The sequence below is a fragment of the Cololabis saira genome, chromosome 21 (assembly GCF_033807715.1).
Source record: "Cololabis saira isolate AMF1-May2022 chromosome 21, fColSai1.1, whole genome shotgun sequence".
NCBI classification, from domain to species: Eukaryota; Metazoa; Chordata; class Actinopteri; order Beloniformes; family Belonidae; genus Cololabis; species Cololabis saira.
The window spans coordinates 30,095,504-30,167,592 of NC_084607.1; the positions used below are offsets into that span (position 1 = coordinate 30,095,504).

The 72,089-nt window shown below is 42.7% G+C and overlaps 2 protein-coding genes across 2 annotated transcripts; one reads left to right on the top strand and one right to left on the bottom strand.

Moving 5' to 3' along the window:
- Positions 1-3,594: 3,594 nt before the first annotated feature.
- rtbdn (retbindin) lies at positions 3,595-17,570 on the top strand. Its single transcript, XM_061712227.1, has 6 exons — positions 3,595-3,873; positions 4,913-5,065; positions 5,166-5,265; positions 5,839-5,967; positions 6,875-6,971; positions 15,247-17,570. The coding sequence occupies exons 2-6, from the start codon at positions 4,915-4,917 to the stop codon at positions 15,592-15,594; spliced, it is 825 nt and encodes a 274-aa protein (XP_061568211.1). The 5' UTR covers positions 3,595-3,873; positions 4,913-4,914; the 3' UTR covers positions 15,595-17,570.
- Positions 17,571-27,975: 10,405 nt separating this feature from the next.
- On the bottom strand, positions 27,976-29,805 carry junbb (JunB proto-oncogene, AP-1 transcription factor subunit b). Its single transcript, XM_061711835.1, has one exon. It carries the CDS (start codon positions 29,473-29,475, stop codon positions 28,480-28,482), a length of 996 nt encoding a protein of 331 aa, XP_061567819.1. The 5' UTR covers positions 29,476-29,805; the 3' UTR covers positions 27,976-28,479.
- Positions 29,806-72,089: the final 42,284 nt, after the last annotated feature.

The window sequence follows — 72,089 nt, forward strand, 5'->3', positions numbered from 1 at the left end:
TGCCTCAAGCCCCACAATACGGTTTGACATACGTACATGCACGAAAATCACTACACACCTGTATGATGTCGCAGCTTAAAGAAAAGTCTCTTGGCGCCATGGCCGAAACCAAACAGGAAGTCGACCATTTTGAATTAATTGTGTAATTTTGGCGCAATTTATGCCATTTCTTCAGCCGTTTCTTCGCCCGAACCGTAACGTGCACCCAGGTGTGTTATACATACAAATGTGCATCTCCATCCTGCGACGACGTGCATTACTTTTTTCAGTCAAAAGCGTTACCGTGGCCACGCTATACGCCAAAAAGCGCACCCACCTTCATCTGATTGGTCCATACAGAAAAAACTTCGTGCCTCTGCCTCAAGCCCCACAATACGGTTTGACGTACATGCACGAAAATCGGTACACACCTGTATCATGTCGCAACTTAAAGGAGCATGAGGCTCCTTTTAAGAAATGAGACTCTATAGCCCACCCTTCACCACGACGGCCGTCGGGGGTACTGCACCCAACAGCGAAGCCGGCACGGGAGAACGGGGAGAACGTGCATGCAGCGTCATGTGACGTCACATCCGCAGGACAGCGCGGGAAATTCCGGCCCGGAATTGCAGCACATTTTGCAGCACACAGCCTGTTCAAGGCAACAGAGAGATACGCTAGAGGGCTCATTAGTTTTGGTTTGGAACGCTTCATCTGACATTATTACTAGAAAACTTAAAACGTTTACGAATTTTTATCATAAATCCTGCCTCAATCCTGTCTCAAGCTCCTTTAAAGAAAAGTCTCTTGGCGCCATGGCCGAAATCGAACAGGACGTCGGCCATTTTGAACATTTTGAATTAATCGAGTAATTTTGGCGCAATTTACGCCATTCCTTCGGCAGTTAATGAACCGTAACGTGCACCCAGGTGTATTATATATCAAAATGTGCATCTCCATTCTGCGACGACACGCATTACTTTTCTCAGTCAAAAGCGTTACCGTGGCGACGCTAGACGCAAAAAAGCGCGCCCCTCCTTCATCTGATTGCTCCATATTTGATAGTTCCTACTTTCTGCCATAACCTTTGAATGGTTTGACATAAAGACTTGTGGGTGGTGTCATCGGACTCGGTTTTGAGTGAAAATTGGTGCAAATTAGCCCCGCCCCTTCTTCTGATTGGTCGATATCTGATAATCCCTATTTTCGGCCATAACTTTTGAATGGCTTTTATAGAGTCGTGGTGGCTGATGTCATCCACTAAATGTCCAGGCCTGAAGAATCTACATGCAAGTCATACAAGCTTCCACTGCAGCCTGAACGTGTACAAGGGTGCGAGGGCCCGTTCATCGCTGCTTGCAGCTTTAATTCATTTAGCAGCTTTAATCATATCAAATTTAATTGAAAGACCTGTTTCAAATCCTAGCTGGAGTCTTTCTGCGAGGACTTTCCTCTGGGATCTTCAGTTTCTTCCCACAGTCCAAAAACGTAAACATCAGGCTGATATGGGGACCCTAAACTGACCATAGGAGTGACAGTGAGCATGCATGGTTATTTCTCTCCGGTTGATGCTGTGATGGACAACCTCTCCTGAGTGTACCCTGTTTGGGACAGTTTCCAGCAACCTCTGTGACCCTGAGTATCGGTAAATAATCAATGTATTGGATTGAATACAGTTTTTAAATGAAAATAAAAACACCTCAAAATAGCCACAATAGGCAGCTAAACTTTGTGAAGCCCCATGGCATTGCAGATGGCATGTATCAAACCAGACGGGACACTGACAAGCTGACAAAAAGAGACAAATGAGAGTAAATAAGAGCAAAGAGGCAGTGTGCACCTGCCAGGTATAACAACAGATTATGTTGCTTTTTAATCAGCTTTTTTCACATGTAAAGGAACGTTCTGATATTGTGTTGTGGTGTAAGTAAATCACATTTTCTGATGCAGTTGGCTGTTTTTCTTGTCTTAAATCCACCTGCAATGGCACACGTACACGTGGGATAAGTAATCACTGGGAATCACTGCAGTGTAAAACTACATGCCTGCACCTACAACATCAATAACAGCGCTCAGGCGGCTTAACTGCTAGTAGACCTTTTTTCATTATTATTATTATCATTTTATTATTTAGATCTCATGCCCTTGCAGGGCTGGACAGAGCGCCTGCCATCCTGGAGAAATAGGTCAATGGAACAAATCAAAAAAGCTCTAAATTGGAGACATGAATGTCTTTCAGTTAGTGACTCAATAAGAATGGTTGACACTGCATGCCAGCCGGTGGCCTGGCTCCGGGGCTCAAACATAGGCAGTGACCGAATTGTTAAATGAGAACGAGAGTGCACAGAGAGTTCTGATGGCCCGCTTTGTCCTCCATCTCTCCCTTCCCTGAATAGCTCCCACACAAAGGATATCGTTATTCCTCCTCTAATTACCAGATGAAGAGCTGTTTGTCCTCCTGCTTCCCGCTCTTGGGCTCTTGCCCCTAGAAATAAAGTGCTCAGCGGGGATGATCCTCGGCAGTTATGAAACAGTCTGCTGAACAACAGTGCCCAAGCGAGCTCTAATTTCCTCCTTTAGGTCGTATAGAGTGTGTCTGAGTTGTTTCTCCAGCCGGGGCTGTTTCCTCTGTACTCGGCCTGTGTGTTTATTTGATAGCCAGCCTGTCTGCTCGCTTCCTGTTTTGTTGCCAAAACCAATCATGTTAAAGACATGTCACCAATTTCACAGTCTTGGTTTGAGGCGGTTGTATCTAGGCCACAAGACACTCTCCATCTGTCCTCATGGCCAAAAGCCTTGGGAGGGCACAGAGAGCCAGACAGAGAGACGCACCTAGCCAGGGATTAGGTTGGCACAACAGGTCCAAGGGGAGGCTAGATTAAAAGCTAGAAGCTACAATAATAAACACAGTTCATGGCGTTCAAACAAATATGAACATACAAACGGAGCTGGAGTCGAGCTTTGCAGACGAATTCGGCTTGACCCACCGCCATCTGACGCCGTTGGCGTAAGATGTGCCGAAAAAATGAGCCAAAATGAGTAGAGTATTTACGGGAGAGGGTTTTGCTGCACGCAGCAGCTTCTCATTAAGTTCACAGTGTTTCGTTCCACAGAGATTTGTGTCCTCTTCCCTCAGCATATCATACGGTATTAAATCTCAGCTGTACCCAGCTTTGACCCTGTCATCTGTAAAAAGCCCTGACCTCGGTGCCTGCAGGAGCGTGCAGCCATGAGAGAAGCAAGAACAAGGGGATGGCAGGTGTGACTCAGCACCACCTGCTTTGGAGGCGCTGAAAATAAAAGACGGAGCACCGGTTTGGGGATGGGTTTTTTTTTTTTTTTAGTTTGTTTTTTGTTGGGGGGGCTTAAAAAACATTTAAATGAATTTGACAAATCTCATTTCTCTGTCTCCATCCACAGCATTACTTGGACGAGTGGAGAGCTGTTAGGAAGGAGGATTTGGTAAACATCCTATCGGGAGATTAACGAGGAGGGAGACCAGTCTTCAGGGGGAGAGGGGGAGAGAGGGAGAGAGAGAGAGAGAGAGAGAGAGAGAGAGAGAGAGAGAGAGAGAGAGAGAGAGAGAGAGAGAGAGAGAGAGAGAGGACTCCCAGCGTGTGGCAGATGGAGGGGGTGACGTGCCCTGTGGAGAGGACTGAAATGTCCTTCATATAAACCGGTGACAAAGTGGCGAGCAGTGGCCCCGGGGACAGCAGAGATCAGGCAGCAGCAGAGACACCGAGACCGCGGAGGAGAAGGTGATAGGACCGGAGACCGGAGACAGGAGACCCGAAAACAGAGACCGGAGCGCCGCGCACAGACACATCCACGCAGGGACGCCGGGGACGCGCACTAACGCAGACGAAAGTATCACAGTCGGAGCAACACTGACAGGTAAAACAAATATGATTAATCATACAAAATTAGACCTTTCAAGAAATATCAAACACCGATATTACAGGTTTATGAAACCCTCAGCGAAACTGCTTTATTAGTAGTATTATCATTATTATTATTATTATTATTATTATTATTATTATTATTATTATTATTATTATTATTATTATTATTATTATTATTATTATTATTATTATTATTATTATTATTATTATTATTATTATTATTATCAGACTGTAAAAACTCCATGTTCACTGGATTAAAAATGCTGATCTCGGGTAGAAGATGAAAACAACCTCTAAGCTCTTCATGGGGTCACTGAACTGACAAAAAAAAACAGACTTCTGGGTTTAAATGTTTACCTTTTTTTTACTTGAAACTACAGAATTTAAACTAATACAATGATCTTGCTTTATTTGATGTAAAATTCACATATTAACATTAAAGAGCATCATTTATGAGTGAAGTATTGCATTAAAACAATCAAGAGAGCAACAGGAGATGCCATCAAATGACTTTTTGTTTTGTTCTTTTTAGCTCAATTAGTACATTTACGTGGATAATCTTTTTTGCATTATCTCCTTTGAGATAATGAAGCTCTGGTGAATCCAATCAGGGCTAAACCGTCTCCGTCTGGGGCCAAACGGTCACCAACGTCTTAGTCCTGCTATGTAGGTTACCTTAGGTATCCGTCAGCCGCTCTTCAGATTAAAGGACTACAAATGTCATCCACCTCAGCACGGTGCCTCGGTGCCAGCTAATTGGACTCACTGTGTAGGTCACGGCGCGCACAGCTCAGATCCCCCGCAGCCTGTGCTGGGTCTCTCCGTTACTCCGTACTACCAGTGTGACTGACCCTACAGGAGGCTTGACAAACCACCCTTCTCTTTTATGAGGATTTTTTACAGCAGCTTTAATGTCAGCAGTAGGTGACCTTCTTAGATGATTGTCCTGCATTGTGTTGTGTTCCTGCAGGACAATCTGTGAGGTCAGAGTTTGACCTGAACTCGTCTCCAAATCTGTTTGTGTTTTGCAGAGATGGGTGTCTCATCTCTACCCATTTGCATATGCCTGCTGGCCGCGCTGATTGGCGGCACCAGCTCGGAGGGGGTGTGTCTTCAGGATGGCAAACATAAGGCCACGCCCAGTCCGGAACCACACCTGACGGAGTGTGGGCTGTATGCTGACAGTGAGTGTTGGTTTATAATGGGGCTTATGATGACAGAACAGAAGCACAACTGATGAAAGGCAGAAATAGCTGAAATATTTTTGTGTCCTTGCTGCTGCAGATAGCTGCTGCGCTGTCGACGACATCCAGGACATCGCTCACATTCCCTCTGTCAGTAACAAGAATGAACCCTGGGATAAGTGTGGGCCTCTGAGCCCTGAGTAAGTCTCACTCATCCTCCTGGTCCCTTCCTATCCCCTTAAAGCTGCTATAATCAATACTGTGCTCCATATCGGATAATAAATCCTATCTGTTGGATAATACTCTGAGCTCTGTACCAACTGCAGTTATAGCCTTGTCTTTTGGCTGATTGTTTTTCTTCCTTTGCTTTTCTTATTCCACCTCTCTCAGTTTCTTCAGGTATTAGACTGTTGCTGAGGAAAAAAATTCTCAAAACCAACTTTAACAACCCGCTTGATACCAATGTTTGAACAAAGTTAACAATTAGTGGAGCTGGAAAACAAAGATGACCTTAAAGAGAGAGTCTCTTAGAGGTTAATTCACCAAAATGGGTTACTGGATCATAAAGCAATCAGCAGACATGGCTGTAAAATGAAATCAGCAGCATACATATTGTATGAAACCAGTCAATTACTTGCCTGTGTGTCCTCATCTTTGTTTATCTTTAGTCTTCCTGCCCTGTGACCAGCCATGCCGAGTCCAGATCAGTAGAGTGTTTGAATGCACCCTCTGTTTGTCGAGTTAGTATAAACTGACTCTCCCTGTCTCCTCAGGTGTGAAGGCTTTCTGAAGCGTGTGTCATGTTTTTACCGCTGCTCGCCTGACGCTTCTCGCTGGCCTCATCCTCATCGCCGCTCGTACATCCAGGCGGTGCCGCTCTGCCACAGCTTCTGCCGTGATTGGTGAGGCTGCCAAACGCACTGCCAAGCACACCTAAATCAAAACCGTTATCTGTCCCTCCTCACATATGAGACCGTCAAAGCAGCGATTGCTATCTTGTATAACAACAGCATTTTGCTCCAACACTAAGTGACCAATAAAGAGCACGGGTAGGAGCATGGCTGCATCCACAATCATCTATGTTTATTTTTATTTTTATTTAAGTAAAGCCATTGCTGCGCTCCCAAGATGGAGCCAAACACAATACAGGGATAGCCAGTAAAATGCAGAGCAGTGTTTTTTTTTTTTTCCTGGTTGCAGTGTTGAAAAGGAATGGAATTGAAAAGTACAGACTTATGTTCCTGCACACAAAGGTTTACGTGTTCCTGAGGCAAGTAATTTGTCAGAGTTGTCATGAAAGAAGAAAAGAATGGCGGAACTTTGATAAAGGGTAAATGTATTGTTCATCGAGGTTATTATTATTAAAAGAAAAGAATATCTTTGAATTTTTTCCTATATACCCAAGAGTTAGAGGAGCAATACAGTACAGGACACTACAGGAGATTCTTCAGACGTATACAGGAGATCCTTCAGACGTATACAGGAGATCCTTGCTGCCCACAGCTATAATAAACCTCTGCAATGAACCTCTGAAGAGACTGAAATTATGAAAAATACTGCAAGAATGAATTTCCCTTCAGGGAATAATAAAGTACTTTTGAATTGAACTGAAAATGTGCGGAGGTGTTAGACACGATTAAGATCACATCCCATGTGGGATGCTGCTGCTTGGTGCGTTCAGGTTTATATTAACATGACGTGAAAGTGTTATATGTGATGCAGTTTACACTCATTGAAACAAAAATGATGATTATGTTGCAAAGTATTCAAGTGTTTTTTAAGATAATTAAAATTACCCTATTTTTGAAGGTTTGATGCCTGCCGGGTGGACATGACCTGTGCTCGTAACTGGGCCAAAGACCCCAGAGGACAGAACTGCACTGGAACCTGCGTTCAGTACCAGCAGGTACTCTCACCTCTAACATCTCTGATTTCTGCTTCTCAGTTTTTCTACGGCTCTTTTTCCTAGTTTGATTTATGACCAGGTACCGTCAAAACTAAGATAAGAGCATTACTACATTGAGGTATTAGCACATCAATATCATCAAGTGGGTGGCCCTGGGGCGCAATTAGCTCATTGTACATTAATATGTTGTGAGTAGAGTGCATACACACCTCAGCTGCAGTTTTTTGGTCAACGGAGGATGAGTCAGAGTTTTGAATCCCACTGACTGACCTTATCATGGTCTGCCATCATGTATGTGGAGGGTCTGAGGCTGTCGCAGTGTGTTGGTGGAGGCAGTGTGTGGTTGGGTGTGTTGGTGGAGGCAGCGTGTGGTTGGGTGTGTTGGTGGAGGCAGCGTGTGGTTGGGTGTGTTGGTGGAGACAGTGTGGTTGGGGGTGTTGGTGGAGACAGTGTGGTTGGGTGTGTTGGTGGAGGCAGTGTGGTTGGGTGTGTTGGTGGAGGCAGTGTGGTTGGGTGTGTTGGTGGAGACAGTGTGGTTGGGTGTGTTGGTGGAGACAGTGTGGTTGGGTGTGTTGGTGGAGACAGTGTGGTTGGGTGTGTTGGTGGAGACAGTGTGGTTGGGTGTGTTGGTGGAGACAGTGTGGTTGGGTGTGTTGGTGGAGACAGTGTGGTTGGGTGTGTTGGTGGAGACAGTGTGGTTGGGTGTGTTGGTGGAGACAGTGTGGTTGGGTGTGTTGGTGGAGACAGTGTGGTTGGGTGTGTTGGTGGAGACAGTGTGGTTGGGTGTGTTGGTGGAGACAGTGTGGTTGGGTGTGTTGGTGGAGGCAGTGTGTGGTTGCTGTAGCACATTTTTAAACCATCATATATTGAAGTTTGCGGATGATACCGTCATTGTGAGTCTGTTGAACAGCACTGATAACTCCCATGGCCCTGTGGTTGATTACTTTCTTAAGTGGTGCCAGGATTCTTTTTTATCTCTTAATGTATCAAAGACAAAGGACGTGTATTGATTTTAGACGTTCTCAGCCCTCTCCGGATATGACAGTGATTAACGGACAAGATGTAGAAATTGTCCTATAAGTATCTGGGAACTATAATCGACAATAAGCTGACATTTGCGAGTAACATCAATTTAATTTACAAGAAAAGTCAGCAGCGTCTGTACTGTCTTAGAAAACTGTCAAAATTCCATGTTGATTCATCCTTGATGTCCATGTTTTTTTCGCTCTTTCATTGAGTCTGTATTAACTTTTTCCTTCATTTGTTGGTTTTCATCACTTAGGGTAAAGCAGAAAACTGTTCTTACCAAGGTGCTTAATGTCTGTAGCAAAATAACTGGCTCTGCTCAGGTGACTCTACAGGACCTGTATAACAAACAGCTGTATAGGAAAGCAATAACTATCCTATCGGACTGTTCCATCGCACCAAGAGTTTCAGTTTCCCCCATCGGCTACATTGCTCAGACTTCCACTTCTGAAAACTAATAGATATAAACATTCTTTTGTACCTTCTGCCATCTCCCTTCTCAATTCCATGAGGAAAAGGTAGCTGTTGTGGGGCTTGGATTGGATTTTTAGATTTAAACTCGTTGTCCTTTTTTTAATTAATTGCCCCATTGGGGACAAATAAAGTTATTGATTGATTGGTGGAGGCAGTGTGGTTGGGTGTGTTGGTGGAGGCAGTGTGTGGTTGGGTGTGTTGGTGGAGGCAGTGTGGTTTGGTCTGTTTGTGGAGGCAGTGTGTTGTTGGGTGTGTTGGTGGAGGCAGTGTGGTTGGTGTGTTGGTGGAGGCAGTGTGTGGTTGGGTGTGTTGGTGGAGGCAGTGTGTGGTTGGGTGTGTTGGTGGAGGCAGTGTGGTTGGGTGTGTTGGTGGAGGCAGTGTGGTTGGGTGTGTTGGTGGAGGCAGTGTGTGGTTGGGTGTGTTGGTGAAGGCAGTGTGTGGTTGGGTGTGTTGGTGGAGGCAGTGTGGTTGGGTGTGTTGGTGGAGGCAGAATGGTTGGGTGTGTTGGTGGAGGCAGTGTGGTTGGGTGTGTTGGTGGAGGCAGTGTGTGGTTGGGTGTGTTGGTGGAGGCAGTGTGTGGTTGGGTGAAGGGTTAACAGTGCAGGGCGGTGCTGTGGGCTGGAGCGTGAAAGAGTCTGGCCGTGCTTCATTGGGCAGAGGCCAGCTGGGTGATTTAAAAAGAAGCGGAGTGACAGTGGAGGCTGGCGCGCAGCTGAGGCCAGGAGCAAACTACCTCTCACACATCACACCCCATGACAGTCTGGCTGATTGAGTGTGTCTTTTTCTCTTTCTCCCTGTTTTCATCATCTCTCTTTATCCCCTTTATCATTTTCTCTTTCTTATCCTCTACCGCTCTCTCTTTCTTTCCCACATACATGAGCACACGCTAAGAAATAAGCACACACCCATGTTCATCAGCCCTATTGAATTTTTCAGTTGAATATTAGATTTTAGGGACGACAGAGGATGTTTGTGGATCTGAATGTGTGTACACAAGTTTGTGTCAGTGCCTGTGTGTTTATGTGACTTGTTTGGTCGTGTTGGCCCATTTTCATGCAGAGCATCACTAATACCGCAAATAGGCTCCAAGAAATTTAAGCAGCTCTCAAAGGCGTGCATTAAATAGCTCCTGAATACAATTAGGAGAAAGTGGAAGCAGTCAGCACATTCAACAAATCACCCCCATTTAGGGAGATCACAAACTACCGCCTGTGGGCCGTGCACTTTTGGGAGTCGCAGCAGAGATACTGCTTGTTTTGCCTCGCGACAGCAGAGACGGCTGCTTGAATTCACCTCAGTCTTGCTGAAGCAGACCTGCAGACATGCAGAGCGTCATCTTTACGTCTCACAACTCCGTTTCAGCTGATGTGGGTACATGTGTCGCTCTCACGAGCAAATAAGCCCGGGTACAGATGGAGTTTGTGAAACGCTGACTGCAGTAGATGACAGTTTCCATAGACTCAAAGCGACACACTAGAAGGCACGCACAGCCGCACATCCCCTGCATGCAAACAACCCTTCTGGCAGGCGCTCTCACTCTCTCTTTTTTCTTTTGTTGGTTACATCATTTGCCAGCAAAGGTCTGAATTATCTCAGCATTAGACACTCTTCCTGCCTCTGAACTGGTGGGAAAGAGGCCCGATCTGCAAAGAGCAGCCATACGCTGGCACAAAACGCTTCTGGACCGACCTCTGTGGATCCCAGGTCACGATGCTCTATGGCTTCAATTCACGGAATCCCTACATGGATCCCTGACAGTGAAACTATAAATGCTTGTATTATAAAATGAATATACAGCAAATATAAATCCCAGCTTTGCTCCTCTGTTTGTTTTGTTCATGTGCGATACGGCCCACATCACTGGTTCTGAGATCGCAGGTTTGGCTCCTGAAAAATTGGCAACCAAAAGAGCATTTTATTATCCGGCAGCATGCCACCATCTACTGAAGAAAGGAGGGCTTGTTCTCCTCAGATACAGTACGTTTGAAGGCTTTCGTCTTATCAGTAAACGGAAGAGCCACTCTTTTGGGTGGCATTTACTTTGTTTTTTCTAACTGACAGTTATAGCTTTCAAAAATTGATGACCACAGATTCTCATAGCAAGAAAATAAAAACTCTAGCCTCAAGGAAAAGACAAAAAAAGGATGAGGTTATTCTCTTATATCGGTTTTTACAGACTTACTGGCAGACTCACTGATTGGCTGGTTGATCGACTGAGCCGTTGATTGATTTTTTTTATGGATTCAGCTGTCTTCACACAATTCTTTCTCTCTTTTAGTATTTCATTGAATTTCACTTCAGTCTGTACGCTTAAAAAAAAGGATCATCTTAGAAACCGCTAACATCAGATTTTATTTGAGAATATTATTAACGCTTAACAAAAGGTTTTTAATGTTCAGTATCTACATTTTAAAACTGCACTTAGACCAAGATTTAGGAAAAAGCACCTTTTCCAGGTACTTAATTCCCCGTTAAATCACTTCTTGTTGTCGTATGATAAACGTGAATCCGTGTTTAACTCTCTCTCTCGCTCACGTTGGCTGAAGTGTCACTGATTTCAGACGGAGAAGGACAGAATTAAGATAAGGAGAGGAAGGACGGTCCAGGGCCCCGGGAAATGTCTGCGTCTCACTTATCCAATCACAGCATGTCGTCCAAAGCCACTTGTGCTTGCAGTGAATTAACTTTGGCAGCAAAGCATTTAGAGCCCGAGGACGGACAGGAATATTTGTGTGTGTTTGTGTGTGTGTGTGTGTTATTGGGTCCATGCGATAAGACCAAAGTGTCAGACAGGGAGCATATGTGGTTGGGAAAATAACTGTCATCCTCTTTGTCCTTCAAACACGGTAAACATATTACAGCTTCTTGTGCTCAGAGCAGCCTGTATGACTCCATCTTAATCCCCAACAGACAGGAGGATGAAAGGAGACAACGGGGGGGTTGGCTGTATAGAAACAGGGAGCATGGGAGAGATGCAGTGAGCACAGGAATAAGAACGAGATGAAAAATGTAAAGGGCACATATATAGTGGAGGTTAGGGAGCGAGCGAAATGAGCTGCAGGAGATGGTGACTTGGCAGTACTTTTTAATGGCTGGCTATGTCACCAGTCAGCAGAGCGAGAATAGGAGCTTAAAGCCAGAAACACACTCTGTGCGTGTGTGTTAGTGCACATTTACTGATCTTCTTCCCTAATTATTTTCGGGCATGTGCGCTGTACCATCTACAGTTAAACAGCTTAGAATTGTTTTGTTGTTTTTTTGCTTTGTTGTTGTGTAGCATGCCCTTTAATCTGTATCTCTTATTCGAGGAGCGAGCACATTTCTGTGCTCCAGAGACCGTAAATCTAACCTCAGCAGTGACTACAGGCTGTTCTCAGAGAAGACCTTTGTAAAGACTGAGTGCGGTAATGAATATGCTTGTCAGAAAGCAACTGCAGCCGTGCAACAAGTCACCTCTCTGATTGGTCGGATGTGTCTGTCCTCTCTGTGAGGCTTGTTAGAGATGTCAAGAGGACGTCTTACAGCAGGAGATTTTCAGGGCCATGTCTTTTCATGTGCACTCAAGGTTGTTGTAAATGAGGCAAGAAAAGCAGGAGAGGCAGATCAAAACCAATTGCAGGACCAGCAGCCAGCTGCACGCAGACCCCTCCGCTGGCTGGCAAACAAAAAATGGTTTTCAAGGCTCGGGCCACCCTGGAGGGGCAGAATTAATGATTTCATTGGATGTAGTTGTTGTGCAGTGAGGTGCAGGCTGGCAAAGAGGTGTGAGGAGAACACGACATAAGGCTGGCAGTGGCTGAAAACCACCAAATATGTATTTGCACAAAACAAAACAATCACTCTCTAAGAACTCTGCAGTTCAACGTGTACGTCAGGTCACGCGTCTTGACTGGTCCGGCGCTCTGGCTCTTCTCCAACCCTCAGTATTTATTTCAATTATGACATTTATATGAATTTTTAAATGATTATATTACCAATTTCAGTCCATGCCACTTCCTAACTACAATAACAGATGAGCGTTCATGTTTAGATGCATTTGCATCATCTGAAGCTTTACAAATCCTCAAAGGTGTTTTTAGTCACGTAGCTGAAGTGACCCATGAAATCAAAGTGGCATGACACTGTCCTGAAATATGTCTTGTGAATATTGATTCTTTATTTAATCTCTTTTTCAACAAGTCACAAGATTTAAAATCTCTTCTCTAACAGCTTTCTGGCCAAGGCAGAGCTCATAACAGTGGCAAGGCAAGCTGATCACTGCATTAGGAGCCGATATAAAGAAATACACGTCCATATACAGTACGTCAGAATCAAAAACATAAAAACTTAGCAACCAATAACTATTATGCTATTTAATTGTCATAATTTGCACATCAAAAGAGAGGCAGCAATAGGCATCATACGTTTTATTGTGAGTTGTCCCCAAATCATTTAATTGAATTTGGTTGAAGAACCCAGATTCCTAACATCAAGCGGCATATGCAGATTGTTATTTTCATGACAACGCACTAAAGAGTGACAGAGACAACAACGCCCTGGACTGTTCTTTGCTGAAAGATGTGGGTCCGTTGCAAAAGGTGTGAGAGTTTTCTGATTAACAGCCAATCCCACGAAAGATGGCATCCAATGTGTGTAAGCGATGCAAAGGACTTGTTTCCAATGAAAAAAAAAAACATGCATTTTTACTTTCAATAACTTTTTTTTTATCTTGCAAATGCTATAAACCCAAGATATTTCATGTTTTTTGCTTGTCATCTTCACATCTGTTAATGTCAGTTTTGCATTTCAGGCCTGCAAAACTTTCCACAACATAAAAGCGAAGCGTTTACCGCTTTGTTGTGTTGCCTTCCTTTTCTCACAACACTTAAAAAGGTGTTCTAGCACTGAAGGTATCAAGCAACGAATTGTCTCAGTTGTTATTTTGTCTCATTCTACTCACAAACATAGGCCTACTTTAAAATGTGCAAAAATATGCAGTCGCCCCAGTTGGTTTTTCCATATTCAAAATGTGCCACTTGTTCTCTGCGGGGGACAGGTTGGGGCTGCAGGCGGGCCATGCCAGTGTTTTCACCCCCTTTTTTCTCAGCAAAGCCTTTAAAAACTGTGCTGAATGTGTTTTTTTAATGCCTCGTGGTAAAGTCCCATCTCTATGTACTTTTCTGCATTAATACTGCTGTCGTAGAAGTTTAAATGAACTTTGCCGAGGGTTCTGATACGACTATCACTCACGCTGGCTTTGAGAGTGGATGCTCCGTTTCATCTTTGATCTAGAAAACCCATTATTTTCAACAAAGATCTGAAATATCGATTCATCTATGCACAATATGTGTTTGCACCAAGATGTGATGGTCCGTTTAAGATGTTCGTAAGCCCGGAGATAGCAATACCATCTATGGATAAGGCTAATGTAAAGCTTTCTCTTTCCACTGTAAAGTTTTGAATGACATTTTAAAAATTTAACTCCACCTTATAGTGTTTGACAAAGGTTTCCCAAAGTAATCCTTTAGAATTAGAAGTCTTTATTTTCAATGAACAAGTCCAGTGAAATTTGCAATGTGTGCTAAGTGTGCAAAGAATAGGAAGAAAAAGAACAACAGCAACAACAATACAATAAAATATAATAAACTTTCAAATACAATATAGAATACAATGAAAATGTGCTTGTGAGTGCCCTTGTTTTCATAAAAGCTATTAATGACAGTTCTTGATGCCGTGAGGGATCGGAGATCACGGTGCGCCGTCTCAGCTTCCACTTTCGCCCTTTATGCATTAAAAATCTTCTAAACTTTTGAATTTATAATTATATTTTCTGCTGCAGAAGCATGCAAATGTCTTCCAACATGTCTTTTGGGGAAGATTATTTTTAAACTTTCAGTGATTTATTTTTTTTTATTCACATCTTTGACTCAGTATTTCAGGAATGCTGCTTTTGTAATAAACCTGTTGATTTCACATCCTTTGAAGCACCAAAGGGCCTTTTCCAATGTGTTTAAACCCAAAACAAAATTAAATTAAAGCTGCAAGCAGCGATGAACGGGCCCTCGCACCCTTGTGCACGTTCAGGCTACAGTGGAAGCTTGTATGACTTGCATGTAGATTCTTCAGGCCTGGACATTTAGCGGATGACACCAGCCACGACTCTATATAAAAACCATTCAAAAGTTATGGCAGAAAGTAAGTAAGAAAAGTAATGCACGTCGTCGCAGGATCTAGACGCACATTTTGATGTATAACACACCTGGGTACATGTTACGGTTCGAGCGAAGAAACGGCCGAAGGAATGGCATAAATTGCACCAAAATTACACGATTAATTAAAAATGGCTGACCTCCTTTTCGGTTTCGGCCATGGCGCCAAGAGACTTTTCTTTAAGTTGCGACATGATACAGGTGTGTAGCGATTTTTGTGCATGTACGTCAAACCGTATGGTGGGGTTTGAGGCACAAAGTTTTCTAGGGGGCGCTGTTGAGCTATTATGCCACGACCATTAAGTGCTCGGGCCCTAATTAAATGAAAACAGATATGTATCACCAAATTCAATAGTTCATGAGAAAAACAACATGATGTACCTTGTGTTCACACAATCTGTAAAGGTGTGAGTCGGAGAAAAGTCCAAGAATGACTGTTTTTCTTTCAGTTTGGTTTCATATTATCCCTATCACCGTTTAATTTCAGACTGGACATAAAAGTGGAGAGATGAAGCTGTGACCCGCTCTAGTTTTCCCTCCATCCCTTGGTTTACAGATGTGTGTGTGTGTTGTCTGTGTGTCCACAGATGTACCAGCACGGCAGGGATCTGTGTGAGAGCCTGTGGGGCGATGCCTTCATGACCGTGGAGGACGACCCTCAGGAGGTGGGGGAGGCCGGGGAGATCGGGGGGGAGGGCCGGCCCTGCGGGTGCCTGACCCTCAGTCCCTCGGACAAGGACGTGATCGCCGCCCTGAGGGCCCAGCAGGACGACCCGGAGGAGCTGGACACCACCAAGACCGGCTTGCCTCAGTACAGGGCCCCCTGCAAGACCAAGCTGCCCGTGCAGCCCAAGGGCGGCAGGAAGGGAAACTCAGTGCTGCGCAAGCGCTCCGTGGAGGTGGAGGATGTGGAGGGTAGTGGCAGTGGTTTGTAGAAGACGATACACAACTATGTATTTAGAGAAACTTGTCTAGTTCCTATTACACAAGATCCATCCCTCACGAAGGAGTCAGAACATCTCTCCTCCTACCAAACGTACCATACATAGGATCTCATTATCGCCAGCATATCGCAAATACCATCTCAGTTTTGAATGATACTAACTGTTAAACAGACTGACAGGATTGTAAGATTTTCATTTAAAAAAAAAAGAAAAAAAAGAGCAGTTATGTGATTTAACAGTCAGGAAACAAAGGTATTGTGACATCATTTTTAACATGCAGTTAGCAGTTAATAGTGTTGTTGTTTAACACTATTAAAAGTCTTGGCAAACATCCCTCAAATGTGTCTAAAAGGGTGTAACAAGAAAAACTTCACTCCAGTACTCCATTCCTGGCTTTTTATGACGGTGTTTTTTTGCGCCGTGAAAAACGCGTCCTTTTCCCCCTTTCCTGTCAATCATTGCCCCGCTCCTCCTCCCAACCTCCTCCAACCCAACTGCTACACACTTCTGCCGGCGTCTCCACACACACGCGCACACACCGAACGACAAACACCCACACACACAGCCCAGACAGGGCGACTACAGCCCGGGGATGAAGTCCAACCGGGACCAGAGGACCGTAGCTCCCCGCAAGCCATACGCTCACAGCGGCGTCGGAGAGTTAAGCCGGGAGCGACAGGCGAAGCATGCACAGAAAAGCAGCACGGCGAAGCAGTCCACCGCAAACAATCATAAAAATAAAGGCATGCAAGCAGCAGTGTCCCCTTATCTTAAGTCCAGTCAGTGGCCGCGGGTCTTTTTAGCAGTTGTCCTCCGGTGATTAGAACAAAAGAGGCTCTAAACAGCTCCGTGTTAAGCCTGATTTATGGTTCCGCGTTAAATCGACGCAGGGCCTACGCCGTAGGGTTCAGCGTACGGTGCGCGTCGCCGCGTAACCCTACGCCGTAGGCTCTGCGTCGGTGTAACGCGGAACCATAAATCAGCCTTTATGGTGCGCTGGAGAGGAGAGGAGACAGGGAGCTGGGTGGAGGGGGCGGTGGCGGCCCGCCACCAAACCAGATGCGCCGTTTTTGCATAGTTATGCGGAAAATCCCAGAAAGCACACAATACACTGAATGTTAAAAGTTTGTTGTTTTTTGGGTGTAATTGATGTCAAGACACCCAACAAAACACAAAAAATCAAGAAAAATTTGTTTTTCATGTCACAATACCTTTAAGTTCCCACAGCTAAATGATAAATGAGTATTTATGGTAAAATTATCAAACCTGCAACATCTTGGTCAATAGATATCCGACAAATATCTTTTTTGTAAACTAAAAAGATGCTTCTTATTTTTTTTCCAAGTTCTCATATGTCCTGCACGTTTTAAGAGCCCTACAGTAGCAGACCATCTGCATGAATCATCCTTAATAGCGAGAGCTCTTTTATGACTTACGTTTCGCAAACATAAAGTGAAAACATCCGAACTCCAACCCCCCCCCGCTACCGTTTCCACCCATGTAGCTGAAGTTGATCTGTGCGTTAGTCACTTGTTAAACCCATGTCTTACTGTCGTGATACTCTGCTGTCCAGTCCTGAAGTAGTGCAGCCGGTTGCACAGTGTTAACATAATAATGAATGTACTTTAGATTTCTAACTGAGACTCTACTGACCTGAATGTGCGGGGGTCTGGTGTGATGATGACACCTAAAGGGAAGGTTTACAACCCAGGAACTAAGTCTTCCTGCAGAAGCAGCATTAACGCCAGAAAGGTTGGTCCTGCTCATTTGATCACTAACGTTCTGTGTTTATTTTATAAACGTGTATTTGTAGAGTGAGGCGCCCGTTAGATGTAAATGTTTTGTAAATAAAAAAAAGTGAGAAAAAAAGGAGGAACTGATTTGTCTGATGTGCGGTAAGCTTGATCAAACTGGTGTTTCTGTGCTTTTCTTTACATCCTCATTAAAGGAGATATTTCTAAATGTCACCTTGTGTCCTTTTCATTTCAAACTCCCCAAAATAATGAAAAATGTTTTAAAAACAGATGTATGTCTCAATTAATAATAGATTTTTTTTTCTGTGGTTTGTAGTTCAGTTTATCATTCAAAGCAATTATCAAATAGCAACTTTTGAGCCGCTGGGGTGTGGAAAATCTCCCTCCTGTAGCACATTTTCCTCATGATTTTCACTACAGGGGATGGTAAAAGTGTTAGGTACAGTATGGCACCTTCTTCACCACTTCCTCTTTGAAAAAGGTTTGTTTTCACATTTGTAGACTTGATTTATACTGGAAACCATGAATTGTTGATGTGACCTCAGCGTGTGCGTGAATCTGGATGAGAACTTGGATGCAGAGCACAGCAGGAAAACGGATTAAGAGCATGAACAAATCCAGAGGACTGCTCAGCAGGAAATCCAACAGTCCTTACTTTCTTTTTCAGTTGTAAAAAAAAAAAAAAAAAGAAACATGCATAACATAGAAAATATATACAGGAACATGTCTTTAAATCCCTTCCCTGTCAAAAAAATGTAAAAAAAAGGAAACATGTCAGTGAAGAAGGTCAACTTAAAACACTTGGGATAAGAGATATACCTGTACGCCATATAGATGTGGTTGACACATTTTCTAAAGAGATGTTAGATCGTTTTCAGAGACAACTTTTCATCTGCAAACAGCACCTGCCGATGGGGAGACGGGACCCTGCAATAGTCTTGTTGGCCACACATAGAGCAGTTTCCAATAATTTAAGCTGTGCACTACTTAAAGAAAAGACACTTGCAAAGTTCCCAAATAAACAAAGTTTAGGGTCCAGTGGAACATTAGCCCATGGGTTCCCAGATCAAGTGATATTGTTCATGCACATACAGGGCAAAAAAAAGTTCAATATCACATATGAAAAGATTTTGGACAACTTGGATTTAAATTAATGCATTTTTTTCTGGGGTAATGTATAAGCTATGTAAAATATTGTTGTTAATCAGTCTTTATTGGTGCTAATACTAATAATCAAGCTGTTTTAACATGATAGTTTTCCTTTTTTAAAGAGGACTTACATTTTCCTGTTGATAGATAATAAGAAAAAAAGAAGACAGTAAGAAAAATGAAAACAAGAACTGAGTCTTTATTGAAGCAACAAGGGGTAAACTTGAAAATGAAACATTATATTTTTGCTGTCCTTATATGCTGGTCTTGCATAACCAGTAAAATAAAACACTGGATAGCATTCAGAGGAAGGGTTAGTCATAGTTCAGGCATTCGTTTAAATGTATTAATAAAAGGCAAAAAAGCAAACTGTTCTGCTTTCCATGAGATTTTCATTTCACTTCATTCATTTTTATTTTGAGCTCTTTTAGCAGAACCATCTACATACAACAGCTTCTGTTAAGGCAAATACATTCAACAGAATAAATGCAGGCACAGTGTCCTAAATATCTCATTATTGCTCAAAAGGGAGTGGGAAGGAGAAAACGTATTTAATCCCAACCCAAAGCTCGTCAATAATTTAACATGAAGACGTCAAGGTACACACTCCTGTTAAGCACCTCAAAAATAGGACCATAAACAAAAGGCAAAATGCCTGCATTATATCAAACTAAATCATTCATATTTATGAAATATATGAGGAAAAAAAAGAAACACAGTTGTTTCGTGATGGTGTTACTACAGGATACAATCGATGATACATAAATACCACCAAAAGGTCATAACCTACAATACTAATGGTGATGAACAACTTAATCATACACCATATGCTGTTCACACCATAGGTTTATATAACAATGTAAATGTCTGAATATTTGGGCCTCGCTTGTGTTGGATGTCCAGACTGTTCCAAAGCTTCGCTTCACGTACAGACACACAAAAACGTTTAAGAGGAGTCCGAATTCAGGGGATATGAAAATTCCACATCCACTGAAATTAGGAGGTTTCCCCTGTAATTATCTAATGTTTTTCAAGAGTTCCTTAAGCTTTTCGTACATTTATCAAACAGTTTCATATATTGGCTTATAAACCATCAGTAGATTCTTGAGTTATCTTACGCCATATAAACACTTTGATGCCTAATCAAAAGTTGATTCACAGCTTTATTTGAGGAAGTTTGAAAAGATAAGAAAGACTTCTATGACGGAAGATTTCTGCATCTTTACCAGAAAACCGTGTTTTTATCCATACTTGTCGCTTTGCTTTCCATTCATCCGTAATCAAACCCCCCTACAGAGCAGAGCGATGCACTTTTATGAAGCTGCCTCAGCCTGAATCAGAAACCTCAAAGCTCTGGAAATAGACCCAGCCATGACAGATCTTCCTCCGTGATCTTCCTAGTTACTATAGCATTATATCAGTGTTCTCTGCGCTGAAGTGTAACCCTCTTGTACATCAAAAAACACTGTTTTCACACACAGTCAAAAAAACAAGTCAAATATACTGTATTTGTTGTGTTTCAAACCATGATCTTTATCTGTCATTAGATGACATTGTTTCGTTTTCCTAACACCGTGATTACTGATACATTGTGACAGTTCAATTTACTTTTATTTAGCATCAATTGACAAAAAAGTCAGCTCAAGGCCCTTTACTCAGAAGATAAATGCAATAGAGTCCAATTAAAGACAATCCAGGTCAGTTTAGTTATAATCCAATTCAATCCAGTTCATTGTAATTTACTTAATCCAGCTCACTCCAACAGTCTAGATTCAAAGTTTATATCTACGGTAAATATTTATTTTTTTTTCTTAAAGAAAGAAAAAATAGCCTATAATAAACCAACAGGTTGCACTGAATGTTCACTTGGGCGCAATCCCCAGTTCTGAGCAAACGAGGCACCGGCGGGGAGGGAAAACCTAATTAGGGCTTAAAGACCTTCTGTAAAACCGTGCTCAGAGCGGGCAGCCATCTGCTGCACCGGGGTGGGGGTCGAACATGACAGGCTAGCTAATAGTAGTATCTAATGGAAGTATGCATGTAGAGGGAAAGGGATTGGCCCAAGTTCAGAACCCTGTGGAACACCACGGCCAACTCTGATGTATTAAGCTGATTTCTCAGTTGCATGACTAACTGAAATCTGTCAGATACATTTTTTTTTTTGTGATCAACTTTTTATTTATTTTTCATTTATATATTTAGAAGAGAAGCGTCCCCACAGTCCAGGAAAAAAACACAACAAAACACCACCTACTCAGATGCTGCTCCCCCCTTCTTCCCCACACCCACCAGCTCCCACCAACCCACTCCTCCCCCACCCCATACCCCCCCAAATAATAAATCCAATGCAGAGAGCCATGAAAAAATAAATAAGTACTTATACATATCTTACAAAAAAAAAAACAGAACACACAAAACAAAAACAGCAACAGCAGCAACAAAACACAAAGCACGTACACCACTCCCAACCCCCTCCCCTTACCATCCAGGAATCCCATGGCATTCCCATTCACTAAATAAGCCATTCTAAACATAAAACCAAACAAACAAAGAACATGTAAACCATGGACAAGTTGGACCACAAACATGCATAACCTATCAGAAATTTTCTCTAATAGATTTGACCAGCAATTGATATTTGATGATTCGGCATAATGTAGGCGAGCTGTAGAAAGCTCAAGCTGTGCAATATCCCGGTAAGCAAAAAGCCATTCCCTCACCGGTAGTGCATGTGGTGGTTTCCAGCGACAGGCTATCATTCTTTTAGCGGCTGTAAAACCAGCCAACAATAGACGCTTGTTGTTTATAGTTAGTTTTAGAGATGAGGTGTCATTAAGTAAAAGCAAGGCTTGTGAGTGAGGAATGGCCTTTCCAGTTATATTAGACATGATACACGAGACATTATTCCAAAAACGATTTACCTCCGGACACTGCCAAACCATATAGAAAGTAGCAATGGTATTGTCTGGACAAAAATCACAATATGGATTATCTCTGACTCTGAGTTTCATTTGTTGTAGTCTTCGAGGAGTTAAGTAAGACCTATGAATACATTTATAGTGTATCATTATCTATCAGATAAATAAATGATGTAAATCAAGCTGTGCTGCTCGAGCACCAATCACATCAGCCCAATGGTTTGGTAGTTTCTGGTTCCAGTCCCAGTTGTGTCCTTTCTGTGTGAACTTTACATATTCTCCCTGTGGCTATATATCTATATGTATTCATTCATATGGAGGTGTTAAGCTAATAACATAATAACTAATAGATGATCCCAGCTCTCTTAGCTTGGATCAGCTACAGGAGACTCCAAATGATCATGGATAAGATGAAGTGGGTCTGAATGAACCAATCATACTGCAACAAACTTATATCCACCGTCCAAACATGCATCAACAGATTATCATTACAATTTTAGATATGTGTACAAAAGTATTTATTTTAAAGTGATGTATTTGAGGATTTGACCTGTGAATTATGCTCAGCATGGAATAGTCGGTGTCATCTACAGGTGGAAATGCAGAGAACACAAACTGTACATTATAGGCCTAACCTCATTTCCTTTTTGAAATTGTGCTCCTTGATGATATTAACTAATAACAAGTGTTCATCTTCTTCACTGTAAATGACTGAGCAGAGCAGAGAGAGTTATAATTGAGAGTCCCTCTCACAATCACACACACGCGTTTAAGCTGTTGACTACAAGCACCCAAGTACTTCAGTGATAAGGCAAACTACCCCATCCAGTGGATGAGACGAGGTTATCTTTCTAATTTTCAGCATCACTCCAGACTTCTTAAAAACCCAGTTTCTGCACTAAATTTTAACACAGAAGGGTTTATCTTTGTAATTTCTGTCTGAGAAGACAAAATCTCACCTTCAAAGGCCAGAAGAGATTTTCTGCGCGTGTATATTCTCGCCTTCACAGCAGAGCTGATTGAATCCGGATGTCTCTGTGTCTTTCTGTCGGGTTTCATTCGTGACATTCGCCTGTAAATCGGCCGCACATCAAGGATGAAACATGTAATTAACATAACACGTTATATAACACAAGATGGAGGTTTAACTAAATCAGTCAGGAACTCTAAGTTAATTGAAAGTTAAGCAGGGAAGGGACTGGACATGATGTCCATCACAGAGTTGGGTTTTGGTTGTTTTTTCTACATTCATGTTGCTTCTTGAGTTTAGTTTTGTTTGCACTACCTGGTCTTCGGTGTTAACGGCTGCTTGACCCCCTGTCTTATTTTGAAAGTGTTATTCCTTGTTGGTTTAGCTTTGACTTACCCTCCTCTCCTGTCCCCAGATAGCTCACACCTGTGTCCATATTGTGTCCTGCTTTTCCTTCATTCTCTACCTGTTCATCATCATTTTGTAAGTCTTGTATCCTGTGGTGCTTTCCTTGTTGCCTCATGTGTTTTCCCTATCTTCAGTTTCTTGGGTTTTTGGTTTCTCCTTACCTGAAGCATACCTTTTGTGAAAATAAAGGACTTTATTTATTCCTGCCTCTGAGTCGTCTGCATTTTTTTCCCCTACAAATTCTTCATTCTTCTCATTCTTGATGACTTTGAATAGTATTATTGTGCGTTTCAGGAGAAAAACACAGTGGGGTGTAATCCTCGAAATAGTGAAGGAAAAAGGGTTTTAAAAGAAAATAATAGATGTGCTCTCTCTCTTTGCTTCAGGAGTGGATATAAAGAGCTGGATATATCGCTACTCTGCATTTGTACAAGGCTCCAATCACTATAAAGCTTAATATTTAAACACCATGGGAAATATATTTCCAGTTATGACTGTTAAGTACTTTTGCAGCAGACGGAAAGCTCAATAAAATGCCCAATGAAAATACAGATTACAACTAAAGACAGATACATACCAACTGTCCTGGAAGTCCTGGGATGGGCCTGGGTGATAATTAATGGCCATTAAGGGCCACTCCTCTGGGCGAGCTCCTATGAGCAGTCACGCAACATGCCATGTGAGAACAAAATGCTCTTTGTCATGCTCTTAGGAGTGGTTAGGCTCCTGGTTGGCTGGATCTTTTATTGAAAGTCATTACACAAAACAATAATTAAAAATAAAAATGTCTCGTAAATATGGATCCAAAAGTCCTGGTGGAAGTCCAGCTATGACATGTTATGTAAATAATTACTTAGAAGTGAGCAGCCTCAGACGACACTTTGTCTTTTCTTTTCTTTTCTGAGAATAATTTTGCACGCAAGTATCTTTTTTCTAGCATTATGTCAAAACTGAAAGAAAAATAGTAAAGAATAAATAACAAACAGAAAAGCCATTATAAATCACGAGCCAAAACACCAGTTTTATTGGTTATTTAATTTAAGGCGTACAGCCTGTAAAGCTATTCACATTAAAGTTTGTTGCGCCTTTGAATGACAACCATATTTTAAGGACAGTGATCACACTTTTCACTCTTCGTCACACTGACTGAGCACAATAAATTGAAATATAATATATTATATAAATGTCATACTAAATAAAATAAATACATCTTCACATATATATTGTTTGCCACATCTTCATATCTAATTTCAGCGCAAACCCGTAGACAATAAATACAGCTTGGTAACGTGTCCCATGCTCGGTAAACTGTTACATTAGATTATCACTACTTGCCTTTCAGTTTGAATTCAAAGCAAAATGTCAAACAATATATCATAAAACACCATCATTATCTCCCTGAACAAACTTGTTTGGTTATTATAGTTCTAGCACACAGCCATGGCAGGTCTGACGTCTGAGAACACAAATGAGACAGAAGCTGTTCTCTCAAACAGACAAACTGTTTTGAGACATGTAGGTGTCTATACTTTGATCACAGTGACCTCTGACCCCAAACTGACATCTGCACTAATGTGAGCTAAATAGGAAACTAGAGGTAATCATATAACTAGTTTCAATAAGGCATTAGAACGTTTCCTCTAAGTCAATACAAAAACATATGTCTAAAGGTAACATTACATAATATATTATCTCTTTTTTTCCACAGACTGTTAGTCTATAAATAAGAGAGTGATATTGATGAAATGTGAAGAATTAACTAACCAAACGGTGCCTTGAATGTTTGCAATATAGGACTTTTTTTTTGGTTGAGAAATTGCGGCAACTTACTCCTTCAATTTCCCCTTGAAAAACCTGCCTAAAGATACAGAAACTTCCTTTTTTTTTTTTTTAAATCTATCTAAATTACATTAAAATACGCAGGTAGTTGAAGCCGGTACTACACTACTGTGTGATGACCTAACTCGTTTTATTTAGGGTTATTTAAAGAGACACAATTTCCTTTTGGAGACAAAAAAAGACAAAAATGATCATTTGCTTTTGAGAATAAATACCATTAAAGTTGAACCCGGTGTCGTGCCAAAAAGTGATTGCCTGCCAGAATATGATTTCTGGCACGGGAGCGCGCACAGCAGCCCGTTGAGCGATAGCACTAAAACGTCAGATTTTCAGATTATAAAGCTCAAGAATGAGATCAAGTCATATTTAGGCAGAAAAAACTTTTCATTAACTGTATTTGGCCTTCAATCATTTTTTGTCAGGTGAAAATGCCTATTTTGTGTTGTAATGGTCCTTTAAAAGAGTTAAAAGCACTCCTGTGAGCTCTAGTGTCTATATTATGGCGCTCAACAATGAGATTAAATCATGTTTATGTAGAAACAACCTTTCATTAACTCTATTTGGCCTTCAATCAATTTTTGGCAGGTAAAAAGACCAATTTTCAGGGGAGAAATCAGATTCTGGCAGGCAATCACTTTTTGGCACGACAAAGGGATTAATCTTTGAAGGAGGGACGATGACAACACTGTATGTCCAGTAGATGGCGACGTGCGTCCACACAAGAAAAACAAACCCTCAGACTTCACAGCGACTGAGTTCTTCATCTCTCTGGACTTTCTCACTGCTTTTTGGTATCAGTGCAGAAATATAACATATATTAGGGTAATTAATTATCAAAATGTAACTTAAATGCCAACATTATCTGTTGTAATAGTCACGTAAGTGTTCACAGTTTCACCTCCCAGTTCACAGCGAGGCCCTGATCATGGCACCAGTGGAGATGCCAGTATCAGGCTCATCAGAGCATCAGACCAGTGTTTAAACATTTGAATCATACGTTTCACTGAGAACCACACAAATAAACTCAAAACAAATAACTGATTTAAATTGTTTTTGAAATTGCTAAACACTTTCCTCAAACTAGGCCACAGAAAAAAAAACACAGCCTTCCCAAATCGTGTCCTTTCAACCGCTTAAATAATGATTCAGATGGCTGCAACAAGGTGGGAGGAATATTCATGGCTCTCCGGCAGAAAACAGGCCAGGCAGAGAGAGAGGTGTCCGTGGGAGGGGAAGGGGCTCTTGTAGAGGAAAGTCAAACCCACCCAGAGCTCTTCATACGTCACCGTTCACATCACAGATGTTCCCACAGACACTCAGTGTGGGTTGTGGGCCGAGGCGTGTTTGAGAGCCGGTGTGATACGTGGGTCCACCGTGCGCGTAAATGGAGACTTAAGCACTGCGGTGATATTTAAAAGTCATGAGAAGGTTTTTCTAAAGCTTGCAGAGAAACCCGGTCTGTGCTACTTTTATTACAGCATGAGAGTTATTTGAAACTGCTGAATAAAGAAGAACAGAACCTGAGCACATGTACATCCCCTTGAAAACAGGTTTCGTGATACAAAAAAATGATAAAAAGAGAACTTGTGTGGGTGTGCCCGGTTCTGTTTCCACGTCCATGATGGCAAACTAAGCGAGTTGTTATTGATGGAAATTAGACTTTTTAGGTGCGTGTCATGAAGAGAGCTGAGAAGATTCTATTCCAAAACATCTTGAGATGAGGGCGCGTAAAACCGCAGTCTTCACTTCTAAACTCCTTTGAAGTGGTTTTTAGTGAGTGCTGAATGGGAGAAAAATGTATTTTCAACCCAAATCGATTGTCTGGTTTACCTTTACGCAATCAACTGCTTTAACGGGTCACTCCCTGCAGCTGTGAGACTACACAACCAGCACTGCTCACAGTAGACCACATACAACCTGACAATAAATGTACATAAGGGAAATAATGTGCAATATCTTTCACTCACTGCAACCTAAATATCCATCTGTAAATATCCGTCTGTTATCTTTTTATATACTAGTATTTCTTATTATTTATCTTTCTTCTTATTATTATTATTATTATTATTATTGTATACCAGTTTACTGTAGTGTGTTATTATTATTACTGTGTTACTATTTTTCTATTGATGCCTCTTGTTTTTGCACTATCCCCTTTGCTGCTGTAAACTGCAAATTTCCCCTCTGTGGGACTATTAAAGGTTTATCTTATCTTATCTTATCCTATCTTTACAGAAAAAAGCCCCTTCTGTTTTTCTCGAGACCACTTTCCACCCAGACCGGTGACCTCTGGATTACAACGCCAAATAAAAGTTCAGTGACTCATTCACAACTTTCAAACTTTGCCTCTCTGGGGTCTTTAGAGGCGCACATATCTTAAGGCTGATTTATGGTTCTGCGTTAAATCGACGCAGCACCATAAACGCCTATGGTGCGCGTCGCCGCGTACCCTACGCCATAGCTCTGCGTCGATTTAACGCAGAACCATAAATCAGCCTTAATCGGGGACGCATCTCAGCAGAATGTTGTCCTTGGCTTCTTGTGTCCACACAGATGCTCCCGACGCCCACTCGCGCCTACGCCTGCCAAGCAGCGTGGCATCTAAAGACGCCCCCGACATTCTTGAAGCCACTGTCACTTCCCGTCGTATGCAATCTTTCAATTACACTGACACCTCAGTTATGTCTTAACTTTGGAAGCTCCAATGCCACAAACATTTAGTACGGAAACGAATCCGACTGGGATTTTTTTTTTATTTATTTAATAATGACGCTTATCGTTTCCTTCTGTTATATTTCACAGGATCACGAGTTGTTTATTTTTATCTATTCCCCGCTATCCTATAACCAAGATAACTTCCGTCCATCTAGCTGATAACATGTTTGTACTTTGCTCCATTTACGTGCGCGCGCACACACACACTTCAATGTAATGTTGCGCAGTCATTAAAGGAAATTCCACCACCCCTCATGAAGAACGAAGCCCTTATCTATTCAATACAAAGAGGGATTGAAATGAAACCCGGGTTTTACCTGGGCGGGAGTTCCCAGAAATCCTGCCCTGTGACGAAGGCTCCACCAACATGCCCATATTTGGACAACCCCGTGCGTAATTAGGAAAGGTCTGTGTACGCAGTTACGTTCTGTGCGTAAACACTGAAACCAAGACCTGCCTATGGAAGTGTTTCTGTTATGGAGAAACTGGATAAGAGTGTTTGTTCTATGTCGGTTTTCCCACTCTTTCATGTTGTTTATGTATATAAAATAGCCATACTTTGTTATCATATGTTGTTTCATACATATATTTAAAAAAGAATACAAAACTCAGGTCCACCTTTTCATTTGAAGACACTTTACTTAAATACACGTCACAAATAATAATAAAAAAAGACACTGTAAACATTGGACATCATTTTGTCTGGATCAACCAGACAAAGAAAATAATTTACACAACAAATAAAATGCAGCATTGCAAGACAATATCGGTTGCGGAAAATAAAAATAAAAAGTACAAAGTAGTACGATAATCATTCCCATTTTCTATCATTAGTAAACCAATCTTGGGGGGGGCAGCGCCCACCGTGTTGCTCAGTGTCTACTCAGTTTGGATGCGTCCCTGGTTTCAGGGGGTCAATGGTCCATGTGAGCGGTGTCCAGCATCCGGAAGTACCATTTCAATCAGTCATTTCACCCCTCAACAGCCTTACAGAGTTGTCTACACTCCCGGCCCTGTGATGCCGACAAGACATTCGCCGGTATTCCAGTGCTGCGCATGCAGAACACGACTCCAGTGTTATTACTTTCAGTCATTTCAGAAGTCTCTTTTTAATGTCCCCTCTTCAAAATGTCTCCATTTTGCTGGTAAGCATCAGCTGACAGCCGCTGCTCACGTGTGTGAGGACCTTCTGTTTGAGCTGGGCGACCTGGTCCCGCAGCACGGACGCCGTGCTGGAGAGCCCCGCGTTGTCGTTCTTCAGCACCTTCACCTTCTCCTCCAGCCGCGCGATGCGCTCCAGCTTGCGCCGCCGGCACTTGGTGGCCGCCAGCCGGTTGCGCAGCCGCTTGCGCTCCGCCTTGATGCGCTCCTGGGTCTCCAGGTCGATCGGGGACATGGGAGGCGAGCCGCCGTCGCTGCTGAGGAGGTCGGGCACGGTCTGGGGCTCCTCCTTCAGGGCGACCAGCCTCTGCGGATGGATCCCGGAGCCCGGCAGGCCGTGCGGGAAGTGGTGCGGGACGTGCGTATTGGTCTGCGAGTGGCTCTGCTGGTGCGGCGGCAGGTAGCTGATGGTGGCGGTGGGGTAGCTGGACGCGGATGTGAGGTTTGTGTTAGGGCAATAGGCGCTCAGAGTCGTGTAGATGGGAGATTCGGCTTGCAGGTTGGAGCCGAAGACGCTAGAGGCCGCCACCGAGCACGTCGTCACCCCGCCGGCACCGATGGACACGTTGGGGGGCGGCATCTGGTTCATCTTGTGGAGTTCATCCAGCGCCTTCACGAAGCCCTCCGCAAAGCCCTCCTGCTCGTCGGTGATGCCCCGGTTGTAGAAGTACTGGCCCCCCGGGGTGGGGGTGGTGATCACCCCGTTACTGTTCTGGATGATGAGCCTCTCCAGCTCCGGGGACGCGAGTTTCAGGGAGCCCTGCACGTCCTGCTGGCCCCCCTGGTACGGGTCCGCGTCCACTCTCAGCTGGTGTTTCAGGTGGCGATAGGGCTCTGTCAAGTTCAAATTCATATTCTGCTTTAGCAGTTTGTAGTCGTGCATGGCTGCATCTGAGTGGCCGTAAGCCGACAGAAAGGAGTCGTCATGATAAAAAGGCTGCTCCATCTTTGTAGACATAAAGTCGTATAGGAAAAAAGTAGAAGCTTACCAGCTGCTTATAGAAACACAGTCTGTGGATTATCAACTATACTCAGTGTCAGCAGAGAGCATGCATGAATTCAGGCACTGACTCGTCCTTCTGTCAAGTAACCCCCGAAATCAAATGCGATCACTTCAAGAAAAAAGAGAGAAAAGGCAGTGAAAGTCCAACAAATGTGCCTTCAGTTCAATATCAGCTTGTAAAAAGTCTTTTTCCAGAGCCTGACAGCTGATCTCTCAATCCTGTGAAGGTAAAGTTTTTATCTCTGTACGCCTACTTGTGGGTAGACTGCTCTCGGTGGCTGCTGAGGTGTGTTTTACCAGGCCAATTGCTGCCTTTTTATACAAGAATAGACACACGCTTGTTGGCAGCAGGCAGAGCTCTGTGATTGGCCAGTGCGCGCCGTGAGTCCGCCCAGGGAATGTGACGTCGAGTGACGCTGATGCCGGGAAGAGGCGACTGTAAACAAGCCTGTAGGCAAGACAGAGCAACACACGGAGGCATCGCAGGGCAGCATCACAAACACGTATATACGTATATATATTTAAAAAAAAACATTGTAACTGATTTTTATTGTTTCCGTATTAATAGTTTTAGATTATTATTGTCATATCAAGCAGTTGCTTTTAATTCATCTGCCCATTCATTCCACATGTAGTTTAGTATATAAACTGGCTTCATGTTATGTAAATCAGGGGTTGTTTAAAAACTATTCGAGTTTTAAAAAATCTCGTTTTGGATCCCTAGAAAAAAAAAGTGGAAGAATACACGAAATATGGGACTTTTGTGCTGCTTATTGTGATCCGTATCCAATAGAGGAAGTCGGCCTGCCTTATATGGGCATAATGACGTTCCGCTTCCTCGGCAGGAGAAGGATTGGCCACGCCCCCCAGGCCTCTCCAGCAGCATTCCTGCTCCTGCATTAACTCAGGACATGTGCTAGGTAGTTAGGGACTTTCTGCTTTGGCAGACAGGACTGTAAACTGATACCGAACATGTCCCACATACAGTTTTAGATGATCTGTCTTCACGTCTGAATTAAACGTTGTAATTTATTTCTCATTAATACCCACACGACTGATTGTTTCAGTCATATATGACTCTCTTAAACTCACACAGGGGCAAAATATTGTCTGTGACAATATTTTACCGCCACCCAGTACCCCGGCCGCCCCCCCCTGGCAGGTTTCTGATATACTGCTGATGTTGGCCATGCTGCCAGCAGAATAAATGGCTTTGATCCGGGATAGGAAACAGATTAAATTTAATCTAGCACAAACTAAGCATTGTCAATTATCTCAAGGAAGATTCATGTTCAGTAATTCCCCTCGTTTGATCTCTGAAGCCTGTTTCTAAGTAAAAACCGCCTGCATGGTTGTGCTATAAAGGTAAAAAGGAGTTTGTGCTCTTGAAGAAAGTGCACGGGGAGAGGAAATGTGACTTGTCAGTAGTGCACCTGACTCGGTTTTTTGAGGAGACTACCTTAGTCTTTTGTTTGCGCTGTTTCTGAACGCCCACTCAAACATGCACTTCTCGCTGTATCCCATATCTCTCCCCAGACAGAACAAGTCGGGGAGGATGCTTTGCTGAATCCAGCTAAGGGCCCGATCCCCCGGTCATGTTAGGCGGTAATAGTCTCAAGATGTGCACTGCACAGCACATACATCTGGCCAGTAAAATACAGAAACGCGTGTTCTCATGTTGATTAAGATGATGATCTGGCATCTTTCCTAATGAAACATTATCACCGCCCCCATCCCTGTTTGCAGATTATCTCCCGGGCATATCATACTTACCTTATCTGGGCTAATTTTCTGGTATTGAGTGTGACTATTTGAATTGAACATTTTTCCATGGCAGTGCGCACAACCACGAGAAAACAACAGTTCCTGGCAGTGCTGTGCCTCTGCTTTGCCACCTCCCTTAGAAATCGTCTCCTCCGTGCAGCTGCCTGTTTCTGGTGCTGCTCGACTCTGCTCTGCTAGGGTTTATTCAGCACTACGGTTTGAGGTTGACCACAGTCCCAGTGACATTTTGGCTCAGAACGGCGGCGCAGGGTCCAGAGTGGTGAGTGTTTACAGGAACACTCGTGAGTTGGCACTCCGCCATCTAGCCAAATGTTAGTCAAAAGCAGACACGTTAGCCACCCGGTGGGGGAGAAACAAGCGTGTGAACACTGGCACAGATGTACGGCTTGTTTAACGTGTGAATATTGTTATTCACCTGGAACAGCATCATTTAATCAGTAAAATCAGTTTTTAACTGTAGTGCTGTGCATTCTGTGCTTATTTGTCTCGGAGCAATGATGTGGTGATTAGTCCAACACTTCAATAATTACATTTCAGACTTTGTAAACCAATAAAAAGTGTCTGATGTCTTAGTCACGACTTGATTAGTCACGGCTAGGTTTAGTCTGTTTAGATTTAGCGTTGCTCTCTGCACTCCACTTCAGAAATTCCTTCCTCTGACTTCTGCTTTTTTTTTCTTTTTTTCTTTCTTTTCTTTTTTTTTAAACACAAGTTAACAGATAGCTAACTGCTCTAGGATATAGTGCCTTTTCATGCATGTTTTTGGGCAGCTTTTCAAGAATTTCAGGGCAGGACAAGCTACTTGGCAGAAGACTGGGTTTTAACAGCCAGGATCGTACGCGTTAGAGCCAACTGACTGTTACCTGCTACGGTCCACGGGTGAGTTTGGGAAAGGCAAGGCCCCGGGGTGAAAGGAGGCAATTTACCGTAAGATTAGGTAAAGTGTGGGTGTGCGTGTTAGTGCATGTGTGCTTGTGTGTGCTTGTGTGTGTTAGTGTGCGTGTGTGGGTGTGTATTTGAGAACCAGCACGTATATAATGAAGGGTGGAGTGAGTGGTGTCATTCTTTTTTTTTTCTTTTTTTTTTTATGAGACCTCAACATGAACATCTGCAAGAAGAGAGGAATGACATGTCTTAAAAAAAATGCCAAGGTGGAAAGTTTGATCTATTGTCTCAAACGTCACTTTAGAATGACATCAATATAGACATATGTATATAAGACGTACAGAAAACACCACCCACACTTTTACACACGCACACACACACACACACCTATATGTGTGTGTGTGTGTGTGTGTAAAAGGAGCAGTTCTGCTGGGGATCGGTGGGTCAGGTGGAACTGCATTCTCTCCCGGAAACCCTTTCATGGGCTCAGGAACCCGTCCAGAGATCACTGTCTGTGGACGTAGTTCGCCGTGTGATCCACAAACGCAGTTTCCATCTCAAGAACCCGCATCTGATCACGAGCCAGAAATGCTCCCGTCTCCTTTGGGCCAAGACTCGTTTAAAGTGGCCCTGGGGCAAAAATGGAAAAACTGCTCTGTGGTCAAATTGTTCAAAATGTTAACTTCTGTCTGGAAATCACGGACCCAGTGTCCTGAGGGATACAGAGGAGCGGGACCATCCAGCTTGTTATCAGTGCGGAGTTCAAAGGTCTGCATCTCTGATGGATGCCAAACTGGCCGGCTGGCAATCAAGACGTTTCACTCATAGAAAATATTTTGGCGGATCATGAAATGGAAAATCTGGCAATGAATCCGGCATCAGACAAGAATGAGACTACATTCCTGTTCAAAAGCTCCAGCGATTGGTCTCCTCTCTTCCCAGACGTCTGCAGACCGTTGTTGAAAAAGGAAAGGCTGTTGCGCGATAGGAAACATCACCCATTACGACTTATGTTGAGACATCCTGCTGCCATCAAATTCAAAATGAGCTATAATTTTCCATCTCTCTCTCTCTATATATATATATATTATATATATATATATATATATGTATATATATATATATATATATATATATATATATATATATATATATATATATATATATATATATATATATATATATATATATATATATATATATATATATATATATGTATATATATATATATATATATATATACACACATATATAATATATACACACATATATAAACTGTTTAAGCAGCCCTTCTCTATATATATATAACGTATTTCTTTTCTTTGGCTTTTGGTGTACGGTAAATAGTGGCCTACATCTGTGAGAAGTGATTGTGCACTTTGTGTGTCTGTTCTTTGCCGTCTATTTTCTATTTTCTATTTTTTATTACTATTTTATTGATCATCCTAATACGTTAGTGATTTTATTGTTTCTACACTTTGTACTGTATTTTCTTTTGGTATTGTTTCATTTTAAATGTACACTGTACAGCACTTTGGTCGACTACATTCCTGTTCAAAAGCTCCAGCGATTGGTCTCCTCTCTTCCCAGACGTCTGCAGACCGTTGTTGAAAAAGGAAAGGCTGTTGCGCGATAGGAAACATCACCCATTACGACTTATGTTGAGACATCCTGCTGCCATCAAATTCAAAATGAGCTATAATTTTCCATCTCTCTCTCTCTATATATATATATATTATATATATATATATATATATATATATATATATATATATATATATATATATATATATATATATATATATATATATATATATATATATGTATATATATATATATATATATATATACACACATATATAATATATACACACATATATAAACTGTTTAAGCAGCCCTTCTCTATATATATATAACGTATTTCTTTTCTTTGGCTTTTGGTGTACGGTAAATAGTGGCCTACATCTGTGAGAAGTGATTGTGCACTTTGTGTGTCTGTTCTTTGCCGTCTATTTTCTATTTTCTATTTTTTATTACTATTTTATTGATCATCCTAATACGTTAGTGATTTTATTGTTTCTACACTTTGTACTGTATTTTCTTTTGGTATTGTTTCATTTTAAATGTACACTGTACAGCACTTTGGTCGACCTCAGTCGTTTTTAAATATGCTATATAAGACCCCGTCCACACGTAGCCGGATATCTGCGGATATCTGCTAAACCAGAGATATTTTCCTACGTTTGGACCTGTCATCCACATGAAAACGCAAATAAACGAAGGTTTAAAAAAACTCCGGGCAAAGTGAAGATTTTTGAAAACTCCGTTTATGTAGATGCGTGTAGACACACACAACCGGAGTTTTGCGTTTTCGAACGTCACATTATGCGCCAAAACAACAACAAATCTGCTCTGACGTGCGCCTTTTGTTTACTACAGAACTGCAGATGATCCAGCATCTGTTCTCCAAGCTATTTATTAAATAAATGGTCTCTGGTCTTGACCACCGCTTACTGCATTACACCGACACAGAGCCTACGCCGTAGGGTACGCGGCGACGCGCACCCTACGCCGTACCCTACGGCGTATGCTACGGCGTAGGGCTGCGTCGATAACGCGGCAGCTGCGTGGCGGGACACGGGGGGGAGAAGGAGACGCGCCTGCCGGGGAAGCGGAGCCGCGGAGGTGCAGCTTCCCCGGGAGCCGCAGATTATCTACAGGTTTGAAATGCTTATGAATGTGGTCGAAAACGCAGATCTTCGGTTACGTGTGGAAGGGTTTTTTTTTTTAAACGATGTAATGTGGATGCAAATTTTTTTATAAACGGAGGGGGGAAATATTCGGTTTTAAAAATACCCGGCTACGTGTGGACGGGGTCTAAATAAAATTGACATATATATATATATATATATATATATATATATATATATATATATATATTATACACTGTGGCAGGGTGAGCTGGAGCCACTCAGGCTGACGGGACACAGGTGTGTCCCATCAGCCTCTCCACCCTGCCAGCCTTGATAAGGAGGACTGGGAGACTGCAGCTGGGGGAGACTGAGGCTGGAGCTGCTGTGCTGGAGCTGAAGCACGTGTGTTGGTGATCTTGCTAAATAAAAAGGGTTCTGCACAAAACTCCGTGTCCTCCTCTATCCTGTCGGTCGGGCCCCCGTAGCACTCGCACTGCTACATACACACACTATATAACCTCTGTTTAAGCAACCCTTCTCTCTATAATATATATATATATATATATATATATATATACACATATATAACCTCTGTTTAAGCAGCCTTGTTTAATCAAATCAGGCTTTCACAATAAGATACTTATGCCGAGGACTGAACTCTCCTCACCTCCTCCTCTCAAATCATCCCATTGTGCGTCGCCACCTCTCCAGCACAACTCTCCTTTTGTCAGAGCTGGTGCAGCAGCCTACTTGTCGTCTGCTCCTCCACAACGCAGTGCCCTTTTGCATGGTGAGATGGCTCCATCTCTGTGAGTCAGATCATCTCGGGCAGCAGGGGGCCCAATCAGAGGTCAATGCCCCGAGCTCAGTCCCTGCTCCAGCATCTTTCCCCTGACCTTCACAACTCCTCAAAACACCCACTCAGCAGAAATGAAGCGGGGTTAGCGCAGCAGGAGTGAGTGGGCAAGGGGAGAGAAAGGCTGGCTTGGTCAGATGAGATTTGTTTGTGAAGTGGCCTCTTGACAAAGCAGCTGACTCCTTCATTTGGACATAATGGGGCCTCTTATCTATAGCGTTGCTGTCCGCCTTTGTGACTGTGGTTACTTCATTGCCTGGTCTATTAATAGAGAGATCCATCATAGTTTACCTCATCTTCTCCCTTGTCAACATCACATGATGGGCTGATGGTGTTTTCCTCCTCTCTTCCCTGTCAATCCCAAACGGCCGGTGCTAATCCACCGTCCATCTCCAGCCTCACCCAGCCCTCAAATGTCAGTTATCAAGAATTTTGAGAGCTTTTAAATAGGAGATGGTTGAATGGCTTTATTTCTGTCACGCATCACCACATCTGGTAATGCATGACAGCCACAGGAAAAGCAGAGATTGTGATTTTGCAATCTGCCCTCATTTTTCAGGGGAAGTAAAATACCCATGACAGCAGTTCACTGGAGGCAGATCTGTCTTAAGATTTAGATATTGTTAAGAGCGCCTTATAGGACTGCAAGGCCCTGCGAAGACCAGTTACAATCAAGGGTTAAATGTCAACAATAACTTGCCTTCCAAATGACATGAAATTAAACATGAAAATATTTTAGTTTTGCCATTTTAGATTTGATGGAAGATGGTCTTTTAAATTGCAATAAAACAACAACAACGGAACAGATGCAACAGATGCAAAGTTTGGAGCGCCTCGTGGACAGTTCCTTGTAATATCGCTTTCGGCAAATGCGGTTTCTAAATGTTTTGCAACAGGTGAGGGACTTTGACTTCCTGTTTTGGAGATTTTCACTCGTCCTTCCTGCAGAAGTTTCTTGATCTGAGATGCTGTTTATTGATGGGAGAAAAACTTCAGCTTGTTCCTGTTATGGTAGTCCGGAATCAATTTTGGAGAGTGATTACAATCTTCCTGGTGCCGACGATGTTTGTTTTGAGATTGCTGTCATGTAATCGGATTCGTTCTTTCCTCTGTGAGCGAAAAGTATTCAAGCCACTGACTGAAACACAAATTTGAAATTATTCACAACCTAGCTCGTCATTTAAAATAAAAATAAAAAAATCCTCAAACATTGCTTTTCTTATTTCTACCAAAATCTGCTTTAAACTGTATGACTTCATGAGTTTACAATATGCATGGTTGTACAGTTATTTTTTCATAAAGTGGACAAACACAAAATCCGGTCGTGAGAACGAAAAAAAAGTGTTTACTTCTGTTGATTCTCCAGTGAGGATTTTGATCATATTTTAATCATATTTTGATCATATTTTGATCATATTTTCTGAGTGCTGCCTCCAATAAACTATTTGCACGCAAACATGTTTCGGCTCTCTTGGCTTTGTAACCAGATTACCAACTGGGAAAACAACCAGAACGGCCCTCAGAAATATTTGCTGTATTTTACGGGAACATGTGGCTGCTTCATTTCCCGGTTCTGGGAGGTTTGCTTGTTCTCCCCGTGCATCAGCCCAAACACAGATCCAGCGTTAAACACATGCTGAATCCGTGCTGTGATGACCCCTCCATCAAGGGAGGGACATAGCTGAAATGGCATTACTTTACTGTCTTCCAAACAATGGCTGTGAACATGTCAGAGCCTCAGAAACGGGTGGTGGTCCGAGTCACTGGATATGAAGGAGCTGGAACCTCCTGGAGTAATCCAGCATTTGCCAGGGCGCTGCTTACCTTGTTTTTATGTTTGTTTTTTTGTTTGATCGTTTTGTGTTAGTCTAATCTATTACTAGACAAAAATCATACATTAATCTTGCATTTAAATAAAAGTTTTAAAAGGGAGGATGAAAGAACACCAACGTTTCTTAAAATGAAACACAGATTCTCAACACACCGGCCCATTTATCAATCAATCAATCAATCAATCAATCAATCAATCAATCAATCAATCAATCAATCAATCAATCAATCAATCAATCAATCAATCAATCAATCAATCAATCAATCAACCAATCAATCAATCAATCAATCAATCAATAACTTTATTTGTCCCCATCCCCAATGGGGCAATTAATCTATGGATTTAAGACCCAATGCAGCGAAAGAAAGAGAAAACGGAAGCTGCAGGTAAATTCTGGTACCCTCTTTTGGTTTGAGGGATTGGCATCTTTATTTAAACACGATGATCACTACCTCGTCATGACCCTGAACAGGATGAAGATGGTGTAGAAAACGGACAAACGGATGGACTTCACAACAGAAACCGCTGCAGCCTGTCTGAGATGTACTTCACCATCCATGGATGGATGGATGGATGGACGAACGGACGGACAGATGTATGTATGGATGGACGTATGGACGTATGGATGGATGGATGGATGGATGGATGGATGGATGGATGGATGGATGGATGGATGGATGGATGGATGATGCATGGATGGATGGATGGATGGATGGATGGATGGATGGATGCACAGTTGGACGAACGGACGGACAGATGTATGTATGGATGGACGTATGGATGGATGGATGGATGGATGGATGGATGGATGGATGGATGGATGGATGGATGGATGGATGGATGCACAGTTGGACGAACGGACGCACAGATGTATGTATGGATGGACGTATGGATGGATGGATGGATGGATGGATGGATGGATGGATGGATGGATGGATGGATGGATGGATGGATGGATGGATGGATGGATGATGCATGGATGGATGGATGGATGGAATGATGGATGGATGGATGGATGGATGGATGGATGGATGGAATGATGGATGGATGGATGGATGGATGGATGGATGGATGGATGGATGGATGGATGGATGGATGGATGGATGGAATGATGGATGGATGGATGGATGGATGGATGGATGGATGGATGGATGGATGGATGGATGGACGTATGGATGGATGGATGGACGTATGGATGGATGGATGGATGATGGATGGATGGATGGATGGATGGATGGATGGATGGATGGATGATGCATGGATGGATGGATGGATGGATGGATGGATGGATGGATGGATCAACGGACGGACAGACGGATGGATGGATGGATGGATGGATGGATGGATGGATGGATGGATGGATGGAATGATGGATGGATGGATGGATGGATGGATGGATGGATGGATGGATGGATGGATGGATGGATGGATGGATGGATGGATGGATGGATCAACGGACGGACAGACGGATGGATGGATGGATGGATGGATGGATGGATGGATGGATGGATCAACGGACGGACAGACGGATGGATGGATGGATGGATGGATGGATGGATGGATGGATGGATGGATGGATGGATGGATGGATGGACGTATGGATGGATGGATGGATGGATGGATGGATGGAATGATGGATGGATGGATGGATGGATGGATGGATGGATGGATGGATGGATGGAATGATGGGTGGATGGATGGATGGATGGATGGATGGATGGATGGATGGATGGATGGATGGATGGATGATGCATGGATGGATGGATGGATGGATGGATGGATGGATGGATGGATGGATGGATGGATGGATGGATGGATGGAATGATGGATGGATGGATGGATGGATGGATGGATGGATGGATGGATGGATGATGCATGGATGGATGGATGGATGGATGGATGGATGGATGGATGGATGGATGGATGGATGGATGGATCAACGGACGGACAGACGGATGGATGGATGGATGGATGGATGAACAGATGAACAGATGTATGTATGACTGGATAGATGATGGACGGACGGACGGACGGACGGACGGACGGACGGACGAACAGATGAACAGATGTATGTATGACTGGATGGATGGACGGACGGACGGACGGACGGACGGACGGACGGACGGACGGACGGACGGACGGACGGACGGACGGACGGACGGACGGATGGACGGACGGATGGATGGATGGATGGATGGATGGATGGATGGATGGATGAACAGATGTATGTATGACTGGATGGATGGACGGATGGATGGATGGATGGATGGATGGATGGATGGATGGATGGATGGACGTATGGATGGAAGGATGGATGAACAGATGAACAGATGTATGTATGACTGGATGGATGGATGGACGGACGGACGGACGGACGGACGGACGGACGGACGGACGGACGGACGGACGGACGGACGGACGGACGGACGGACGGACGGACGGATGGATGGATGGATGGATGGATGGATGGATGGATGGGTTTCACCACATTTAAAATGTCATTAGGAGAGATGTAGTTGTCAAAGAACGCAGTACCATGTCATTCCTCGCCTGCTGAACTTTCTCTTTTTCAAAGTTAAAAGTAAACACATGAAGAATACTTAACATAAGTTTGACTAATTGCTCAAGAGATAATCTGAAATTGTAAGCCAAACAGCTGATATCGGAGTGACTCAGTGCTTCGCCCAGGCCCGAGGCAACGTGCAGTGGAAGAGCACAGCCCGTCCAAATGAGTGGAGTGTAAAATCTTAACAATTCGGAAACACAATTTGCGTCACATGTGGTTGAGGTTTCTGATCTACTTTGCATTTTAAATTTTTTTTTATCAGGAAATCTCCTTTGTTTCAGCAGCATAACAATTCAGCCAAGTTGAATGATTTAATCACTGTTGAGACAAAAAGGAAAACTCTTGTTTTTAAAGCCTAAACGTGAACCTAACAGCTCAAACTGGACATGACACAACCCTCTGGTCCAAAGGGAGTTCCTGAGGGGAGCCACATCGCGGCTCAGCCATGTCCGTGACCATATTAACTGCAAAGAATCTGAGACATACTTGGCAAGCTCCCATATTTGTCCTAGTCAGTGAACTTGAAACGGCCTGTGGAGGCTGTGAGTCAGGTAGCTGACCGGAGGGGTCAGCCTGGCTGGCCAACAGCAGGGAGCAGACCTGAGAGATGGAGGAAAAAAAGCTGTTACTCAGTCAAGAGCAGTGGCCATTAATGTCAGAGGTCGACGTATTAGGGTCGTGTCCTGTGGCTTAATTCCATGCTGTTTTTGCTCTGTTTGCTCTGTGCTGCCTCCTCCCTCTCTGCTCATCAGAGCAGCGCGGGGACATGTAATCACAGGGATGAGTGCAGACCGTGCTCCTAATGAGCTTGCCCACTTCCACGCTACAAGTTTAAAGCCACAATGCCTGTAGCACAAGAAGACATTTAAGTTAAAGCGACGAGGGTGTTGTGGCACGAGAAAGAGCTGCCATCTCCAGATCCTGCATGTACACTTTTTGCTGGGGACCAGACATTAATAAGACCAAACAGACAGGATCAGGGCTACATTTTTCACGAATATGAACCTAATTAATTGATAGGCTAAATGATCAATGCAAAATAAATCTGTATTGACTTATACTAACTTTCATATGCATTGGTTCACCTGATACACGGTTCGATTCAAACCTTTGTTTTCAAAAACTACTAAAGAAACATTTTGAAAACTTCCAGAATATTCCAGGATTTTATTAGCAATTTAAATTGCAATATTTGAACATAACTTAAATTATATTAACATGAGTGGGGGGGCATGGTCAAGTCATCAGCCAATCAAACAGTCTTTGAGGGAAAAAAAATGGACCGGCAAATTCAGCAAGTGAAAAGGGGTAAATGTAAGTCTGAACATAATGAAAATAATTCACTTAATAATGGTAGGGTTAATTCTATCCTTACAACATTTGGGAAGACAATCTAAATTACCCATATATCTGAACTCATTATATAATGCAAATAAGGTTGCTTAAAAGTTGGTGGGGACAATTTGAGCCCCCTGAAAAGTTGGTAGTGTTATGTCCCTACCGTCCCTATGCAAACCTACGCCCTTGGTTCTGTGTGCCTGTGAACATCCGCCCATCTCAGGGAAGGATAGCATCCACGATAGCTGACGTTGGTTTATATCCCCCATTGCCTTGAAGTGGCAAAAGAGATATATCGCTCAAGTCCCTTTTTCTTCACCAAAGCCTGAGTACATTTGATCCCACGGTGCTTCGCCGTCTGCCAAACTCCACTGGAATCTTCTTTGAGTGGGTCTCCTCACTTATGGTTTGGCTCAGTGAGACAGCCAAAGCCGCCCCGCTATGAGCGTGTTTTCTTTTGGTCCCTGCTCTGCCACATGGTCAAAACATGGTTTGGGGTTTTATCAAAACACCATTTCTCTTGAGATTTGTCATGTCAGCCTCTGCGGAGCTGGAAATCTGTTGATTTTGTATCGTTTAAATCATCAGCCGAGGCAGTTATCGCTCCTTTATGCTTTTGCCAACACAGGGAAATTGGAAAGCAGCTGCTCTGCAGTTTTTTGGTCTCGTTTTGATATCCACTTAAACCCTCCATCAGAGATGTGTCTGTGTGCTTGTGTGAGAGAGAGAGAGAGAATGAAAACACACGTTTTTTTGTTGTTTTTAAAAAAAAGGAAAAAGAAAATCCCCTTTCCACTGTCAGCAGTTGCTTCTTGTCTGTGTTGAGTCTCTTCTTCAGTGTCTGCCACACTTCCTGGTCTTTCCCTGTCTGAGTTGAAGTAAAAGCAGACGAAGGAATTCAGGGCTAGACACTAGGACGTCATAGTGATGGTGAGGTCAGTCCTGGGAATCCCTCTAGGGGGGGGGGGGGGTCTGGGTAATGGGAAGGTCAGCTTCCTCCAGTCGTGACATCAGCGATATTGGCAGGGACTCACAGGTGTAGGTCCTGATGATGAGTGAATGAGTGGGTTGCAACATAGACCCCTGAATCTCTTGAGACGAAGGAGAACCATTGCTCTGCGCTGACTTTGGCTATGCAAGTGGTTCTGAGAGACAAATCCAGAGAGATCTTCCCATGTTAGGGATGGTTCAGAGGGAAGGTGCAGTGCAAGCAGTTTCTGGGGGCAAACACTCACGCAGCTTTTACTGTCGACATAAAAGACTGCAGATTTTCCGACTCTGTCTGCGTCGGCAACTCCTGTCGGGCCTCGGGCTGCCTTTGCGTGATCCTGTAACTGAGCGCCACTGCCAACACCCGGGACCCAGCGTGTCTTAAACAAGCCTGGACACGGATGCCCTCCGGTGAATCAGCGCCTGTAAAAATCAACCAACACCCACACACAGACACCCACACATTTCATCCACTCACAAACACATGCAGACTCTGAACTCTCCTCTTACTCACATATGTTAATGCACTTCTGCTCGTGCACCACCTTGCGTACAGCTGGGACCGAACAGACACACAGACTGCTATCAGACATGTTTTTCTATGTCATCTCAGCTGACAATTATTGTTTGCATGCCATGTACCCCGGACAAATACCTCGTGCTGGATGTGGAGACGGGTTCTGGGACCAGCCGGCAGACTCTGATAGGTGGAGGCGAGCAGAAGCAGCCACAGGGAGCACAATTAGCAGTTTGCGGTCTTCTTGTGGCACACTAATTACCTCACATTTAATGTAGTTTACCCAGAGTAGTGTGTTTAGGAAGCACTGCACCATATATAGACTCTCTCTGGTTAATTAAGAGTCTTGTTAAGTCACAAATTACTATGTAATTGTTTGCATAGTAGAGCTGTTTACTGGTGTGTCAAGGAGAAGGTATCTGATCACATCTGAGATGTTTTCAGAGGATGTCCCCAATGTTTCTTTAAATTCATAGTTTGATAAGAAGGTATTGTTACAGTCGATGTAAGACAACAGCTGTTTAGTTTGACACATAAAACTGATGGCGCTCACAAGTAGGGGTGTAACAATACACTAATCTCACGATACGGTACGATACACGATATTGAGGTCACGATAACGATACAATACAATTTTATAGCAGTATTTTTAACAACCTTGAATGAGGAACATATGACTGGAAAAAATTGTCTTTTATTTGAAAGAAAATATTATTTGACACAAAATACAAAACAATGTTGTGCGTTTGTCCTATTGTTCCAGTTTGTAATGCTTTATAACTGTTTAAGTTTTAAAGAGAAAGCCAGGCCAACCATTTTCCACAAACTGAACTAAGAGTAAATGTCAGGTTTGCATTATGCATCTTCAGTTTCATACAAGTACAAATATTTTGCCACAAACTTTTTTCTTTTCCAGAAATTTAACAACTAAAATCAAATAAATAAATAAATAAAAGTAAATAAATAAACTATGAAAAGTCCCAAACTCAAAATGCAACATGACTGTTATTTATCTTCTGCCAGAGCTAAGAGCTTCACATGCTCCCAGCCCGAGGCCGTAAGGTGAACCCCGTTATCGTTTCATCCCGCTACACAATCTTTACATCATAAAAAAGATTGATTCATGCTCACTCAGAAACCAAGTTCGGAGCTCAAAACCCTGCAAAACGGTACTAGTTTCTTCTGAGCGTAGTAAGATTTTGGTCCGCGGGTCGAGGCGCGGTCGTCACGTGATCCCGCTGCAACAATAGGATGTGCGTTACTAGTAAACACAATATATTAATATTAATAACCCAATATCGCGCTACAGTTTGTCACCTCCACGACACGTATCGTGACGTTTTTGTATCGCGAAAATTCGTGCCACGATATATTGTTACACCCCTACTCACAAGTCAACTCTCCGGTCTCTTCCCCTTGTGATGAGCATTTTCCATTCTCTGCATATCAACCAGTCCACTTCAAACCTGCGCTGCAATACCTAAGGAATTAAACACATACGTATAATCACTTACTGTATGACACCATCTCGCTGCTCGGCCCCCTGTAGAGGCGGCTACTAATTACTTTTGGGCACAGATAATCCACGCCCACCTTAGGAGGCACCAGCACTGACATGTAACATACCAGGATGAGCGGGAGAAACTCAGATAAAGGTTTCTACCAAGCGCTGTCACCCAAAAAAAACCACAAGAAGAACTGTAAATATTTATTTGTATTTATATTATTTGTTGTTGTGTTCCTGTCTTTGATTCTGCATGTTGTCTGTGTATATTTTACATTTCTTCTGTTAGTAACACAGCTTCTCCAGTTGGAGTCAAACCTCAGTTCTGCTTCATGTTCTCATTTAAAATCTATGAGGAAACTGTATAAAGAGGTGAATGAATTTTCAAAACATGTCAACAACAGTCGTAATAACAGGAAATTAACAACCATAATTATTTATCAGTAAAATCTAATTTGATTTCTGGATTCCTGAGAAAGATCTAATGGCACGTATGGGGCCGAAATGTCCCCAAATGGCACATTAAGTGGTTCCACCAGGATCCATCTGTGTTAAAGCATCTTTAAACCTGCTCAGGTTCACTTTTTGAGCATAAATCTTTGTTACTAATCAGATATTATTTTACTTACTCTTAAATTAAATTTGCCAATATCATATGATTAAAAAGAGTTTTTTTTAGACATTTGTTTTTTTAGCCAAATCAAAGTTTTCTACTGGAGTAACAAATGAATGAAGATTGATACTGACACTTTTGTACTTGTAGTAATATTGCGTGTCTTTCAGACCTGTGGCCCGTTTGTTTTGTTCCGATTCAGGGGCTAAATCAATACAGTTGTTTCGTTTCTCGTTCGTGGGGTTTGTGTTCACAAGGCAAACGTCTGTAGCTGTTCAAAGCTGATAACAAATGCCATGCGCGAACCAGCTGCTCTCTGATTGGTCAAATGAACGCGGAAGGAGTTTCCTCTTCCCCACCCCGGGAAAAACATCACCCCCCTTTCACAGAGAGGGCGCAAAGCGCAGACCGCAGCCGCCGGCTTTAGGCTGATTTATGGTTCTGCGTTACACCAACAATTTACCATAAATCAGGCTTTACCAATTAATTTATGTGCGCTTGGCGCAAATACAAAAAATGAACCGTTTCAGGTCTCGAATGGAATCGGGCCGAGACCACCTCTCCTAGGAGATCTCGGCTCGCTTGTTTTGTGCCATTTCCGAGCGCGATTGCTGTGTTCACATATACCAAACGTTCCGATCTTTAGGGGGAAACGCTCCCTGTTTCGGAACAACTGCTCCAAACGGGACAGGTGTGAAAGCACCCTTAGCTTGCAATGTGTATATAGTTTTGAGACCAACATTATACATACGACCCTCATACTTGTGAAGATGTCCTCCATCTATTATGAGTAAATCATTTCAGACGTGAGGCAGAAAAAACAGGGCCGAGCCCCTAGCATGGTGTATAGTTAGCAATAAATCAGTGTTTAGCTGACTGATTAATAGCGGCTGCTCTTTCTTTCGGTTAGCATCCACCGGCATCGGATAGTGGCAGCAGAATGAGGATCATTCATTTACCTGACCACTCACTTTCTCACTGTATAACTGCACTCTAAGTGCCTGTGTCAAGCAAATAATCTTTCATCCTCTCAAACATTTAAGCACCAGTCAAATCAAATGAATGTCTCTTTGTTGTAAAGCTAGCCAGCATTTTGAAGTTTGCTAACAGTGCACGGTGCTCACATTAGAGTTTTTTAAGTCCAAAACTAAATACACCAGCATCTTCGATTCTCCAACCATTAATGATGCAGTTGGCAGCGTTTTTATTTGCCCTATGTATCCCACATAACATGAAAGTTTGGCCCACAACTGTAGTTTTGTTTGTCCCACATTTGTCTCCGACTGGTGGCGTTGACTCAACGAGACGGTTGCAGACATGGTCCCATTGTTCACACCTGACTCAAACCAACCATGGCTCTGTCCCCTGTCAAAGCTAGCTTATGAAATTTGGGCCACATTTGGCTCATACCTGCAGAAACCCTATGAACTCTGGGTCTCCTTCAACCCACATAGCATGTGCCAAGGCTGTAAGTGAGCCGTGCGTGCCAAACGTAGCCCAGGTTTGGCTCGAATGTGTGTTGTAGTTGTTGAAACGAAACAAAAGGCTCGGCAGCTGCCTGCAGGCTTGCCTTTGTTGGTATTGTCATCTGTGGTAGCGACACGCATGTGCACAAGGTTGCATCTGATAATATGTAAGGGGGATTAATGTGCCCGTCTTCTGTCAACATGCTGGCTACGTTTCTGCAGCTAACTTAATTTATGCACAGCAAAGCACTTGCTAACTGTAGCTAAACATTTGCCATGTGAGAGCGGTATCTCTCCTCTCATCTGACTCTCGGTGCATGTAAAAAACGGCTGCTTTCATCTTTCAGCTATGCTTACTACGATGGTTTTACCTTTCAGTTAAAACCAGGCACATCGGGTCGCACAGAATGCGGCCAACTTTAAGAGAACCAGCTGCGGAAAGCCACAGACGTGGGGGAAAAGCTTTAGTAGCACCAGAAACCTTCAGATAGCGTTCCCTGATTTCAATTAAACTACGTTTCTCCCCTTCATCTCTCACTCTGAAAGCTTGGACTTAGTCATCTTCGCAGTGCCTGTCAAACAGTTTGCTGCTTTGTCATTCCTCATCACTGTGTCAGAGTCATTTATTATCACATCTACCTCCATAATAAAGAAAAGTTTGTTATGGTGAAATTTTTGCAGAATTACAGGCATGTCATCTCCCGTTATTGAAATTAAATCATCTTTGTCAGTGAAACACAAAGAAGGCGAGTCTGATTTTTCCTGTCAGCGCTGGCTGGTTTGCTTTGAAGCCCAGGTTTTAATAGCGCTTTTTGCACGGTGTTTTACTGTAAAGCATGAGTACAGAAATAGCGAAACAGTGCCCTGCAGCTAGAGGCTCGCATCTATAATGACCCCAGCCTCGTGATTGAAGAGGCCCCCTCCAAAGGCAGAGCAGGTGGAAGTGTAGGTGGTCTCCCCCAAGCACTCTCCTCACGCTGCATATGCACACACAGTTGCCCCACAACCTGCACAGCGCACACACAGGAACGTTGAATGTGCTGCCGCCACTGCTGTTTTCACTTTAACACCCCCCCCCCCCCCCCCCCCCTACACACACACACACACACACACTCACAAGTAGCTAAAATGACAACTATACATGAGCAAGTCTGTTGCTGTTCTCACTGTTACTTATATTCGCCCAGCTTGTAAAACTGATGCTAATGACCAACTTTAATCATGCCCGCATCCCAGCCGCCCTCAGTTTATTTAACACTTTGCACGCAGCTTCTTGAATCTCACTCAGACGATTCTCCTATAAAACCAAACACCTTTAGGGCACTTTCAACTTTCTCTGCAATGAGTAATAACGAGAGTTGTACTCTCAACCAATAGGTGTTCTGAGAGGACGGTGCGGTGCAAACGACTGAGGAAACCTCCATTCATCTATTTGAAACGCTGCAACGCTTTAGAGAATTACCAAGGAAATTGAGATTAATGTCAAATGCAACAGAAACTGAGTGCAGCCTGCGCCAGCATGTGTGGAGTCAGTTGCCGTTGCCTTTATTCGACCACAAACTCGATAAACGACTTGTCAGCTCAGCCTTTGCAGTTACTCCCACAGCGAACTGCTCCAACTGTGTGTCTGTGTGAGGGTGTGTGTGTCTGTGTGAGGGTGTGTGTGTCAAAATCTGGTTTGATTTTATCTGGTTTTAACCTTTTCCAAGACCATGAGCATTTAAGTTTTGTGACTCAGTAACACACTTGACATCTATCCCTGAATATACAGATGCAGCATGTGCACGGGTCGCTGCGAGAAAGTTGTTTTGCTCTTTATGTGCGGTATTGGATGTGTGGATCGGCCCTTTGTGATGCATAAGTGCGGATGCTGCACTTAGATAATTGCATGCAGGTGGATCCACGTACAGATGTTTCTACTGAGTGGGTTGAGCACACACATGCACACACAGTCACCGCGAGCCTGTGTTCTTTATCGGCTTCTCCCTCCTTCACATGTGCAGACTGAACTCAGATTTGCTCAATACTAATAACTATTATGGTTAAAGCGCAGCACTGTGTAATCCAGACACAGCCAGCTATTGTGCATTCATGTAGCGGGACAATAGTATCAAGCTTCTAAAAGTTTCTTAATCAAACAAAGAAAACTAAGTAACTGAGACGAAGACGCTGCTCTCGGTCATCTATTTATTGGGGAAAATGATCATATATCAAATGTGCCTAGCTTGAAGGTGAAATAAAAGTCAGGTGTTTTCAGACAATCAGGTGTGAGAGGGAGGCAGAGCGCTATTGAAGTCTGATCTTCATGGCACGCAAAGCACAGACGAGATCTCTGAGGGCTCCTGGAAGAGAGGTGCGGATGCCCATCAGTCTGAAGGAATTTACAACACCAAGAGTTTGCACTCCAACAAGCAACATTCAGACAGAGTGTTAAAAAAACTGCAGGAGATGCAAGATTCCTTAAATATCCAAGGCAAAATTGCTATTACTCCAGGAGTGAGACTTCTAAAGTTTGTCTTCTAAAGAACTAAAGGTTTCTCTGCAGATAATGTTGATGTTCATGAGTCCAAATCAGAATAGCGCTAAACGGGACCGGCGTCCATGACTAAACGATGTCCCGAAAGATTATTTCTACCTATCTGCAGATTGATAGAATAAGTGTAAAGGTCAGAATAGCTGTTGAAACTCTTGAAAAAATTTGATTAGACTTTTCTAGCAATGAGGCAGTATCCCTGCGGTATCCCCATGGTCTGGCTCCTTCTACGGCATCTTGACAGAGTCTGTTCACCATCGTATTGATGGAACAATGGATGCAGAATTACAGCAGCAAGTACGCAGGGACACAGAAAAGCCATCCCTAGAATGTTTAAAGAAGAATAAAATGCATTTTTCAAATGTGATCAGGTGAAAATCTTACTTTCCTACTAAATAAAATACATGTCAGTGGCACTTGAAGAGTGTGGTTCATGTGAGAAAGCCAACAACCCAGAACTGAGCTGAGCTGTGCAGGACTGGTCAACACTTCCTGGAAACGTGTAGCTGCTGTTCCACAGAAGTCTTCCACAGAAGTCACAGCACATATTGAAAGTAACGATTCAAGTGTGTTTACCACACACAGATATATCTACATTTATATCATTTTCCATCCATTCATTATCTATACAACCTGTTCAGGTTCAGGGGGGCCTGCTGGACTGTCAGATGGGGAGTCCCCTGGACATCACAGGACCACATAGAGACAAACAGACACAAATCAATCTGAGGAAACTCACACAAGCCTGATATTGAAACTCCACACAGAAAGACCTCTTACGGTTCAAACCAGGAACCTTCTTGCCTGATTATTCATCATAGTTTTGTCTCAATCCATGCTACTGGGTACTCTTTTCACCTTTAAGATTCTTGTGAAAAATCCCATGATGCTGAAAGTAATCTAAATGCTAAATCAAGAGGGGGTTTTAGCTTTTCAAGAGTCGTCGTATACCTGTAGCCTCACACAGCTGTCAGTGCAGGATGCAGAATGCACCTTCGACTTACAGCCGGTTCATTACAGGGCTGAACCAGATCTTGTACATCCACGCACGCACACGTACTCACACCTGTGGCAAATTTAAAGTCACATATGAGCTAAAGAAAGTGCTTGGCCGCAGACCGTGGGAGGAACCAGTGGCAAATGGAAAACCTGTGTAGGCATAGGGACAACATGGAGCATCCTCACAGGGGGGTCACAGGGTCAAAGACAGATAGTTTTTGTGCATTAACAGCCTTCCTCTGACAGAGGAGAGACAGACAAGGGAATAAAGAGCAGAGATGCAGCAAAGAGCCACCGGCGGAGACCCTGTGGTCAGGACGTGGTCGCCTTGGTTGCTTCGCTGTAAATGAGCACTTGCACAAAATGTACAGAGAAAATGCCACAGAATAATGGCCACCTGAACAGGACTTAAATAATCGCCCTAGAGTGTATTCGTAGTGTGCACTAACTCACTGTTTACAAATCAGAAAGTGAGAGTTTCTTTTAAAACACTGAACTGCAGTACATCTCTGCACCTTTTCTTTTGTCTGCAGTTCCTGTTTTTGTTCCCCCGACGTATCCCCAATTCGCTGAGAGCTATCTTTCTTTACAACATGCACCTGTACTTCAACAAGCTCAAAATAAACAAGCAGCCTTAACATCTTTTGTCGTCCCCCGGAAACCACAAACCACTCCAGCGATAGCCTTGATCATGTGTTGCAGCTACACATCCTCACAGCGGGAGCGGAGCCTGAGACCGATGCCTGCGTGACTGCAGCCACTTAAACCGGGCCGTTCAAAGCCATGTGGAGCCAGCAGGTGCGTTTTTCTCATCTCCTCTTCATATACCAAGATCACTCTTTCAGCTTTTTTTCTCTCTCTCTCTCTCTCTCAACCTCCCCATCTTCCTCCCCCTTTTCCCCTTGCAAGTTCACATTAGCCATCCACCCACATCCATGTATCAATTAATAGGGATCAGAGAACAGAGCGAAGCCCCGGGGCAGATCATGTGCAGCATCAGACCTCATCATCAGTGCACAGGTTGCTAAATGTCCTCAGCTGGCTGAGCGTTGCATGCGGTGATATATTGATGCCATCTACTGCTTACAGACACTGCTTCAACAGACAGATGTGGTATTGAACTTGTATATTCTCAGCAGTTTTTCATTCAGATCAGCCGGCTGTGTGGTCCCCAACATCTCACAACTAAACCTCACATCCCTCATCACAGATCTGACTTCCTGTGCTTCTGCAATAAAACAAACAAAAAAAAGGACAGGATGTTAAGGGGGCAGAGAGGATGTTCGAACGCTGATCACATCCTGTGGCGGTAAGTGCCTGTGTGTATTTATGTCTGCCTTTTATTTGATTCTCAGGAAGGCATGAATGATAAAGGGAAATGTTAACTCTGAGGTGTTTAGTATTTTGCCTGAGATAAACTTCCATTTTTTTTTGCTCTGCAACAACAGTTGATTGGTAACGCTGCCATTTACTGAAGGTCAGACTTTCCAACACCTACTGATTGAACACGTCCATATTTATCTGAGATTTTTCATTCATTATCGTCACCCACTTCAGGCCATGACATCTTTCATTAAAGAAAAGTCGATCAGCCGCAGAAACCGTTTCCTTCCTGTGACCTTTGCCCTATTTAGGCAGAGGATATTGGAGATTCAGCTACTGACAGTTGGTGTTTTAATTTACATAATTTCAGAACTGAAAAGTCTTTCGAGACCCTAGTTTACGACCAAATATGCAGGAAAAACCAACTTATTTTCAGCAAGTCACAAGTGCGTCTTTAATATTTCCACTGAAGTCCCACTTTCAGTCCCAAAGCAGCACAGGAAAGTCCCGAGTCAGTTCTTGACCTTAGCTTGAGTCGTACAAATTTTCCACATCGAAGAGCAAAACTGAAAACACGCAAGCTGTGAGAAAAAGAAACATATCGCAGCAATATTTGTTTAAAATACTTTTTTTGATTATTTTAGCTTTGGACACATTGAAAGTAATCACCTTAAATGTTTTCTTAAAGGAGTTGAGCACTTGCTGGTTTGTGTGTTTCATTACTGTTTTATTTCACTCTGCAGTCTGATCACTGCAAAAACTCAAAATCTTACCAGGAATATTTGTCTTATTTCTAGTTAAAATATCTAATTTTTAGTCCAAAAAAATCTTATTACATTTAAAACAAGACTCATCACTGGAAAAAACAACAATTTTCACCTGTTTCAAGTAGATTTTCACTTAAAATAAGTAGAAAAATCTGCCAGTGGAACAAGATTTTTTTGCTTGTAATGAGAAGATAAATCTTGTTCCACTGGCAGATTTTTCTACTTATTTCAAGTGAAAATTTACTTGAAACAGGTGAAAATTGTCAAATAACAAGTTATTTTTCTGGTAATGACTCTTGTTTTAAGTGTAATGAGATTTTTTGACTAAAAATGAGACAAATAAGACAAATATTCCTGGTAAGATTTTGAGTTTTTGCAGTGATGGATCCCAAACGTCTCAGTTGGAGGTCTGATCCAGCCCTTGTATGACTGTCACTGTTGGATAAATGGCCTTTCCACAGCCTGGAGGAGGTGTGATAGTATTGCTGGTTAAGTAAGGCGTTCACATCGCGCACCAGGAGAGCACGCCCAGATTATCGCATCTCCTCCTCCGTGCGTCAAAGTGGGAATCACACATACGTCTCAAGACACGACAGCTACAACCAGAAATCTCAAACTTTGACTCATTGGCCAAAGTTCAGATTTCTACCAGTCTGTTATTGATTTCTTGTGTTTCTAGTTATTATTTGCTTCTCATTGGCCTTATTTATATATTGTTTATTTGCCCAGCTTGAGTTACTGGGACAAGATTCCTTGCTTTTCTTCTGAACATCTGATATTTTTTAATGCATCTGCCACTCGTACCAGACACCAGACTCTGAAACGCTGCTAACTGAGACTCACGTCAGATGTGACGTGCCAGATACACCAGAGATGACGAGCTAAATTTAGACGTTTCTCAGTGCTTATTGGTATTTACGTGATAAGATTATAACTGATTTGCCCTCCCAGCCGGGGTAGTTTGTCAGGGTTGTCAGGGGCTCAGGCCCACGCTGGATCGCATACCCCAAAGCAATTACAAACGTCAGTCATGTTGGAAATCACTCATTTTCAAAGGATCAAGGAAGATTTTGGCAAATCAAGAAGAGCTCTTCATTTATCCAACATCAAAGTGAGTTTCTGTGTTTTTCTTAGCAGTAAAGCCAAAATGAGCTAAGTAGTAACTCATTAATCAGTTCATATTAATATCAACTCTCCTTTTTCAGATGTCAAACAGATGAACATTGTTGTATCTCCCGCTGTAAGATTTTACTTACTTTTTTTTATGCTGCAGTTGGTTTGTTTATGACCAGCTTGTCATGTACATTTTAAAATCCCTGGTAACATTCATTACAACCAGCATAAGTAACATTTAACCCTTGTGCTGTCTTCAGGTCAAGGAAGGAGGAAGGGAAGAAGGAAGGAAGAAAGAAAAGAAGGAAGGAAGGGAGAAAATAAGGAAGGAAGGAAGGAAGAAAAGAAGGAAGGAAGGGAGAAAATAAGGAAGGAAGGAAGGAAGAAAAGAAGGAAGGAATGGAAAAAAGAAGGAAGGAAGGGAGAAAAGAAGGAAGGGAGGAAAGAAGGGAGGAAAGAAAGAAGGGAAAAAAGAAGGAAGGAAGGAAGGAAGGAAGGAAGGAAGGAAGGAAGGAAGGAAGGAAGGAAGGAAGGAAGGAAGGAAGGAAGGAAGGAAGGAAGGAAGGAAGGAAGGAAGGAAGGAAGGGAGAAAAGAAGGAAGGAAGGAAGGAAGGAAGGAAGGAAGGAAGGAAGGAAGGAAGGAAGGAAGGAAGGAAGGAAGGAAGGAAGGAAGGAAGGAAGGAAGGAAGGAAGGAAGGAAGGAAGGAAGGAAGGAAGGAAGGAGAGAGCAGGAGGAAAGAAGGAACAGAAGAATTAGGTCATTTTGACCCAAAGACAGTACAAGGGTTAAGAAAGTAATGATGGAATAGAAAATTAGTAAATGAGCAAATAAGTAAATGACCAAGAAACCGATCGAGAGTAAACATTCAGCTGTTTTGTAATGGTGATTTATCCTCCATAGCTACAGTGGGCGCCTCAGAGCTAAAGATTGCAACATTTCCTTTTTCTGCCTTGTCACCTCAAACCCCCAACCGGTGGAGGCAGATGGCCGACGTCCTGGAGTCTGTTTCTGCTGGAGGGTTTGTGGCCCTGATGAAGTGTGTTGCTCCCCACTGTCGCCACCTGCTTGCTCAGGGTTCAGGATTGAACAGAAGTGAAGAGTTAGTGCCACCTGTTCTTAGGTATACTGTTTTGTACTCACCTCCCATTATATGAACTTTGGATTCAGAGTCTGCTGAAGAGACCTTGACGAAATGAAGGCATCTTTTACACAAGGAGATCAGCAGGGGAGCGGTTCTCGCCTGAAGCTAAAGACACAGCCAAAACATTTGTGGTTCAGTTAAATGGCCTCATACATCTTCCATAATATCACAGGGAAAAATAATATATCATCACCTGTCGTGATGATAATTTCTTTTATTTCCAGCCAGTCACCAGTGCCATGTAACTAGGAGTGTAACAATATATCGTGCCACGAAATTTTGCGATACAAAAACGTCACGATATGTGTCGTGGAGGTGACAAACTGTAGCGCGATATTGGGTTATTAATATTGATATATTGCGTTTACTAGTAACGCGTGTCCTATTGGTTCAGCGGGATCATGTGACAACCGCGCCTCGACCCGCGTACCAAAATCTTACTACGCTCAGAAGAGACTAGGACAGTTTTGCATTCCCGATCACGGGACTCTTGTGGGGTTTTGAATCCCAACTTTTACTTATAAGGTGAGCATGAATCAATCTTTTTTATGATTGTGTCGTCCCCGAAGGAGCGGGATGAAACGATAATGGGGTTCACCTTATGGCCTCAAGGGAGCATGTGGCTGAAGCTCTTAGCTCTGTCATAAACTAAATAACAGTCATGTTGCATTTTGAGTTTGGGACGTTTCATAGTTTATTTATTTACTTTTATTTATTTATTTAATTTTAGTTGTTAAATTTCTGGAAAAGAAAAAAGTCAAATCAGACATGAGAGAAACTATTCAGTTTGTGGCAAAATATTTGTACTTGTATGAAACTGAAGATGCATAATGCAAACCTGACATTTACTTTTAGTTCAGTTTGTGGAAAATGGTTGGCCTGGCTTTCTCTTTAAAACTTAAACAGTTACAAAGCATTACAAACTGGAACAATAGGGCAAAAGTACAGCATTGTTTTGTATTTTGTGTCTTTCAAATAAAAGACCATTTTTTCCAGTCATATGTTCCTCATTCAAGGTTGTTAAAAAAATACTGCTATAATATCGTATCGTTATCGTGACCTCAATATCGTGTATCGTACCGTATCGTGAGATCAGTGTATCGTTACACCCCTACATGTAACTGAATTTGACTATTTTCAAACATATTACTTTACATCTCAATTTTTCCACACATATCAGTCATGGATTACTCCAAATTCAGCACATTTATGGCTTTTAACAAAGGTAAACATGTAAACATGAGGTCAGCTGCCCTGCAGCAGTATGGATACGCACAAAACAGCCACAAGGTAACATTTCAGCAACGCATATGCAGCATACACACGATGCTGGTTCAAAATCTATGAACACCTTTAAGTTTTTGGGGCTTTTTTTCTTTTTTTTTTTGCCTTTGCAGCAGCATAATAATAAAGAGGATAAATAGAGTGATATAATCTCGATCCCCTCAATGTATGGATCAGTTAGAAAAAAAAAAAAAGCAAAAGCAAAAGCAAAAGCGAGACATGCAGATGGGCAGGGATAACTGTAAAGAGCCCACAGAGACTCGCTGAGCCAGAGCCAAGAGGAAGGATACAGGTTCACAATAGCTCTTTTACAAGTGTACCAGAATAACCGCAAAGTAAGAAAGGCATCAGGAAAAGAAAGGAAAAGACGGGAGCCTTGGAGTCAGACGGCGCACAAACTTCAGACTGGAATATTTTACATAGTTTCCCATCTCAGCCAGTATTTTTCCAATAGCGTCATTGTTAGCGGGGTGGCCAGAAATCGCAGGTCTGAACCTCCACAGACATCTTCAGTGAAAACGGGAGAAAGGTCATGTTTTTTTCCGACAAAGGGCCATTGTGTCAGAGGTGATTCTGTCGTGTTGCCTGCAGATGATACCGCAGGGTTTCACACGAATGCCAAGAATCTCTCTCAACACAACCCTCTCGTTTTGTGCATTTGTGAGTCTGTGTACTGTGTTTATGCATCATTGGGGAAATCGTGTGTGGGTGTACTGTAAGCCCTAGGAATAGCATTTGCGTCGTAAATGCTCTGTTTAAAACAATCAATATCCTCTCTGGTTTAAACACACACACACAAAAAAGAACAGCATGAAGTGCTCTATTTGATTTGTGTGTGTGTTTACGTGCACCTCCATGGTGGGAGCCCTGATGCGGCGGGGTGAGTGTGCGTGAGCGTGTGTGTGGGCTGCAGGGCCACCCTCTGATCGTCTCCCTGGCAGCCGCTGTGCTGAAGTGCTCTCTGGGTGCTGCAGAGGCCTCCCAGAATGAGAAGAAACACGCACACACTCCAAGCTCTTTATCCGAGCTGACAACCTCTTTTTTTTTCATCTCCACACATGTGCAGGACCGGCATAGCCTAGATGCATAAGTGCAACTTTCTGCCGTGTTGTGATGTGCACACACTCGCGTCCATGAGCGCATGCGTTTACACAAATCCTAGCGAGCTCCTTCCATCCCCCATTTGCCTCCCCTTGTGTTTGATGTGGTCTTTGGAGAACCACGTTTAAAGAAATTATTCTCCAGCTTTGAAGTCGCTCTATGTTTCCCACTCTCTTTCTGCAGTGTTTCCTCTTTTATCTTCTGACAGCGTGCCAGCTGGGAGGGAAACGGGCCAGAAAAGGAACAAGATACTTACCCCACATTCTCTATTTACCATGTGTTGCATCTGCGAACTTGAGAAGTTGTTTTTTCTCGTTTAAAAGCTTTTGTTCCTTGTAAGAAACACCTTCAGCCGCTTCCCAACAAACACTTGGAGAGAATCGCTTTGATGCATCTCTAAGCATCTACCGCGTGTGAGAGAAGTGGCGCTTGCTTATCTCGGGTGTGTCAGGTGTCTTCAAGTCAGTTTGTTGTACAAAGACACAGATACTTCAAAATGTTCACCTGTAGCTAAAAACTCGCAGCTCCTTTTACACAAAGAGAAGTCACTTTGTGAGAAGACAGAACAGAGTGGAAAACTACGGTGGCCGACAAGGGCCAAACGCACTGCAACGGCCTAATGCGTCTCAGCTAAGGAAAACGGCTTCAAGTACAGAAACGATTCAAATTCACAAACTCAAAACGAGGTACAAAAAGAGGAACGTGGTGCAAAAAACAAAGACAAATACAGCATCATCAAACGCGCTGCAAATAGAAAAATGATGCAAAGCACAAAATGATATAAACAAGAAACCATCTTCAAAGAAAAACGCTTCAAAACCGGTCACTACAACCGCTACATTTGCACCACGTTCCTCTTTTTGTACCTCGTTTTGAGTTTGTGAATTTGAATCGTTTTCTGACTTGAAGGTCTTTTCCTTAACTGAGACGCATTAGGCCGTTGCAGTGCGTTTGGCCCTTGTCGGCCACCGTAGAAAACGCTCGGCTAACAAATGCTGACAAGCCTTTTTGTCAGAGATCGGATTTGCGGCACACAACCTGCATGCTGTTGTTGAGTAGGTTCATGAGAAATTGAATGCACCATGTGATGCAGAGGTTGCAACACTGTGATGACTGTTTCCACTGAATAAGATGGTTGTCAAAGTCTCAGCTGGCTGAAGACAACGCAGCGGTGAAAAACGGGTGAGAATTCTCAAGCTGGAGAACTGTGCAACACAGTCACATAAAACTAGTGTCACATAGAGGTGATCAATTCAGGATTGGTAAGTGCAGCGTTGCGCAACAACACCATATTCCAGTGTTTCACAAACCTGTTCTTCAGCATGTTTTAGATGATCCCCTGCTCAAACACACCTGCCTGGATCCCCATCAGCTTCCGGTGAAGGTCTATACAAGTATGTCAATGGTCCGCTCATATGAACCCGGTGTATCAGAGCAGGGCAACAACCTAAAACATGCAGGGTTGGGAAACTGTAAGAACTGGACAAACCCCCCGTGACATCATCAACAGGTTGTCTGAAGAGTGCTCTTGGAGCCTCTTTTTCCAAGTTGCAAATGGGCGGTAGGAACCTGGGAAGGCAGGTGAAAACCCACCTTTTTTTGGGTCACTGTTAGCTATATTAGCTCGGCTGGCTTCGCTTCCAACTTATTAATTAATGCTACTATACGGTAATTCTGATGAAAGTCGCTCAAACATCTTCTTCTCAGGTGTTGCCAACAAACTGGCATTGCAAAGGAGTGACGAGGGAACAGAAACAAGGCTGGCTGATTGATTGCAGGTCAATTTTGACTTCAGTTTTGACCAGGTCTTCAATGATCCTTGGTTAAATCTGTGCTTTAGCTGCAGAGCAGCAAGCAAAAATTTGCAACAGGACAGGTAATGTTGGTGTCATTTAGCCTAAGCAGAAGTTAGCAGAAGGGGCCTTATGCTTAGGTACTGTAAGCTTCGTCCTGTTTCACTCACAGCACAACAAAAACGGAAAAATATGGATGACTCTGTTAGGTTTTTATTCACAGCTCAGAAGCCCTAAGCAGCAAAAGTGTCTATCCCGACTACAAATTAGACCACCCCTCTAATTATTAGTAAATGTATTGCTTTATATAATTGTATCTGATGTGGTACAAAAGAAAAAAAAGAACTCTACCATTCAATTTCAACCTATGTCAATGCTGATGGAGACAAAAACCATTTTGGGGTTGTTGTTGTTTTTTTTTAAGCAGGCTGTAAATATAGTCATTTCAGCTGCAAAGGTGAACATTTTAACATGGAGTGGAGATCGAGCTGCTTTTGGAGCCACACCCCCCCATTGGTCCGTCGACAACATCAACTTTTCCTCCCTCTGCATTGGCTTCAACCTGCAGGATAGTTGGCATTTTGATTATTATACAAGTCTGTATCATTTGTTCTTATACTCTGTAATAAAAGATACAACCACAAATTAGTAAAAGTTGGGACTATATGAAAGAGGAAAATTTGGAAAAGAAAAAGCCAGAGAGTCGTGTATTTACTTTGACGTTTTGATCATTTGGTGTTTTTCATTGTTATTTTCATTTTATCTACTAATATATAACCAGTTTTGGCCCTATAATTTCCCCAAAAGTTGTTACAGGAGCAAATTAGTGCTAGTTGGGAGGTGAAACACAATTAATAATGTTTTTCAGTAAGATGATGTTAACAGTTGATTGTTATGAGGAGCTGGAGCATGAAAGCCTGAGCTTTAAATGAGCAAAGACTGGCAGAGGATCTCCACTTTGTCCATAAATCTGTGAGAAAATCATTTAAATGTTTCAAAAAAGAATCCTTAAAGAAAGTTAGGAAGGTATTTTCATATTTTTTCTTCTGCAGTGAATAATGTTTTTTACATGATTCAGGGAATCTGGAGGGATTTTAGTACTTAAAGGGCAAGGCCACAAAAATATACAAGGTGACTTCTGATTTCAGAACTTTTAACTTATATTACCACACGAGGAAGGCATTATAATGGGACAACATTGTCATGCACCACAGTACAGCCCTACTACCCTATCCTTGTCAACATCCCCAGGCTCAGAGGCATCTAGGACGGATCATCTCACAGTGTGTTTTTTTCTTCAGACAAATAAATATAACAAATCCTTTTCTTTTTTTTTAAATGCAGCATGTTTTCTGGACCAAAGACAAAATTGATCTTCCAAACTGTTATCAGCAGCAACACAAAACCCCTGCCCCATTAAGGTGTGTGGTTTTGTCAGCGCCCTTGGCAAAGGTCGTCTACTCTTTTGTGATTAATGTTAAAATGACAAATAAAACAGATTTAAAGGCATCATGTGGAGCCTTCGAGACAAAATCTTTTTCATTATTTCCAGGTGCATTCGCTCACTTTTCAAGACACCGCAAAACCACATTGAGCACACGTTTCAAAGGCGTGGCTCTGAAGGAAGAGGAAACCGGTACTGAACTGGCCCGTCTCCTCTCGTGAGGTGTACCCAGCAGAGAGGGCGTGGAGAATTTACAGATGAAATGAAAGTCTGTTGTGTCTTCAATCATGTCTCAAGACTTGGGGTTTGGTACAAAAGCCAACAGGAAATATTAGAAACCTTCACAAAAACCATTAATCCAACACACAAAACCCACTGATATCTGAGAGGTCCGCCTTCCTTTTTACCTATTTTTGAATAATCATTGTTTTATTGTTAGCCGACTATTGTGACTGGTAAAATCTTTATTTATCTCTGTCCTCGTCATCTAAACTACTCAAGAACAGAGAAGCTTGACAGGCGTAGCAACAATAACTAAGCGGGTCAATGCGTGTCATAACGAACAGCCAGTTTGGGCAAGGACAAGTTTCCAAGTTTAAAAGTTAAGCTAACGCTGATAAATACCAGAAAAACATCTCACAAAAGACCCCACGGTACACAGGATATCACAGGAACAAACAGGAGACATAATATGCAGGACTTGAGTATTATGGCTTCGGCGTGAATGAGTTCATCGCTCCAGACTGGATGATAATAATATTCTTAGAGAGCTGAGTGCCTGGTGCCCACTTCATGGCCACTTTGTTGCCACTAGTGAGTTCCCTGCTGCCACCAACATCACCCGTACTTTTCCTCTACAGCGACTCACAGACACAAACAGGAAGCAGCTGTTGCCAGGGAAACAGCCAGAAGAACTGCAGTGCTACACTGTGCCAGAGTGTGAAGTGAGGTAAGAAAAGACAGAAAAAATGTGGAGGAAAAGCTTTTGCTGCGGCGGGGGAATCTAATTAGACTGTGACAGAGGATAAAAAGGGATATTTTTTGCTTCGAGATTGCGTCGATAGAAGGAGAGACGTTTGCGCAAAGACCGAAGGCTACCTGTGTCTAATCTTGGGAATAGGCTGACTGACGCACAGAATGAAAGACAAGCTTTGGAGTCCTGGCAACGCTGCTATTTCCCCCTCCACCCCCTCCTCTTCTCGCACACCCCCACACCTCCTTCTCATCTCTCATCCCTCTGTCTCCTCTCTGCCATCTCTCCTCCACGTCTGTCTTGTGCCTTGGCATAAAGTGATTGCATATGGATTGTCACATAATCCGATTCTGTCACCGAGAATAGCTGTACCGCCACGGGCCTGTCATTTCCTCCAGAATGTGAATTTGGATCACTTATCCATACGAATTAACAGGATGAACAGAGATTCATTACATTAGCATTCACCGTTACTGTGAAGGCTCACTGTGAGAATCGGTTTCATGGGAGCTGGCATGGCTTTCACCTGTGAAATGGTGTTACAAAGTGGAAAGTCTAGCATTTGGATCAACATTAAAGAAACTTGCTCTCTCCTCTGGGTCTTTGCTCGGCGGTGACACACAACTCAAACCCCTCACAGCTAATTTTAAGGCCACCTGCCTTTGATCTCGGGCCATAAAAACAAACAGGGATCTATCAAAAGCTACCCACTTTAAAGCTTTTCATGCTTGAGTTTGCACACATATTTGTGCACACACGCAGACACGAACAGACGCTCTCGTAACAATAACAAGACGGAGATGTGTGGAAGCAGATAGCCCATAAAGGAAAATCATACAATAAGTGATTTTTTTTCCCTCCTTTTCTCTCTATCCCTGCATCACGGTCAGTTGTCTGGATATAGTTTCCCTCCTCGGGGAAGCTTTTCAGACGAACGGATTTGTTATCTTGTCCTCGGGAAAAAGAACGATGCTTCCAAAAAAAAGCTCCTGGATTTTTCCCTTGGTTCTGGCAAAATGCCTTTTCCTATGTTTGTATTTTTACAACTTTTTCCCAAGAAAAGGTGTCTAGTCAGGTCCCCCCCAAAGGTTTAAAAATGGATTTAAAAGGAAAAGTCCTGAAAGCGGGGGCTCCCGTGGCACGGAGCCGAGTTCAACACTCTTTCCCTACACCCTCAGCAGAGGCTTCTCCAGGAAGCTGTGAACAGTTACGCTGACCAGAACAATCAATATCTTACAGTAAACCGTAAATGTGGCAAAAAGCCTTCAAATATTAATTTGTATCCAGGGACACTATTTTTTTTTTTAGTTTTTCCACACAACCAGACAGTGATAAGTGCTCAGAGTGATGCCGTCTCAAAGCATTTGTCACATCTGGGATTGTCTTCACATTTATCAGGCAAAAGAGGTGCTCATCTGGAAGCTGGAGGGTCTTCATGACTTCACACACAAGCCTGTTTGGCTAAAAGCCCACCTGAATCCTGGCTGAAACCAGTTTTTTTTGTTTCCATCAACACTTTATTTGCACTTATACCCACTGCTGGTAGGGATTACACCTGAAAAACTAGATGAGGGCATAAAAACAATGGTTCTTTAATTGGGGTGTAACGATACACTAATCTCACGATACGGTACGATACACGATATTGAGGTCACGGTAACAATACGATATTATAGCAGTATTTTTTTAACAACCTTGAATGAGGAACATATGACTGGAAAAAATTGTCTTTTATTTGAAAGACACAAAATACAAAACAATACTGTGCGTTTGCCCTATTGTTACAGTTTGTAATGCTTTATAACTGTTTAAGTTTTAAAGAGAAAGCCAGGCCAACCTTTTTCCACAAACTGAACTTAAAGTAAATGTCAGGTTTGCATTATGCATCTTCAGTTTCATACAAGTACAAATATTTTGCCACAAACTGAATAGTTTCTCTCATGTATGATTTGACTTTTTTCTTTTCCAGAAATTTAACAACTAAAATTAAATAAATAAATAAAAGTAAATAAATACATACAATTTTACATCATAAAAAAGATTGATTCATGCTCCCCTTATAAGTGTAAGAGGAGATTTATTTTTGTTAAGAAGGTTATTTTGGTAATTCAGGGTTCATTATTGTATAAATATCTTCTTTATATTGTGATGTAAATCAGGGACTATAATGACACTAGTCAGTTTATCTGTAGTGATTAGTCTGTTTTAGATTGGGCGGAGTGATACGCCACAGTACGGCACTAGGTGCTGTGTTGATGTTCTAAAATCCTACACTGTTGAGGGACATTAAAGTACACTGGAACTCAGCAGAAGTTGCCCGCGTGTTTATCCTACTCATGACCCGAAAAAGGTTTAATTTAATAAGGTGAGGCTTAACTCTACACCAGCCTTACATAAGTAAAAGTTCAGAGCTGAAAACGGGACCGCAAAACGGGACTAGTTTCTTCCTCTGAGTGGAGTCAGATTTTGGTCCGCACGGTCGCGGCCGATGCGCGTTACTAGTCAACACAATGGATTTATATTAATAATCCAATATCGCGATACACTTTGTCACCTCCACGACATGTATCGTGACGTTTTTTTGTATCGCGAAATTTCGTGGCACGATATATTGTTACACCCCTATTCTTTAAGAGCTTATTTATCAAAGACTATGGGGTTTTTAAGTGTTTTAAGTGTTTTAAATAATAATCTGAGTACAGCAGAAATAAATATGCATTCTAGCATAGCAAAAAGAAAAACTGTTGTTAAAAACCAAACCAAACCTGAATGATGACATCTATGATCAATCATGTATAATGAGGTTTCGAAATAATGAGAAAATGACTAGTGTTCTCTGCTCTGAAATGCTGGGGGTGTGTCTGCCGAGAACATTGCTTGGCAGACCTCGCGCCCGTTTAACACTAACAGCTGAGTTTGTTTTAAATCTTTAGTTAAACCGTGCAGGTTGTTATTCCCATGACGGACATCTCCTACCCATAATGCAGCAACGCCCTGGGCTGATGCTGCTGAATTAGCAGGGAAGAGAGTCCATGTCAATCCAATGATCAACAGTTGCAGTAGTTTACTTGTTAATCCCAGTTATCTCTAGTGAAAGTCTGCAAAACCGCCAGGTAGAAAGGAGGTGGGTGTTGTCTGTCACAGCGGCTCTGCGCTGCGTTAATCCACTGAGTGCCCACTGACTAAGCTCTCCGCCAGCGATGCTTCTCCATGTAAGCCCTTAGCCCTCTCTGTGTTGTCATCTTAGAAATAATCAGTGTCTAATTCACATGGAACAGCTTTGCAGGATCCTTAACAAGGCTCTACAATCCAACGATAATTAAAGTGACCCCCTACACGGATGCATAGTCACGTTTAGGCAAGGCAGGTGTACTTGTATAGAGCATTTCAGCAACAAGGTCATTTAAGATGCTCTACATAGTAAACCCATGAAAACAAGAGAAGAAAATAAATCAAACTTAGACTTAAACTAGAGTTACAGCTTAGTACCGAAATTAACATTGTTTACATTTCATTTCTGAATGTTTTATTAACCTTTGTGCTGTCCTAGGGTCAAAATGACCTAATTCTCCTGTCCTTCTTTCCTCCTGCTCTTTCCTTCCATCTTTCCCTCCTTCCTTCCTTCCTTCCTTCCTTCCTTCCTTCCTTCCTTCCTTCCTTCCTTCCTTCCTTCCTTCCTTCCTTCCTTCCTTCCTTCCTTCCTTCCTTCCTTCCTTCCTTCCTTCCTTCCTTCCTTCCTTCCTTCCTTCCTTCCTTCCTTCCTTCCATCTTTCCCTCCTTCCTTCCTTCCTTCCTTCCTTCCTTTCTTCATTCTTTTTTCCCTTCCTACTTCCTCCCTTCCTTCCTTCCTTCCTTCCTTCTTTTTCCCTTCTTTCCATCTTCCCTTCCTCTTTTCTCCCTTCCTTCCTTCTTCCCTTCCTCTTTTCTCCCTTCCTTCCTTCTTCCCTTCCTCTTTTCTCCCTTCCTTCCTTCCTTCCTTTCTTCCTTCTTTCCTTCTTTCCTTCCTTTCTTCCTTCTTTTTTCCCTTCCTTCCTTCTTTCCTCCGGCTCTCTCCTTCCTTATTCTCTTCCTCTTTTCTCCCTTCCTTCCTTCTTTCCTTGTTTTCTCCCTTCCTTCCTTCCTTCCTTCCTTCCTTCCTTCCTTTCTTCCTTCCTTCCTTCCTTCTTTCCTCCCTTCCTTCTTTTCTCCCTTCCTCCCTTCCTTCCTTCTTTCCTCCCTTCCTTCTTTTCTCCCTTCCTTCCTTCTTTTCTCCCTTCATTCTTTCCTTCTTTTCATTCTTCCTTCCTTCCTTCTTTCCTCCCTTCTTCCCTTCCTCCTTCCTTGACCCGAAGACAGCACAAGGGTTAATTCAGTCCTGCAGTTTTCTGGGAGTTTGTTGCTTCTCCATGTTTGCCTCTGGTTCTGGGGACACAGAGCAGACCTGAACCAGAAGAGCTGAGAGGTCTGGATGGGGTGCAGGGCCCTCAGAACTGGAATGATGTGGTCCACTTTCCTATTTCTAGTGAACGCAGCAGCGTTCTGGAACAGCTGTAGCTGTCTGGTTGACTTTTTAGGCAGACCTGTGAAAATGCTGTTGTAGTAATCAAGCCGACTGAAGATAAACGCATGGATGAATTCGTCCAGATCTGCAGTGATACATCCCAACTTTGCTCTTCACAAAACTAATCAAATTCTTCCTGAGCTAATATTCTTCTGTAATGTACTGTACCTAGATTCCTGTAACCATCCATCCATGCATCCATCCATCCATCCATCCATCCACCCACCCATCCATCCATCCATCCATCCATCCATCCATCCATCCATCCAACCATGCATCCATCCATCCATCATCCATCCATCCATCCCTGCACTCATCCATCCATCCATCCATCATCCGTTCATGCATCCATCCATCCATTCATCCATCCATGCATCCATCCATGCATCCATCATCCATCCATCCATCATCCATCCATCCATGCATCCATCCATCCATCCATCCATCATCCATCCATCCATCCATCCATGCATCCATCCATGCATCCATCATCCATCCATCCATCATCCATCCATCCATCATCCATCCATCCATGCATCCATCCATCCCTGCATTCATCCATCCATGCATCCATCCATCATCCATCCATCCATCATCCATCCATCCATGCATCATCCATCCATCCCTGCATTCATCCATCCATGCATCCATCCATCCATCCATCATCCATCCATGCATCATCCATCCATGCATCATCCATCCATCCATCCATCCATCCATCCCTGCATTCATCCATCCATGCATCCATCCATCCATCATCCATCCATCCATGCATCCATGCATCCATCCATCCATCCATCATCCATCCATCATCCATCCATCATCCATCCATCCATCATCCATCCATCATCCATCCATCATCCATCCATGCATCCATCCATCATCCATCCATCATCCATCCATCATCCATCCATCATCCATCCATCCATCATCCATGCATCCATCCATCCATCATCCATCCATCCATCATCCATCATCCATCATCCATCCATCCATCCATCATCCATCCATCCATCATCCATCCATCCATCATCCATCCATCATCCATCCATCCATCATCAATGCATCCATCCATCATCCATCATCCATCCATCCATCATCCATCCATCATCCATCCATCATCCATCCATCCATCCATCCATCATCCATCATCCATCCATCATCCATCCATCATCCATCCATCCATCCATCATCCATCATCCATCCATCCATCCATCATCCATCCATCATCCATCCATCCATCATCCATCATCCATCATCCATCCATCCATCCATCCATCCATCCATCATCCATCCATCCATCCATCCATCATCCATCATCCATCCATCATCCATCCATCATCCATCCATCCATCCATCATCCATCATCCATCCATCCATCCATCATCCATCCATCATCCATCCATCCATCATCCATCATCCATCATCCATCCATCCATCCATCCATCCATCCATCATCCATCCATCCATCCATCCATCCATCCATCCATCCATCCATTAGCCTATCAAGAGGCCCAGACCTCCCTCCCCCTGCCACCTCCTCAAGTTTCTTCAGGTGAATACTGAGGCGTTCCCAAGGCAGCCCAAGGATGTGGCACCGCCAGCGTTTCCTGGGTCTGCCGCGGGGCCTCTGCTGGGTTGGGTGGGCCTGAATCCCCTCCCCAGGGAGGTGTCCAGGAAGCATCCTAAACAGATACCCCAACCAGCTCAACTGGCTCCTCCATCGGGCCTGGCTGGGCATAACCCCGTATGGATGATGTGGCGCCGGCCTTCTCCGAGCCCACCACAAGCAGGAGGGGCCAGAAGAGCTGGATTCCATGTGGGTTTGTGGACACTGGTTACTGTAAGTCGATTATATAAATTGTTGCATCCTTTTCTGAAATTGAACTGGATTGCTAGCTACTTGCAACGGAGATTAACCAGCAAACCCACTAGAACCAGCTCAGCCATGGCCCACGGGTGTCCAATTCCAGTCCTTGAGGGACGTAGTCCTGCACGTTTTAGATGTTTCCCTGTTTCAATACACCCTGATACAAATGATTGTCATTGCCAGACTTCTGCAGACCTTGATGACAAGCTGATCTACATTTCAGTAGAACCTGCAGTCGTTCTTGGCCTGGGCAATTGTCTTCTATAAAGATGGTTCCCAACCTGACCTATTTACCTGAATGGTGCCCCCAACCCCACGTCCCCCCACCGGACAAGGCCTGACTCTACAAAAAAGCTGCAAGTCTGCCCGTCTGCCTTACCATGTAACCTAGAGTCAGGTCTGTCTGTTCCTCTGCTTCATCAAACGGGGAAGCTGGATGCTCACTCTAAAATGACCACATCCTCATAACGCTCAAATAACCAAATTTTACACATGTTGTAATATTTATTTAACGCGTAAACATGCTGAGTGACACCAGAAGGAAAAATGTCCTTCTTGTCTGTTCTTGTGGACTTGTGAAATCAGTATCTGGTTAAGTACTTTGTACCCTGTGACGTCATCAAGGACGCTGTCGCTGCAACAGCGGGCCAACTGAACTACTTCCTCCGTCCAAACTCTTATAAAACTATTTGCCAAACCGGTAAAGTAAATAGTAATGAAATTAAAATCTCCGTACCGTGGCGTGATGTCATTCATGGGTGAGCTGCTTCTGTCATCTGCTCTTTTTGTCAATGACTCAAGTGCTCTGGTTTTTTTCCACAAGTCTTCCAAGAACTGGTCTCGAGTTCAGAGTCCGTTCCAATTACATCAACTAATGTTCTCCGAACTCTTATTCTTGTTTATTTGAACAAGGCTTTACAGAAGAAGAAATAACAATAATCATTTTCTATTTACCTCCTCCCTGTAGCCAAAAATACAACTTCAATGATGGAGGTTATTATCACTGGAAGAAAATTGGTAAGGTCTATTCATACTGGCCTCTCTTTTTTATAAGCATAACAAGCCGGCCAAAGAAAACAACAGCACCAGGAAGGATGATGACTGCTGAGACAAGAAGAAATTAAATGTAAAGTACAATTCACATCTTTTCTGGCATTTAATAATGACGCCAAACAGGATATTTAAAGAATGTCGTTATCAAAATAACTAAAACCACATCAACACTTCCAGCCCTCATTTCAGGGTATTTACAGCAGATAATGATGCTGTGAAAGATTGTACACTGTCTCCTCTTTCACCCCCCTGTGCGGAGTAGTTTTCATACGTTGTCGTGTTGAGCTGATTAGTTTCCCTGATTTCTCTTTCCAAGGAGCAACGGTCTTGACACACACAGCAGACGTTTTCATGAACCGAGTCATCAAGTTTAGGCTGCGTACGTCAGAGAACAATGTTGCTCAATCGTCTTGCAAACCACAAGTGATGCGGTTTGAACAAGCTGTGACCTTACCAGCATTCAGGTTTTTGAATATTAGTGGAAGGGGGGGGTAATAAAAGTCACACAGTTAAATTAGAAGAGCGTACAATTTACATTGATTGATAAAAACAAAGAATGAAAGAATAGCTCCCTGCTGAGAGGCTTCCATCACATTTCCTTTCATTAAAAAAAAGGTAGTCACAGTGTATTTTATACTAATGTGTTTCAATTTATCTATCAAACCATCATAAATCAACCTGAAATAGTGAACGTGGTGTTTACTGTGGACCATCCACGTCACTTCTCTCCGTATTGCTTCCACATGTCATTATTTCATTTGGTTTGATGTGAAGACAATGTGGATAAAAATAACAGTGATGGCATAAATTGATGATCAACAGCTCTATCATCTGAGCACACCGCATCCTTCCAGCACACGCTGCATCTACCGCCTCCTCAACACGCAGCGATCATGGGTGGATGTGACCATAGCAAAGTTATTTCTGGTCACTGCCATGACCAGTTCTGCTAATAATAAACCCCAATAGGAAGTGATACCTCGCTGTCCTCAGCTCCGACGTCAGTATTGTGACAGGTTCACCCGTACCAAGGGGCAGATGTCCAGCACAGCTTTGCTTTACTGCTAATGTGACACACTGATTGCAGCGAAAACAACGTTTTACATTTAATCCGCACCTCCTTTTAGTGCCGTTTTACACAATATTTCACAGAAACTGATAAGAACTCTCTCCTTATGTAAACAACTGCTGGGCAGATATTTACATGTTTCATACCATCTCAGAGCTTTAATGATTCCCATGTCCTTAAAAGAGATGCACATAAAAGTGAATGCATCATTTGGGTGTGTAAAGACATGAAAAGCGTTTGAATCTCAGCAGTTATTTTTGTCCCTCGGCTCACGCAGCCATCCAGGCCGTCCACGGTCAGGCTCAATAAGATTTGAAGACTAAGCTTGAATTATGTTAAACTGCATGCAAATGGGCTTTTCAGATTCTGTAAACAGCTTTTCAGCTCCTCCGTTTTTCCAGGCACTTCAGATGAACTTCATTTTTATCTTCGCCTCCTGACACTTACTGCTTTTTCTTTACTTTTAATGCCTGTTTTTGTCAATTTTGTCTCTTCTTTTTTCATGAAAAGTTAAGACAGATAGACGTAAGACGGAGGTAGCGCAAGGTGATTTGGTGTCATTACAGGTTTATGTTTTTGACTGCTGCTTCAGAGAAATGCTGCAATAAAAGTGTGTGCCTTCATCAAATAAACCATTAATAGTTCCTTAACATGAATTCATGCATAATCCAAAAGTGTTGTTGTGTCATTTAGCATTTTAAACGTCATTATGCATATTTATTTCACTTTCTCTTGCTCCGATTTTGAAGTGTTTTGGGTATTGGGGAAAGTACTGTGTAACCTTTTCCCTTTTTTAACTTTTGTTTTTTGGTTTTCTATCCAACCTCACCGCCTACAAACCACCTTTTGTCCACTCTTGCCAGAGCAGCGTATGCAAATCCACTATCGCCGGTCTGAAACTGCAGCAACCATTCAACCATCACTGTTTATATCCATTTTACCGCAAGGAAAAGGGAACAATGATGAGCATGAAAACCATCTTGTTCAGGGAGAGGAACTCAAAATTTGAGCTCCACCTGACACTTTTTAAAATGTGCTAAAAGGTTAGGAGTCCAAATACTCTCTGAAGTGACTGTAATTAAACAAACAAATTATTTGATTTCAACTGATGTTCAACTTATGACTCATATATTTGCATTTGCACCAACTTCCATCCCTGCAGGGGCTTGATAAAGTTTTCAGACTACGAAGAGTCATATCAAATCATTTAAGTTTCTGTAGGTGCACAATAAAGGATGGGGAAGGTGAGCTTTCTCTGTGGAAATAAAAAAAACAAACTTTTATTCTGAAAAGATAGAATTGTTTCTAAAACATATAATTTAAGCCAACATACACTGCAAAAACTCAAAATCCTAACAAGAATATTTGTCTTATATCTAGTTAAAATGTCTCATTTTTAGTGAAAAAAAAATCTCATTACACTCATTACAAGACTCATCACTGGAAAAAAGAACAATTTTCACCTGTTTCAAGTAGATTTTCACTTAAAATAAGTAGAAAAATCTGCCAGTGGAACAAGATTTTTTTGTCCCACTGGCAGATTTTTTTTACTTATTTCAAGTGAAAATTTACTTGAAACAGGTGAAAAAACAAGTTATTTTTCTGTGTAATTAGATTTTTTTAAGTGTAATGAGATTTTTTGACTAAAAATGAGACATTTTAACTAGAAATAAGACAAATATTCCTGGTAAGATTTTGAGTTTTTGCAGTGTAACAATTGAATGTATAAACTGTTGCTGTTGAGCAGTTTGATTACCGAACACTCAAAAATCCTGACAAGACAAATAGATGTTTTTCACACCAGAGAGGCACAAATTCAAATTAATGACCCAAATAATGTCCTCACGTTAAGTTCTGTGGTTTGTATGGCTCAACTTTTCAAAATCTGAATCTGTGAGGAGCCTAAAATAACATCACTGTTCTTCCTAGCCAAAATACTCTTTCTCTCTCCCTCTCTCTCAGTAAAGCCTCTCTGACCCGGTCAGCGTCTGTAATCTCCCATATTTACCACAGGGGGTCAAGCTGCCACACTGGTAACATCAGACAACCAGCGAGGTCAAAGACAGAGACAAAAAAAAAAGGAAAAAAAGTAACAATGAGGAAAAAGAAACAGTTGTGGATAAAAGCAGAGAAGTGGTGTGGGGAAGTGCTTGGTACAACTGGTGAGTGCAACTGAAAACCATGCAGAGAGCAAAGAGAAATCTAGACAGACGCGGGGACGGGCCCACCTTCTCAGGCTGAACACAGAGGCTGACTGACCTCATAAAAAAGTAGTGTCTTGCTTCCTAAAAGCAATCTTGAGAGAAGGTAGAAATCCCACTTGGAACTTCGGTGGAAAATTTACTCTACATTTTGAAATTTTGCCTGCAGTCAATGAAGATCTCTACTGAAACAATGAATATGCACACACATGTAAGTGATGATGAGTCGTGTTAGGTGCATCCTTGTGATTCGCACCTATGAGTCATGGTAAATACCCAGAGCCCCGTGGTCCTGGACTCGTACGTGGGGCCTCTCCATG

What these genes read in the sequence shown, in the direction of transcription:
- rtbdn (XM_061712227.1), top strand. Translation starts at nt 4,915, where the DNA reads ATGGGTGTCTCATCTCTACCCATTTGCATATGCCTGCTGGCCGCGCTG. An exon ending in TGTGGGCCTCTGAGCCCTGA is followed by an intron (nt 5,266 to 5,838) that starts GTAAGTCTCACT and finishes CTGTCTCCTCAG; the next exon opens with GTGTGAAGGCTTTCTGAAGC. An exon ending in CACAGCTTCTGCCGTGATTG is followed by an intron (nt 5,968 to 6,874) that starts GTGAGGCTGCCA and finishes CTATTTTTGAAG; the next exon opens with GTTTGATGCCTGCCGGGTGG.
- junbb (XM_061711835.1), bottom strand. Translation starts at nt 29,475, where the DNA reads ATGTCTACAAAGATGGAGCAGCCTTTTTATCATGACGACTCCTTTCTG.